This window comes from Anopheles gambiae, chromosome 3 (assembly GCF_943734735.2).
Source record: "Anopheles gambiae chromosome 3, idAnoGambNW_F1_1, whole genome shotgun sequence".
Taxonomy (NCBI): Eukaryota; Metazoa; Arthropoda; class Insecta; order Diptera; family Culicidae; genus Anopheles; species Anopheles gambiae.
In genome coordinates this window covers 53,966,630-54,038,718 of record NC_064602.1, presented here as the reverse complement: position 1 = coordinate 54,038,718, position 72,089 = coordinate 53,966,630, and the positions used below count along the sequence as shown (strand labels likewise).

At 41.5% G+C, this 72,089-nt stretch overlaps 4 long non-coding RNA genes across 4 annotated transcripts in view; 2 read left to right on the top strand and 2 right to left on the bottom strand.

The window, feature by feature from the left end:
- Positions 1-42,651: 42,651 nt before the first annotated feature.
- Positions 42,652-43,377, top strand: LOC133392961 (uncharacterized). Its single transcript, XR_009765927.1, has 3 exons — positions 42,652-42,749; positions 42,845-42,910; positions 42,980-43,377. It is a non-coding gene; the product is annotated as an uncharacterized LOC133392961 (long non-coding RNA).
- Positions 43,378-44,314: 937 nt separating this feature from the next.
- Positions 44,315-45,324, top strand: LOC133392968 (uncharacterized). Its single transcript, XR_009765935.1, has 3 exons — positions 44,315-44,999; positions 45,106-45,196; positions 45,262-45,324. It is a non-coding gene; the product is annotated as an uncharacterized LOC133392968 (long non-coding RNA).
- Positions 45,325-45,735: 411 nt separating this feature from the next.
- Positions 45,736-46,748, bottom strand: LOC133392962 (uncharacterized). The gene is made up of 3 exons (XR_009765928.1): positions 46,436-46,748; positions 46,274-46,339; positions 45,736-46,203 (listed from the first exon to the last, which is right to left on the bottom strand). It is a non-coding gene; the product is annotated as an uncharacterized LOC133392962 (long non-coding RNA).
- Positions 46,749-61,561: 14,813 nt separating this feature from the next.
- Positions 61,562-72,089, bottom strand: part of LOC4578409 (uncharacterized) — an 11,558-nt gene continuing 1,030 nt past the window's right edge. Inside the window, exons 3-6 of the long non-coding RNA XR_009765925.1 lie at positions 71,891-72,041; positions 62,510-71,821; positions 61,933-62,269; positions 61,562-61,580 (exon numbers count right to left, since the gene is read on the bottom strand). This is a non-coding gene — a long non-coding RNA (uncharacterized LOC4578409). The remainder of the gene's footprint in view (positions 61,581-61,932; positions 62,270-62,509; positions 71,822-71,890; positions 72,042-72,089) is intronic.

The window sequence follows — 72,089 nt, the reverse complement described above, 5'->3', positions numbered from 1 at the left end:
TGACGTCAACCTGTAAGCCCTTGTCAATATAGAAGTGGCAAAAGTTAAGTAAGTATATTAGATTGGTCTCAATCGATCGTTTCGGCATAAAGCCATGTTGAACATTAGAAATTAATGGTGAAAAGGCTTGGAGCATATGACGAGACATTATCTTTTCAAACAGTTTACTGCACGCACATAACATTGAAATTCCTCTATAATTGCACACATTACTTTTGTCAGATTTTTTATAAACAGGAAACATCCACGATGATTTCCAAAGACGCGGGAAGCATTTCGATTGCAAGGATTTGTTGAATAGTTTGGTCAGTATGGGAATGAGAGCAGCCTTGCAGTTAATGAGAATTGCGCTGGGAATATTGTCAGGCCCAGGTGCGTAGGAAAGCTTCAACAACGAAATAGCAGATTCCACCTCATCATCGTTGATTAGTGGTGTGCATAAATTAACTTCATCATTTATGAAGGATAAAGCCGATGTTGAGTTAGACGGAACCGAGGAATTGTTGGTGTACACAGAAGAGAAATATGAGGCAAATGCATTGCAAAACTCTTCATCTCCGGTAATGGTGTTTCCCTCAAACTGCATCGAGGAAGGAAGTCGTCCACAGGATTCCTTATCTTTAGCAAATTTCCAGAATGATGTGGGATGTCTTTTGATATTGATTTCAATTTTCCTGACGTAGTTGGCGTAGGCGGTTCGGTTCAGCTGCTTATATATTTTTGAGGCGTGAGCAAAATTTATTTGATTAGTGCTGTTTTTTAGTCGATGCAGTTTTTAAGGGCCCGTGATCTTCGACGTTTAGCCAAGCGTAGTGCAGAATTGGTCCATGGTGGATGAGCACGAACATTAAACCGTGGGATGAATTGTTCAAACAGTTCATTCATTTGAGAAGAAAATTCAGTCACACTGTCGTTGATGTCGTCATAATCAGCGATAGAGTCCCAGTTGATTTGGTTAAGTGCAGAAACAAGATCAGTGAAATTAGTTCGTCTGAAATTGAAATCTGCTAGACGTGGGGGTTGAGATGACGGTACACTGCATTGCGGGAGCGTGAAGTATGTAAGTAAAGCTGGATGATGTCCATCAGGTTCAACAATACTTTCGATGCATAATTCGATTGGCCTCATGTAATCAGTAACTTTGTCGTTCGCAAACACTAGATCTAACATATTGTTGTTGTGGTTTAGAACAGTGTTTAGTTGGCGAAGATCTTCAAAGCTTAGTTCATCGAGTAGAGCTTGACTGGTAGGGGATAGTCGGGTAAGCATAAGATTCAGTGTCGGAAATTTGCCGTTGATATCCCACTTAAGATTAGGTTGATTGAAATCCCCGAACAGAATAAAAAAGTCATTCTAATATTTCTCTCTCGTTAAGTGCAATGAATTACAGAATGCATTTATGGTGTCCATGTTGGCTGATTGATCAGGAGGCAAATAAAATGATCCGATGATTAACGAAACATTAAGAACTTTTACTCGAACCCAAAGGCATTCAATTGTAGATGTGTTTGTCGAGCACAGAGAGGAAGCATAATTTGCATTGATCGCAACGAGGACACCACCACCTCTACATTTGTTACTGTTTGCTGCAGAACGATCCGTACGGAATGTATTAAATCGGTTGTTATCAAACAAAAGCTCAGATGGAAAGCTGTCATCTAGCCACGTTTCCGTAAGAACGATAACATCCCAGTCGGCGATTGCAGTATTAGCAAAACATTCAGAGGTTTTAGTACGTAAGCCTCTCACGTTTTGATAAAAGATATTGAATGTGTTTAGTACTGGCTCCATAGGTAAAGTTGAATGACTTAATGTTGGCTTAAAAAAGTCGAACCGGAGGAATTATTTTGAATCAGGTGAGTTTCAGGTGAGTTTGCATTTTTAAGATGATGGCTCGGTGATGGACTATGTTGTGTTGTATATGTTGGTGGGATCACATTTATGCAGTTGACATCATTATGCATAAAATTAGTAGTTGAGAAACTTCTGGCAGTTGAATTGTTTGAAGCAGGAAAGCAAGATACCGGGAGTGTTGGTGTGAACTGTTTCTGTGTGCGTTGGTGAAATTCAAACTGGCGGTAAACAAATCAGCATGGCCAAGTTGAAGGAGAGAAAGCGAGCTCGCAAAACTCCGATGGAATGCCGATCTTAAAGGACACATACTTTAGTGAGCTTGTAACGCGACCTCTTGGTATGACACACTTCACCGAACAGTCAGTGCATTTTAGCCTTCCTAGTATGAACATCTTCATGTTCTCCTCAGTTATAGTGGGTGCAATCCTAGTTACAAACATCCAAACTTTTGGCTCAGGTGCAGGAATGAATTGTATGGTGTCTGTGTTGATGTGATCATTGGCAGTACCGGTGTGAAGAATTGCTTGTGTTGGATTAATGTGTTCATTCATGCTATCGATTTTATTATACCCACAATTGACGAAGCATTAATAGCGCGCACACTCAACGATATAAAACCATCTACATCATCTGGACCTGACAATATTCCCGCATACATTTTGAAGCACTGCCGTCAATCACTCGCACCCATTCTTGCCAAAATATTTAATGATTCCCTTATGCGTGGCACGTATCCTGAGTCCTGGAAACACGCGCGAATGATTCCTATCCATAAAAAAGGCAGTCGACTTCATGCTAGTAATTATCGTGGCATTGTTTCCCTATGCGCTTGTGCAAAGGTGTTTGAGCTCATTCTATACAATCCGCTACTCACAGCAGTTCAAAACTATATGAGCCCTAGTCAGCACGGATTTCTCCCAAGGAGATCTTCCACCACAAATCTTGCTGAATTTGTTAATTACTGCTTCGACAACATGGATCGTGGTACTCAAGTTGATGCAGTATATATCGACTTCAGGGCTGCGTTCGATAGTATCTCTCATGATATTCTACTCTCGAAGCTAAAAAAACTCGGTTTCCTCGACTGGCACATCACCTGGCTGCGTTCTTATTTAACTGGTCGTTCGTACTACATAAGCATAGGATCTCATCGTTCTCACTCCTTCACCAGCTCCTCCGGTGTGCCTCAAGGGAGTAATTTGGGACCGCTACTCTTCCTCATCTATATAAATGATCTATCTTTCGTTTTTACCGCCAGGCCAACACCTAATGTACGCCGACGATGTAAAAATATTCGCTCCAGTTAGAAACGACAGTGACTGTGTACGCCTTCAAACGATCCTTGAGAATCTGGATAGCTGGTACAGCAGAAACGCCCTCCAAGTGTGTGCTGATAAATACCAGTGTATATCATTCAGCAGAGCCCGTCACCCCATCACGTTTACATACACTATGCTCAACACGGCTTTGGCTCGCACGACATGTATCCGTGATCTGGGGGTGCTACTCGATCAGAAGATGTCATTTCGCCCTCACATTGATAGCGTTGTTGCGAAGGGAAATCAGCTACTTGGTTTAATTACGCGGACCTGTAGCGAGTTTACCGATCCCATGTGCGTCAAGTCTATCTTCTGTGCCATCGTAAGGTCGTGCCTGGAGTACTGCTGTCCGATCTGGTGCCCGCTTGGTGTTGGTGACATCAATCGCCTCGAAGCCATTCAACGGAGACTCACCAGGTACGCGGTTCGACTCCTTCCATGGCAATCCCACCACGCTCGGCCCACCTACCATCAGCGGTGCCTGCTTCTCGGACTTGAACCACTCTGCTCTCGACGTAAAAACGCCCAATGCCTTTTCATATTCCGGCTCCTTAACGGAGAGATCGATTCCCCGGCATTACTAGCCAGCATCAATTTGTTCGCTCCCTGTCGGATTCTTAGATCCAATTTCCATCTCCGTGTACCGCGTACCCGCAACAACCATAGCCAGGGACACCCCATTATACGTATGTCCCTCGAGTTCAATGAAGTGTTAGATTTGTTCGATTTTAGTATGTCTACTTCTACGTTCAAGGAGAAATTGCGTCTACGTCACATTTAATGTTAGCTAGAGGTCTATTTATATGTTATAAATGATCATTGTCATATATATCTTAATTTAATTATAAGGTTGCCGATTAGACACGATGGTCCGTCGGTTGTGTATGAAAAATAAATAAATAAAATAAATTATCAGAGAGCATACGCGATTGTAAGTGTGGTAATGAGTTCTGTTTGACGGGAGTTGGTGTTCGTGACATAGGAGTATCGGTGGATGTGTGGAATGTTTTATCGGTGAGAGAGATGGTACTCACAGTCGGAGCGATTTTCTCACGCTCTTGCGGCATCACTCTATTTGGATCCAGCTGAGATATCCTTTGATCAAGCTCACTCCGTATTGCATTTCTCAACTCATCTTTCGGTGTATTCATCAAGCACGAAATTGATGAGAAAAAATCTGATCTCGAGTCACGGCATTTCTCGCACATCCAGCAGAGACCACGATTACGTGCCACCTCCTTAACACAAGTGGCGGCAAGTTTAATGCATTCCGGATGAAAGGCAGAATTGCACTCCGAAAAAGGAAGATTGCCAATACAAACAACCGGATCTTTGTTGATAGTAGTAGAGCAGATTACACAGTCCATTATGGGAGAGAGTATCGATCACTTAGGTGAGCAGTGAGAGTGAACGGAGAGGACACTGATTGATGAGCTGGTGCGAATTACTCTCTGAGTGTATGAAGCAGGGTCAATAACACTGAACCGCTGTCGCCGATGAAACACAAATCACGTAGAAAATACAATTCAGGCACGCGTTCTCGTAGAAATTCTCGCACGATGCAGGAACAAAATGCTTCAACACAGCAACACAGCAAAACTTGTGACAGGAACAGCTTCACAAATTCAAAAACGAACGATTCCAAACAAAAATCACACCAAAAACAGACAGCACACAGGAGCAACGTAGAAACACGTCCAAACGCTTCAGTGGCACATATGCATGAATATATAGATATACATCTGGATTTGGAATAAACGAGGAGAATTTATTTGGCGGCAAAAGTAAAAAGTGTCTGTATTAAGCGTTCTTTTCGATTCATTACATTTGGTGTCAGAAGTGGGATAACGCAATTTTGCTATGGATATCCCGGCGAGCATCGAAGAGTTGATGGAGCAATTTACCCGCGTGGGCTTGGTAAAAAGGTGTGAGGCCTTAGGGCTAGACACAAGCGGTTCTAAGGAGGAATTAGCTGGCAGAATAGTGGAGCACAGTAAAAGTGGAAATCAGGACACCACGAGGGTGGGTGATTATTTAGATGCGGTAGAACAGTCAAGCACGTCGTCACGAGAGAGCGTAGATCGTGAGGCCCGGGGCGTGTCCATTCACGTCCGTCCAAAGATGTGCAGGATTATTTGTCAACATTCTCCGGAAAGGAAGACGTATGCGCATGGGTGATCGAGTTTAAGACAAGAATCAAACTGTTCAAATGGCACGATCTTCACAAGCTCATTTACGCAAAACGAGTTATGCAGGGGGCAGCCAACGCTTTTGTTAGAAGCATTCGTCGTGGATCCGAAGTATCGTCGTGGATCGATTTGAAGCACGCGCTTGTGGAAGAATTCGAGGAGTAAGTGTCCGATAAGTGTCCGAGGAGTAAGTGCAACGATACACGAATCATTTCGCCGTAGAAAAAAGAAGACGGATGAATCATGTTCAGAGTATATCTACGCTATGTGCGAAATCGGGAAAAAGAGACATGTCGATGAAGAATCACTTTGTGAGTACATAGTACAAGGAATAGACGATGATCCAATGATCAAAACCTGTTTGATCGCTGCAAAAACGATTAAACAACTGAAAAGCCAAATGCGAACTTATGAGAAATTGGCGGAGCAAAATCGCGAGCAACGATCTAAGCGTCAAATTCCTGCTAACCCTCTTGGCAGAAATCGCCTCTACACTCTGCCACTCGCTACTCCCGCTCTACACATGCGAGCAATCATGCGACACACTCGCACACTTCCATACGTCTCCACCCCTGAACGCTCCAATCGTTGAGATGTTAAGCAAAAATTCGCTCTGAGCTTGAGAGACACACTCGCACTCCACCAACCCCCCATGACCGATTGCTCCCTTCATTGCGATGATGGGTTATTGTTACAACTGTGTGTGAGATCCTCGCTCTCACTCCGCCATGCCTTACCAACCTACTTCATGTCGCAATGCTTCCACGTTTGCGGTGTCGGTAAAATTTTCAATCTGATGAGAGAGCGAAAGAAACTATGAGCGGATCGTAGTTCTAATTGGCAAAACAGAAATAAAACTGAAAAGCATATTTTAATGATATTTACTACAACACACAATAATTAACAATTCCCGCTGCGCAAATTCGAGCAGTTTCCTGCGCAGGAAATGTACCAAAGCCTGCGCTGGCCAGCGCAGATTGTGGCTGGTCTCCCGCGCGGGACTTCAGCGATTCCTGCGCAGGCCTGCGCAGGGTTAGCTCCATCTGTTGGCGAAATGGACGAACTATTTATGGCGGCGGAGCAAAAAAACGGTCAAATATATTTTTAAATTATTGGCGCCTATTTTCTCGACCGCTTCTTCTCCCTCCCTCACCCTGCCTTGCCTTACTTGCGCTTCTGCCCGTGCCTTCCGCCGCCAGCTGATTGGCTGTTGTGGTGTATGCGTTGATTCATGTATATGCATTGCGGTTGTGTATTGTTATTGGTGGGTGTTAGCATTTATTAATTTGTGTGTGACCTTGAGACGCTGTGGGAGAAGCTGGATTGGGATTTGAAGTGTTATCGGTGTATTGATGGTTTATTTTATTTCGTGCCGCTGCTGATGAGACCCCTGCCAGTTGAGGGTGAAGAAGCCTATTTAAAACAAGCGTAGGAGAACGTCTAACACTAATCTAATATTTTTTTATTTGAACATGTTTGATGCTTCAACGATCTTCTATGCATCATGTAGCACAGTGTATAGTGGTTATATTTTTTTTTTATTTGCCGAAATCTGTCTCGAGTTTTTGGGTGTCGACAAATACACACACAGCGCGGTGACCGTTTACTCTATCATCTCGCGATCCCCCTCCCCGTCCGGCGCTTTGGTTGAGGATGCGGTACAAGAAAGCTGAAGCAGCCGTTCTACCGATAAGGTAGCCGTACTCGCTCGTGCGGGAGGGGGGTGGGTTGGTGGAGAGTGCGTGCTCGCATGCGCGACTTCGGGGGTGCGTGCTCGCGAGCGCGCTTTCGTGCTCGCGTGTGCGCTTACGTGCATGTGTGCGTGCGTGCTCGCGTGCGCGACTTCGGGGGTGTGTGCTCGCGAGCGTGCATGCGTGCGTGTGTGTGTGTGCGTGCGTGAGTGCGTGCGTGCTGGCTGGCGCGCGTTCATGCCTGTGTGTGTGTGTGTGTGTGTGTGTGTGTGTGTGAGAGAGTGTGTGTGTGAGTTTGCGCGCGCGTGTTTGTGTGTTTGTGTGTGTGCGTGCGTTTGGAAACCCCAAAACTATTTGATTCTGATGCGTTCATTTTCATCCGCTGCGGCTACAAAGTCCATGCATTTTCGATCTCGCTACCTGAGAGACAACACAACCATTGGCATTGGCATCTTTGCGATTGGCTCTGCTGTTGGGGGTATTAAAAAGGATCGCGTGCGCGACTTCGGGGGCGCGTGCTCGCGTGCGCGCTTTCGTGGGTGCGTGCTGGCGTGTGCGCTTTCGTGCGTGCGTGCTCGCGTGCGCGCGTACGTGCATGCGTGCGTGCGTGTGTGTGTGAGTTTGCGCGCGCGTGTTTGTGTGTGTGCGTGCGTTTGGAAACTCCAAAACTATTTTATTCTGATGCGTACATTTTCATCCGCTGCGGCTACAAAGTCCATGCATTTTCGATCTCGCTACCTGAGAGACAACACAACCATTGGCATTGGCATCTTTGCGATCGGCTCTGCTGTTGGGGGTATTAAAAAGACAAACGATCTCAGCAAACGTGCTTGTGATATGTTGCACATTTATTTCTAATTCAGCTAGCGGGCGCAAGTGGAAACAACATTTTGATTATTACGGTGCGCGTATGGTGCTGTACCTGTCCGTCCAGAATCTGATGGCTTGTTGGTTTGGAGTAATTATCATAACGCCGATTGACCGGCAATGCCTTGGAATGGGTTTGGATCGGTAGGTTCATGTTTTGGTCGAGTGCATTCCGTGCATTTGTCGCGCCACAGCAGTAGACCCGGCAGCACCAAAGTCAAAACAAAAACCGGTCATCAGTTACCATTGACAGGGGCCTCAATTCGTCTTTCCGCCTTTTATGAACACCTTCCTTTCTTTGACCGATGGATCATAACATTCCGGAAAAAAACACATTTGGCGACAGTTGTGCACACACACGCACGCTCATACCCTTGCGCAGACGGCACAGCATATCTGTGTAATCTACAACAAACGAAAGCAAAAGCTGAGCGTAACAAAGTTATGTTTAATGCTTAACACGTTCAGATCGATGGCAGGCCCCAGGGACTACCAGTGAACTTTCTAGCCTGCGTTCTAGGTGCTGGTGGAAAAGAAAGTTGATGAAAATCATCGCCGGGATGAACGTGTTAACGCGAATTAGGATTCAGCGCGTTTCACAGCAAACCCTCCAGCGTTAGCTAGCGATTCCTTAGTCATTTTTACATTGCAGCAATTGAACTTATTGCGCTTTTTTGGTTTGATTTGTGAAAATTCAAATGCATCGCAGCAATGTGTGTAAACGGTTTTTTGAGCGCCACAGCAACTCATGAGCATTGTCCACACGCGAGAAAGAGATAGCCCTATGGAGGGAAAAAGCACGGACGACGACTGACAGCGATTGGCCGTCTGACGCACCAACACATTCAAACCTTCGACAGCGCGCTCAGGCGAGGGGTACGAGGCGGAGCCAGGGACGGGTTGCTCGACAAATTTGCCGTTGGAGAGAAAAGGAAGGCATGATAAAATTCTCAGAACTCCATGATTTCTTCCGTGGCTTTGCGCAGCGGGCCGTTGGAGAGAAAAGGAAGCCATGATAAAATTCTCAGAACTCCATGGTTTCTTCCGTCGCTTTGCGCAGCGGGTTAGTTTAAGAGTAATAATGATTCAATCAATGTAATGCTGCTGGCGGATGTGTTGCTCCGTCGCAGCGCCCAACGCCGGTGCTTTACACCGAGTCGGGTATATTTTTCCTTCGTCGACCGGAGAGTGCTATTAAGAAACGAGCGATTCTGAGGTTTGTGTTCGAATGCGCTTACTTTATTTAGGTTTTCATCTCTTATATGCTATTTAGTTGCTGACCGCATATAGGTGAGCTAACTGTAACTATGACTATTTTGATTACAAGTTTTATTTATATTTAATGCGACATGTAGCCGGTCTATATAGTACAGTCGTCAACTCGTACGACTTAACAACATGCCCATCATGGGTTCAATCCCCAAATAGACCGTGCCGCCATACGTAGGACTGACTATCCTGCTATGGGGGGGAACCAATTAGTCACTGAAAGCCAAGCCCACAAGTGGTACAGGCAGGCCTTGACCGACAACGGTTGTTGAGCCAAAGAAGAAGAAGAATGCGACATGTGGCATGTTTATGGTTTATGAATTGCGTAAGTTACTTCCTCGTTTGAACCGTGAGAACGGTTGACTACCTGTTTATGTTTGTTGCGTTTCTAAAGCGCGCGCTATTGCTTGAGGCGAGTTTTGCTTGAACTTTGTTTTAACTTGAGGTGTTTTAACTTGCAGTGTTTTACTTCGCTACATCCGCATATATGCTTTTACTTCATAATGAGGTCGTACGCAACAAAATGTGTGATGTGTTTTAAATCTATTTTTTCTGCCAATTTAAAGTTGTACACTAAACTATTCTAAAAATCTGGACAAGTATTGAAGCTGTCCCATAGTGATAATAATTGTTTTCTTCATCTGCGGTTCGCCTCCCTCGATTGACAGCTATCAGTGGGGTCCTTTCCGTTTTAATTTCGTAGGCTGAAATTTCAGTCTATCAGCTGTTTGCATTGTGTAGCAGTTTTCGAGCAGCTATCTAAGTAGGTATAATATACAGGTTGGCTTATCCCAAGGTGTATGCATTTAGAAGACTGATTTTGATCGCTTCTGTTTCTGAATGAAGATTGTAAGAGTGTTTTGAGTATTCGTGAAGCCTCCAGAAAGCTTATTTGAGAAAAAGTTTTCACCCGTTCTGCCAAAAAGTGATGTTCAAAATTGGTTATAAAAAAATTCTATGCGACCACCTGGACTACATACACCTTGATTCTAGATTCCACCACCAGATCTCTTTAAAGAACCTTGGGGTAAATGAAAACAACACCGTGTTTTCGAGCAGGTACTCGAACCTAATTCTAGCTTTGAGGCTAGAATAATCTAGACCAGGGGTCTCCAAACTACGGCGCGCGGGCCGCATGCAGCCCTCAAGAGCTTATAATGCGGCCCACGATGACTTTTCCAGAGTTTATATAAATATTACCTTATTATGACTTATTCAAATAAAAATGTATTTTTTACTTTTCTTTGACAAAAATCAAGCTTTAGCAACACGAAACTGTATTAGTATCGTTAGTATTTTGTTGTAAAAACAAGATTTAAACGTTCACTCATCATTTAAAGGTAGCGTCAAATGGCCCTCAATATACTTGTACATGTTACATGTTAATTATGTTACTTAAATACATACTTAAATACTTAAATACATGTTAATTATGTTACTTAAGACTAAGCGTGACAAATGAATGACCGAAATGTGACTATGTTATAATGAATGAATGTAAATGAATTCGCTTCAAGTGGGCCACTTGCGGTCCGTTGAATTTTAATAAATAAATAACAAATAACAAATATAGTTATATTTGAAGCAATGCGGCCCGCGAGCTGAAAAGTTTGGAGGCCCCTGATCTAGACTGAAAATTGCAGGCTAGTTTTTTGTGTAGTTTAGTATGGCCGCGGGGCCATGGGGATTCTCAATGGATATTTTCTCAAGCACTCATGAGTGCTTTTGAGAAATCCTCGTTCTCAGCGTTTGTCGAATTTGAACAAAATCGGTTTTGAGAATCTTTGTGAATCCTTGAGAAAGTTGACGATGCAGCGATCGGCTAACTGAAATGTGAGCTATTGTGCTATTTATTTTTCGGTAACCATTTTGGAAAATTTATTCTGTGTTTATAATTAAAAAAAAAATTAAAAAAATTGCGATCTAAAACATATTTCCTATTTAGAGCTCCAACTAAAGCTTGAGTGGCAATATCAGTTTCTCAGAGTGAGAAAAACTGACGACGACCACGGGCTCGCGTCTGAGAACAAGATTTGAGTGCTTGAGAAACTTAAATGAGTACTTGAGAACGTTTTCTCAGCTTGAGAAAGCCCCGTGGTCTCGCGGCCAATGGAGTGTTTACATGATTTAAGTCTCCAACTGTCAAACTGCATACAAAAAACTAACTAGAATCGTGAAGGGCCCCAGTGTTGACAAAAATTGGCTTGGTTTGGTTCGGTGAAATTCTGGAGTGATTTATGCTGTTAAACGAATATTATTTCAATAAAGTATAGTTAAATTTGCTTGTGCTTATCGCGTATATAAGTGCGGTTAACCAATATTTAACTTATTTGACTTATTGTTTCAGTGTGTTCGCAAGCGTAAAGGTGTTAAATTGGTTTAAATTAGCATGTAAGTTATGTAAAGTGTGATGATTGCTGGTGTTTTTTGTTTCCTTTTCTGGTAATAAACTGTATATTGTTATAGGATCCAAATATGGCCTCGAAAAAAATGCGTCGAGATGTCACTCTCTCGAAAAGATGCACGAAAATAATGGAAGAATTGGACCGCGAAGCTGAAGAGGAGTGACGGCAAGCTCAAATTGCTGGTCCAAGTGGAATATCTGCTATGCTGAATCTAAACGTTGAAGGAAAGTTACTTATTTATACATAAATTAGTGATAATTTCCCCAAATAGTACCGAGGACTGCGACGCGCTTCTAAACGTTTCCATTCCGGCCCTGATTCCCGCTGTATCAAACTGACAGTTCCGGTCTAAACCGGATGAAGCCGCTAGTGGGCAGCTAAGCCGGTAGACGGTAGCCGGCGCCGTCAGATCCGTGGGAGCCGTCTGATGCCGTTTGGAGCCATTTGGAACTAGAGATGGGTTCGCCGGATCGCACCCACGGTTCCGCTCCGATTCCGGCAAGTATGATTCCGATTCCGACTCCAGAGAAACGGAATCGCTAGTTCCACCGGAATCGTCTGGAATCGTTGGAATCGTCCGGAATCGCCAAGAATCGTCGGAATCGTCCGGAATCGTCCGGAATCGTCCGGAATCGCCCGGAATTGTCCGGAATCGTCCGGAATCGATCGGAATCGCCCGGAATCGACCGGAATCGTCGGAATAGTCGGAATTCCATTTCATTTCATGTCCAGTGGCGCGTTAAACGGTGGGCAGACTGGGCGGCCGCCAGGGGCCCCGGCGATCTAGGGGCCCGTCATTGTGGATGTTCGACTTCGTTCCTGGATGGGACTTTTACCATCTATTTCAAATTGACTTATTTTTAATTAATTAATTTTTCCCATCGCTTCAAGCACTGTATCACGAGGGCCCCGAACTGCAGAAAACCGGGGCCCCATACTACTCAAAGCAGCACATTAAATGTTCGAAGAAATCTGCCAATACTTGCATCAAAGTCGCAAGCGAAGAACGCTGCGACACGCGCACACAGCTCAAATCAATACCTCATCATCGTTGGCGCAAAGTATTGGACAGAGCGAGAAATCGTCAATTTGTACTGGTGTGGGTGGCCTGTGCACGAGACACCCAAACCCAAAACCACGCAGAGCAACTTGCTGCTAAAATGGAATGCACAGAACGCTGCGCTTAACTACCACCGAAAACCCGTTATACAACACAAGCATACAACACACCCAAACAAAAATTTAAAGGTCCCGAAACACAATATCAATACACCGGCTCGTAGCCGGTAAAATTAGCAGGAAAAATTGACTAACACCAAGCAAGCAACGGTGCTCCAGTGGGTAGAGGTTTCATTCGAGAAACGATTCCATCGATATCGATGTGTGCGCTTTTCAATTTGGCTTGGATGAAACGTGCCTGTGCTTGCTGGGGGCCCCTATACTTGTTTTGCAGATGTGTGCCGAAAACAGACAGCTTTCACGCGAAAAATGGTATTCACATCTCAAGCCTGAGATCGTGGAGCGTGCCTGCTTTTAACCCAAAACCTTAAATTTTCACGCGGGGCCCTACTCATCTTTTGTGGTCAACTGACAAATAGGGGAAATCGGGAAGGGGTGGTATTCATATGTCCAAAAAGGAACTGGGCCATGTCCTGGACCATTCCAAAAGTCCATTAATATTAAAATGATGTTTTATCACTATTGACATATAACTTTTTGCGTGAAGACAAGATAAAAACAAACCGATACAGCTATATTGAAGCCAAAACTCAAAGGTGGTTTACGGGGCCCCAACGATTATGTGGACTCTTCGATAAAGGGCCCCCGTCGGTAAGGGCCCCCGTCGGTAAGGGCCCCCATCGGTAAGGAGGCCCCGTCAATAAGGGGCCCCGTGCATTTGGTCTTACTGTGGATGGTCGGTGCACGAGCTCACCAAAAAAACGCGGAGACACTTGCTGCTAAAATCCAATGCACAGAACACAGAACAGAATGCTGCGTTTAACCACAAAGAAAACCCGTTACAACAGCCACAAGCACACATCATACACAGACACAAATTTAAAGGCCCCTACACAGAATTTCAATACAGCGGCTCGTAGCCGGAGAAATTAGCAGGAAAAATTGACACCAAGCTCGCGTCGCTTTAACACTTTGACCGCCAGCCTGACGTCACAGTTTTTGAGTGAGCACGTAGCGCATGGCAAGAGAGCGATGAGAGCGACAGTTTCTCGTGCGATTGTTATCACTCTTTTGTTTCATTGCGATAAGCGGCGTAGCACATGTCGTTCTCGTTCTCTCTTTTCTACCTCATTCGTTCTCAAGAGAATCACTGAACGTCAGATGCAAAGCTGAATGGGTTTTTGCGAATACAACAAGACCAAAAACCGTTACAGCTGCATCTACATACAGCCATACACAGCCATAATACGAAGAACAATCTCCATTGCCTCGGCCATTTGGGGGCCCCGTTGATGATCCCGTCGATTGAGGGGCCCCAGTGAACGTATGAATGACTTGAAACGTCTTATATATAATGTAAATATAGTTTTAAGTTAGAAACTTATAGTATGTTATGATGAGTTTACGAAAAGAAAAAAACGAAATTAAACAAAAGGTATTGTTCTTATTTCACTGCAAAGTTAAAATTCCGTCAAATTGACTGGTTCCGTAAACCTAGTGTTAATCAACAACTAATAAGATTCTTACATTTGTACTATTTTGATTTCTAAAGCTACGCACCTCTCTAATTATGAACACAGTTATCAAGTCGTACGAGGTTTCATGAACGCTCCAAACATTTTTGGGAAGCCATACTTGCCGGAGGTGCATGCAAAGCAATGACGAAAAAAGTAAAATATGTATTAAATGTGGTTTCTAACATTTACTACTATTGGTTGACTACGATTCCTCACGATTCCGGTTGATTCCGGTCGATTCCGAACGATTCCAACGATTCTAGATGATTCCGGTCGATTCCGGGCGATTTCAGTCGATTCCGGTCGATTGCGACTGTTCACGTTCCGGCCGCCGCGCATCTGTCAATGCTGGCTGTCGTACATTTGAGCCAGGAATGTCGCACACTGAATTCCTCAATATCGTTCGACATGCAATCTAGCTTCTTGTGTTACTGTTTGTATCTATTTGTATTAGGTTATGCACTGAATAAATGACATGAAATGAAATGGAATTCCGACTATTCCGACGATTCCGGACGATTCCGGGCGATTCCGGTCGATTCCGGTAGATTCCGGTCGATTCCGGGCGATTCCGGGCGATTTCTATCGATTCCGGACGATTCCGGGCGATTCCGAGCGATTCCGAACGATTCCGGGCGAATCCGGGCGATTCCGGACGATTCCGACAATTCCGGGCGATTCCGGACGATTCCAACGATTCCGGGCGATTCCGGACGATTCCGGGTGATTCAGGGCGATTCCGGACGATTCCGGACGGTTCCAACGACTCCGCACGATTCCGACGATTCCGACGATTCCAGACGATTCCAGACGATTCCGGGCGGTTCCGGCTTGTCGGATTGAACCTACCCTTCGGAACTGGGTCCGAAATTTGTTGGAATCGTCCGGACCCAGTTCCGCTTTTTTGTGCGTTTTGCCCAACTCTATTTGGAACCGTTCGGAGCCGTTTGTCGGCTGTTGCGGCCGGTTCTGAACAATTGCGACGGCTCCTAATAACCCATCCGGTTGATCTTGAATCTACCCGTCACTAATATTATACTGTTCAGCAAACATATTATGAAATTAATAATATTTCACAGACGAACCATCAAGCAAGAGCCCAGTGTCGTTATATCCGCAGCTTTCTTCGCCAATTACAACTACATTCGCCTTTTCCATTTCCTTTTTATTAACTCTTTTTTCTCTTCCCACTGCGGTCTCGTGTTTCGAATGCTCAGGATGCTTGGCGCTTTATCAGGCCTATTATTTTACTCGAATGACATTCGATTCCGTCGGAAGCACTCGAGTCGAACGGGAGAAAAATTGGTATCGTTTTCGCCATTCGAATCGATGAAGGTTTCGTCGACATTTTTGTTCTAGCATCTATGTGTTTGACAGTTGGTCGAAGCAACCGGCGGTCGGAGTGAGGGTAAACAAACGGATTCAGCACTTCTTTAAAATCATTTTTTCCATAATTTTGTTGGAAATGAGGTAAATATGAGTAATGAGAGTGTTGATAAACTTATGTTAAACTTAATTACACACGTAGACAGTAGCTTAAATTCTTTGTGAAGTTAAATTTGCGCGTTTCCAACAGCTTGAGCTGTCGGCAGAAAATCTCTCAAATGCACCTTCCTGTTCGAGTAATACGGTACCGATTTTTACTTTGTCGACTCGAATCTGCCGATGAGTTACTCGAAGCGGAACGTCGCTAGCAAAACGATACGAAAATGAACAAAATTAACGTGCGAGTGAATCTTCTCGAATGCCGAACGCAATATATCCAGGCGAGTCAACACACTCGAAAGTAGTAAGGAAAGTAAAATATGAAGTAGCCTTCTACTTCCCGTTCTACTTTTGTTGCTTAAAATCAGAAGAATGTAGAACATCTGGTTTCCAAGAAAGAGCAAAAAAATGAGTTCTCGCGTGTACACCACCACACACATGCACGCGACGACTCACTCTCACCCCGCTGCGCAAAGCGACGGAAGGCGTTATGGCGTTCTGAGAATTTTATCATGCCTTCCTTTTCTCTCCAACGGCAAATTTGTCGAGCAGCTCGTCGAGCTGCCCGTCCCTGGCTCCGCCTCATACCCCTCGCCTGAGCGCGCTGCCGAAGGTTTGGATGTGTTGGTGCGTCAGACGGCCAATCGCTGTCAGCCGTCGTCCGTGCTTTTTCCCTCCATAGGGCTATCTCTTTCTCGCCTGTGGTCAATGCTCGCGAGCTGTTGTGGCGCCTAAAAATGCCGTTAACAAACATTGCGGCGATGAAGTTGCATTTTCACAAATCAAACCAAAAAAGCGCAATGAGTTTAATCGATGCAATGTAAAAATGATTACGGAATCGCTAGCGCACGATGGAGGGTTTGCTGTGCAACGCGCAGAACCCTAATTCGCTCTAACACGTTTCTAACACTAAGCTTTTGCTTTCGTCTGTTGTGGATTACATAGATATGCTAAGCATCCTGCGCATGGTTGTGAGTGTGCGTGCGTATGCAAAACTGTCGCCAAATGTAATTTCTTCCGGAATGTTATGATCCATCGGTCAAAGAAAGGAAGGTGTTCATGAAAGGCGGAAAGACGAATTGAGGCCCCTGAGGAGGGGGTACTGACATACAGCTGTTGGAAGATTGAACAGTATACTTAAAATGCCAGCGGATGGGGGGGGGGGGTGGCCATGGGACCCCTACGATCATCGGTCACAGGCCCTAAAATTGCTGTCGCCATGGGGGGAGGGGAGGTGCAAATGGTTCTCCAGCCACGGAGTCCTAACGACCATCTTTCCCGGGGCCTTTGTCGCTAATAATCTGTCCACTTGTAGACATACGGCATACTACAGACTAGAAATCTTCGGCGATCGCCTAGTCCGGCTACCGTTAGATCCACCACTGGTTCATGACGGTGTTTTTTTTTATCGTGGAGGTGCATCCTTCCCCCTGCCTGCTGCGTATGCACCGGGCAGGAGACAGTGTGGCAGTATGCAAGTTGCACACTGGATAGGAGCGGGCCCGCGGCACCGCCATCATTCCAGACATCTGCATGCCCGTCGTGGGTTCTAATCGCGTATGAAACGTCCGCCGTAGGAAGGGCTGACTATCCGGCTACGTGGTACTCAAGTCCTGAAAAGGCCGGCATGATCGCGTAGGCCATTACGCCAATAATAAGAATAATAATAAGAAGAAGAACTTAGCATAGCAGTCCACACTCGGGGATGGTTTTTGTTTTGACTTTGGTGCTGCCGGGTCTACCGCTGTGGGGCGACAAATGCACGGAATGCACTCGACCAAAACATGAACCTACCCATCCGAGCCCATTCCAAGGCATTGCCGGTCAATCGGCGTTATGATAATTACTCCAAACCAACAAGCCATCAGATTCTGGACGGACAGGTGCAGCACCATACGCGCACCGTAATAAACAAATCCAGAATCCTCTTTTGTAGGGATTCAATTCAAAATGTTGTTTCCACTTGCGTCCGTTAGCTGAATTAGAAATACATGTACACGCACGTTTGCTTAGATCGTGTGTCTTTTTAATACCCCCAACAGCAGAGCCGATCGCAAAGATGTCAATACCAATGGTTGTGTTGTCTGTCAGGTAGCGAGATCGAAAATGCGTGGACGTTGTAGCCGCAGCGGATGAAAATGTACGCATCAGAATAAAATAGTTTTGGGGTTTCCAAACGCACGCACACACACAAACACACAAACACGCGCGCGCAAACTCACACACAAACACGCGCGCGCAAACTCGCACACACACACACACACACACGCGCGCGCGCGCGCGCGCACATGCATGAACGCGCGCACGCCAGCACGCACCCACGAAAGCGCGCTCGCGAGCATGCACCCCCGAAGTCGCGCAAAAACGCATGTTACTAGGAATATTTTGCGGTCATATGAAGCCGAATGATGTGGAAGGTTTTTTTGCGGCCCCTGGTAACAGAAGCTAACGACCTACAAAAAAGAGGATTGCAGTTCGGTGAAAAGAATGTGCGATTCAAATTACACATGTTGCCGATTCCCCTGCTCGTTGTTTTGCCAAAGGTATGAATTCAAATATCGTGAAGTATTAGGTTAATGATTGTTTTTAATATGTACATTCACTTTTCATTTTAGCTACAATAAATTACGTTGGCAGAAACAGCTACTTGAAATGTACTTGTGAAGGGACACAAGTAGGAAGAAAGATTGTTTTTGAAGTTGCAGATGCTCAGTTGCGTACTGATTTAGGTTTTCGTGGAAGAGAGGACCAGAAACATCATAAAGCTTGGAAATCGTCTCTACAGGATATAGATGAGCTTGATATAATAAAGGATATAATCATTGCCGATGGTTTACATTTAAGAGATTTAGGAGTGTCTAAGAAAATTACTACAGGGATTTTCAATCATAGCTCGATTCGGTAAATGGACGGTTACGCAAAAGGAAACTGTTTCTTCATTTCTAATAAAGATCCAGCTTCCAGGGTATATTCAAAGACGTTTTAGACATATAAAATTCAGTGACTTTTGGAAAGGAACTGAATATAGATCATTTTTGTTTTAAGCTAGTTTTATTATATACAAGGATTTTATGTGGGAAGAAGCGTTTCAGCTATATCGTTCATTTGCTATATTTTTGTGCACATACAATTTTTGCCACGAAAGCACATAAACACCTTTGGCCTCAAGCTAAAATGATGTTTCAAGAATTCCTCAAAGGTTTCGCAAATATTTACGGTCGTGAACACATAGCAAGCAACGTTCATAATCTCATTCATATTTATAACGATTGTGATAGGTTTGGCTCCATGGAGGAGATTTCCACGTATGATTTTGAAAATAATTTACAATTACTGAAGCGTTTAATGCGTTCGGGTAATAGATGTACCGAACAGGTAATTACAAGATCAAGAGAAATCGAAACTTTAAAGAAAGCAACAAAAATTGTTCCACCAAAATTTCCTAAGGTTATAGGAATTGGGTCTGGCTTACGATTGAGATGCGATTTTTATCTGATGATGGGATTCAGAAACGCATGGTTTCTCACTACAGATAACCATGTTGTAGAATTTTTATCAGCTAAAGAAGTTTCTAATTCTTATTTCACGATAGAAGGATCACAGGTCGAATAGAACGAGGAGTTGTTCAATCTGCGTAAAACGGTTGATAATTTCCCAATACAGTTATCGTCTAGCGATATTTTCATATACAAAATTTTAAAAAAAAACACTCCTCGCAGTAGAGTTCAGCTTTCACACCATATCATAAAATGTAAATTAGTAGCCGTGAATCTACCTTCCGAATCTCTTGCCAGGTACCACGTAGGATCCCCGATTCTTTCGGATAGACTTGTTTTTTTTCCTCTCCTCCATACGTTCCCTAGGATCCCTGAGCTTAGTACATAAAAATACCTGATCATAGAAATACCTTTGTTTATACCTTATCGTTATATATCGATAGACAGATGAAGTTGAATAAAAAAGTATTACTATATTAATTAATATACCTTTTTTTCTTTTCAGATGAATGCAGTATGCATTTTTTTGCATGTAATCTATTAGTTTTTGATAACCTCATAATCATAATGTTTAAGGAAGCATTTAAATTCATATTAGTAGTATTACGGTCTAAAATGTGTTTTAATCACTGGCTCACAACGATAACTTTATGTAATTAGTATACTACTCAAATCCATGCAACTGAAATTTGTGGAACATTTTCGTCATTTGGTTTAATTTACTTGTTGTTAACGGTAACGTAACACTGGTCCCCTCCCTAATATCATATTAGCTTAAATATTTTAGGAATTCTCTCTATTCTTGTTTACATATATTAAAAACATGTGTTCAATAGAAATTTTATAGTTCAATCACATTTTTAATTTAACAATTCTCATAATCAATTCATGCCTCTAATGACTTATATTAAGGAACTTCATGGGAAATTTCACAACATTGCAATCACAAGTAGTACTTCCAAAAAAAACTATCTACTCAAAGGTTTTATAACTATCTACAATATTTACATTGGTTGATTGGTCTTCAAAATTCTTTTTCTTTTTAGAAAAGCTTTTATGCACTACATTTTTCTTGGATTTTCGTTTTCCCTTAGCATGGCTTCCATCAATTTTTAATTTCATCCTAATAAACTCATTAGCCGTTTTTTCTGATACTTCATTTAAGCCATTGCTTACCATGCATTTAAATAGGCGTAGCATATAAATCTTATCATGCCACGGTATTTTTGGTCCAGGCCTACCTTCTCCGCTCCAGCTGCACTTAGTAAGCAAAATATGGCAAAAAGAGTGTACAGCGTATCGTGCATGCGCTGCTTGTAGTGTGTGGCCTTCATACCACGATTCAATCGCTTGACCAAATCTTGAAAATAATCAGCCGAAGACAGCATTTTATTAAATTCCACCAGCTTTTCTTGTGTGTCTATTTGAGTTATCGACTCGTTCTCTATTGGGATTTCTTCATTTTGGTTTTCATCCAAACAAACTGAACCAGAAGCTTGAGGAGTGGCAGACGGCGGGGCCAAAAGATTGTCAGTCAAGATTTATATCTGGGCTTTCAATGAACTTGTGAGCTTTTTGAGTTTGAATAGCTCTAACTATTTTCATCCAGCCGCGCCATCATAGTCTATTGGAAGGACAAAATTCTATCCATTTTTTCTTCCAATGAAGCAAGACATGAACATGCGTTATTTTCCATGACTGAAACAGAAATACATTGTTTAAAAGAGCTAAGCAATATTTTTTATACGGTATTACCTTTTATTCTTTCCCAGGTTTTACGCAATAGCTCGAGCAGAAAGTTTTACTGACGCTTCGTGTAGTTGCCACACACCGAATAAAAAATTCAATACAAAGCATCAATACTTCCCACACTTCCATGAATTGTTGATGTTCGTAACGGCTCGAAGCAACGGGCAATTGCGGTGCAGAAAGGAGGAAAGAAAGGGTGAGAGGGGAGAATAGTGAGCGAAAACACTCACAGCCAGTGAGTGCGTAGCATAAATGGATAGCGGTACCATGCAAACAATGAGACCCCAAATTTTGAGTGATTCAGGCCGAGGGGTATGAGGAAGCTTGAGGAAGCACGGAGAAACGCGCTGCGATGAGAGTTCGCATTCTGTTTTACACGCGCGCTTCACTAACACCAATACAAATACCGTGCTTTGACGAGCCGTCTGTGAATGTGTGTGTGTGTGTGTGTCTTCTTTCAGCGAGCTCAACTTGAAGCTGCTCGTCACATCGTGTTGTCTCGCTTACACTACAGCATCGAACCATCGCTCCGTATGTCTCCCCTCCTACGCGTACAAAACCACCAGTACAGCGCGACGCTTTGTCGAAGATGGTTGTGCGCGTTTCGTTCTAAGTCCCGCGCGCAGTGTTTGTGCGTTGATGCGCATTTCGTTATAAGTCTCGTGCGCCGGTGTGTTTTGATAAAGTGTGAAGTGAACAGTGTGTACAGACGCACATGCAGTGCGTGGATCGACAGGTAAGAATTTGCTGAACAGAGGCAACGCAGATTGTCGACAAGTTTCCCGCAGCCTGGCTCGACCCGGTACTTTACAGTATGACGCCATTCGTGAGTATGAAGGATTCTAAATGTGTTGTGAAAGTGTAATTTATGTTTCAATAAAGTATTTAATGTAACCAAAAATGACCGTGTTTGTGTTTGTTGTTAGAATAAGTGCATATTTGCGATCGTGGCAATGAATGAAAGAAAACGAGAAACGAAAGAAACAAATATCTTTGGATGTGTTGGTAGCATGATTGGAAAGAACACAACACATTGAGAACTGCAGAGCGCACCGTGCGTTCCGGGTGGGGTGAGGGGGAGGGCTCGCGCTAGGGTGTAACTAATTCCTCTAAGAGTAACTGCTAACGGGGGACGGTACTCAAATCACTCAAAAAATACACTCATTTTGCCGGACGGGTACCACGCAAACAATGAGACCCCAAATTTTGAGTGATTCAGGCCGAGGGGTATGAGGAAGCTTGAGGAAGCACGGAGAAACGCACTGCGATGAGAGTTCGCATTCTGTGTTAAACGCGCGCTTCACTAACACCAATACAAATACCGTGCTTTGACGAGCCGTCTGTGAATCTGTGTGTGTGTGTCTTCTTTCAGCGAGCTCAACTTGGAGCTGCTCGTCACATCGTGTTGTCTCGCTTACACTACAGCATCGAACCATCCAAGGTTATTAGACTCTATACAGGTTACGACAGAGCGTTTAGAGGGTCACCATTATGGATACCTTGTTTACAATTTGTCTGTCAAAATAGATGCCGGCCAGCTATTGTTGGGCATGAACAACATAAATAAGTTTACAGAAGACGAAATTACTGCTACATTTTTTCTTAATGCTAACTCGTTATATCATTTATAGAATATGACTTCTATGTTGGATTGGTTAATGCTGAGTCAGTTTTGCTTACATGCCCTGGATATCGTCGGATTGTCTCATCAGTTTCAATTGTTCTGCAGGTTTGGTATTGCAGTCCCAGCTTCAGTGGACGAGGGTTCATGCCGCCCAGCAGCAGCAGTGTCCAAACTGGGTTATTTCAGATGCTGCCCCTCGTGTGGGAAGTGGCTAGATCCCATGTTGCTTCGCGCATAACAGCTCGTCCTTTATTCGGAGTGGAACGGACACGGAATAATTCAGTGAAAGAGTATCGATGTGATGACACCCTTTTGACGATGTTGGTCAGGGAACCTGTGATGATGTGGTGCAAAAAATGCTACCGGCATCACTTTCGTTCCACTATTGCACATGACCCGAGCTAGGACCGCGACGGCGCTGACGAACTTGCGGCAGCGGGGATGATGCGAATCCCTCCTTCGAAATTGCGGTGCTGAGATGATGATAAAGTAGAAGCTTGTGTGGCATGGTCTCGTCCTTACTAAAACACTGCTTAAGCTACACCCAAGGTGACATGAATCATCGACCCCCACAGGAATAAGGCTGCAGCCAGAACGGAATGAACATTTGTTTTCTTTGAACTGGAACGGCAACAGTGGCAGCATAGACGATCGTCTCGAACACGACGACTGCAACGAACCGACATGGAACCACGGACAATAACTTAAATAACCACTATGCATAAGCACAAATATACTTATGGTTTATTTCCTAATTAAAATTGTTACAACAGGACCGTTCAACATTTACTTCCCGGCTCAACCAAAACTCTCCCTTCACAAGTGCTTTACTCGGTGACCCTCATATTCATCTCTTTCTTCTACTCTTTATCATATAATTTGTAGGAAAAATGAAATAATGTGGATAGGGTTTATCTGCCTCTATCAAAAATGAAAAATATTATCATACGACACACCTCGGATCGTAATGCGAGATTTTCCTCGTGAAGAAGGGTACTTGTAGAGCATTTGAATATGCTCGTTATACGAAAAACTCGTTGTAACAGTTTATACTGTAGTGGGCTGAGATGAAATATGAAGTGGTCACTTGCATCCAGTCTGCGTGTCAGACCTGTTGGACCCGGGAGTCGCTGTTGCTGGTTATTTATATTCTGGGTACATCATGCTTTACTGTTAGGAGGGAAGAGATACTAGTATATGCGGTATATGACGCTTTTCCGCGTGGTATGCTTTTCCGCGTGGTGGCGTAACAGCCACAGAGTAACAGAGCAGTATACAGAGTAACAGCCAGAAAAAACGGCTCCTCAACCATCACGAATAGCAGTTGCTTTTAAGAAGGAACGGTAATTTGCTCCGAAGTCGGATAATTTTGGAGCCGGCTCCGCACCCACGGCTCCAAAGCCGGTTCCGGAGCCGGCTCTGCACCAACGGCTCCGGAGCCGGCTCAGCTCCAACGGCTCCAGAGCTGGATTTAACACAAGGGACCAAACAAACTTTTTCAATAAAGTTTCAATCGAGGAAATCCGTAAATAGCGGAGAAGGTCATGCTTAAAATAATTTATCAAAAAAAAATCGAAGAGTTTTGAATATAGTTACGAAAGGCGAGACCAACGAATGCTACACAACGTCATACATGTCAATACTGCAATCACATCGTGTGTTAGCTTCCACGAGAAGATATATTCGTTTTTTTATAACGCTATCGTACAATGCTGTGTCTATTGAACCGTTAGTCCGGAGGCGTTGGTCCAGAGCCGTTGATTCGTCGCCGGCTCCAGAACAGTGGGCCCGAAGTCGGCTCTGCAGCCGTTGGAACGGAACCGTGAATGCAGAGCTGTTAGTCCGGAGCCGGCTGTAGAGCCATTGGAGCGGAGCCGGCTCCGGAGCCGTCGGAGCGAAGCTGGCTCCGGAGCCGTTGGTGCGAAGCCGGCTCCGGGAAAAAGTCGGAGCCGGCTCCAGACTAACAGGTTGGTGCGCTCCGAAACGCCCATCACTAGATCACAGGACTGTTCTTGGACGGAAAGGAAACTCGTGTGATGAAACTCTATGAGAAATAAAAAAATAAAATTATTTCTTTTTCATTTCACTATACTATGAATCAAATTTCCACTTTCGACACAATTCCAGTAGAAAGTACATAATTAAAATTAGATTTACAATAATTTAACAATTCAACCTAAAACATCGTACTATTGCACGATTGCAATCCAGTTGCAACCAGTCCAATTGTAAACAAACCATTCCAATTTGTCTGTCAAAATTTTTTCATTCACTTTTTTATTGGAAATCGGCCAAAACAGGCTTTTGTCACAACCTGTATAGAGTCTAATAACCTTGGAACCATCGCTCCGTATGTCCCCCCTCCTACGCGTACAAAACCACCAGTACAGCGCGACGCTTTGTCGGAGATGGTTGTGCGCGTTTCGTTCTAAGTCCCGCGCGCAGTGTTTGTGCGTTGATGCGCATTTCGTTATAAGTCTCGTGCGCCGGTGTGTTTTGATAAAGTGTGAAGTGAACAGTGTGTACAGACGCACATGCAGTGCGTGCATCGACAGGTAAGAATTTGCTGAACAGAGGCAACGCAGATTGTCGACAAGTTTCCCGCAGCCTGACTCGACCCGGTACTTTACAGTATGACGCCATTCGTGAGTATGAAGGATTCTAAATGTGTTGTGAAAGTGTAATTTATGTTTCAATAAAGTTTTTAATGAAATAAAAAATGACCGTGTTTGTGTTTCTTGTTAGAATAAGTGCGTATTTGCGATCGTGGCAATGCATGAAAGAAAACGAGAAACGAAAGAAACAAATATCTTTGGATGTGTTGGTAGCATGATTGGAAAGAATACAACACACTGAGAACTGCAGAGCGCACCATGCGATACGGGTGGGGAGGGGGAGGGCTCGCACGAGGGTGTAACTCATTCCTCTAAGAGTAACTGCTAACGGGGGACGGTACTCAAATCACTCAAAAAATACACTCATTTTGCCGGACGGGTAGCCTAAACCATCAAGCCTCTCGTGAGCGGGCACTCAGCGTGGCTTAAACTTTTGAATGCCAATAACCTTTGTTTAAGCGACAAGTTTAAGCCTACATGTCGCGCGATTTCTGTCAGAAGGGAAGAACCCTGAGGCCGCGGGGCCATGGGGATTCTCAACGCTCATTTTCTCAAGCACTCATGAGTGCTTTTGAGAAATCCTTGTTCCCAGCGTTTGTCAAATCGAAACAAAATCGGTTTTGAGAATCTTTGAGAATCTTTGAGAAAGTTGACGATGCAGCGATCGGCTAACTGAAATATGAGCTATTGTGATATTTGTTTTTCGATAAACACTTTGAAAAATGTATTCAATATTTATAATTGAAAAAGTTTTAAAAAACATGTGATCAAAAACATATTTTCTATTTAAAGCTCCAAATAAAGCTTGAGTGGCTTTATCAGTTTCTCAGAGTGAGAAAATTGACGACGGCCACGAGCTCGCGTCTGAAAACAAGTTTTGAGTGCTTGAGAAACTTAAATGAGCGCTTGAGAACGCTTTCTCACCTTGAGAAAGCCCCATGGCCCTGCGGCCTTACCTTCCTGCCGCTTCTCCTCTACCAGGCGCAAGCACGTTGGATGATCGTTCCTGCCTTCCTGCCGCTTCTCCGGCGCTAACGCGTTGAATGGTCGTTCCTGCTTTCATTCCTCTCCTTTTGTGTTGTTTTCGGCACTCCTAGGGATAGACGGAAATATTCGGGGCGACTATGGGCTTCGAACGACGAGATCCGTTCGCCGCGGTTGTCAGAAGGCGCTCACTTGGCGCTCAGTTTTAAAATAACGTACCATTGAGAGCCCGTAAGAAGCGCGTGAAAGAATGAGTTCTACCTGGGGTCGAACGTTCCCGTTTTAATGGGGAAAAATCCGCGAGGTTTTGCGCTGCGGATTTGGAACGAATGTTGTTTTCAATGTAACATTTTGTTTAAAATTTTGCTTTAAATGATTGAAGTAAATTGAACTAAGAGGTATGAAACATTTTGAAAATGTTTTGTGATCTATTTTCAATAAAAAAACATTTTCATCAGTTTTAAAAAGATATTTGAAGATTTATGTAAAGGTCAAATTTAATGTTTTTCACATAAATTTGTTACACTGCTGAAAACAGAAAAATATCGCCAAACATTTTCACCATGTAAATCAGCTGTGTCAAACTCAATTCATAAGAGGGCCGCAAGTACAGATTTTCAGTGATTCGTGGGCCGCAAAGTTGAGAATAAAAAATATACCTCCATAATCATATAAAATACTGTTTAAAATCATTATTGTTAAACAAATTGACTTTTTGTACTCCTTGCTTCAAATCTGGAATAGTTTCTTATTTACAAATTTGCTATGTTTTTTTATTGTGCACTTTTTTATTTAAAAAAACAATGTTTAATGCACTTTTAAAGCCACATGCGTTGTTTTCATCCTTATTATTAAAATAGGAAATTTCTCATTAGTCGCTGTCTAACACGGCACTTCTGTTAGAAAATATCACTCAACCACACTTTTTTACTGAGGTAGGGGAAGTCTACCAGCCTGTTGCGGAACTTTTTCAAGCCATCTGAGCTATCCACCGCTGGATGAATAACAAAAATATTTGCATGCAATTTTTTGATAGATCAAGAGGAAAATTGTAAAAAAACGTGTTTAAACATTATTTTTCGCTAATTTCTAAGTTTGAAGGGGTATATGGTGGTATATAGCATTTCTTATTACAAGAACCCATATTTTACGAATAATTTTGTAAAATTACGATAATTTTATCTTACGAAGATTCGTGGTGTGTGATCCCATAAAGATTGGCAAATCTTGTTTTGCACTTGAAGGGAGATGATTCGCGAATTGAGGTATGGACTGTGTGAGCTAATCTATGAATAAGCTATGTATTGCAGGGCTTTGGCATTTCGATTATTTTAATCCTTAATCTAAATCTCTTAGTCTTAAGCGTAATCATATCATTTTGGTTTAGATTTTTGGGGAGGTTCAAAAGTACATTAATTCTTCTTGCAAAATGTGGGGTAGACAAAATTCCAACTTGGCTACAATCATCTTTATTAGAATTGATGGTGGCATGATTAAGACAAAAAAACAGAAGTGGCTCCAATCCAACATCAATGATGTAACATTATAAGGTTGGAGCCGTGCAAATCGGAGAAATTCGGAGCCGAATGAATCCTTTACTCGGCACTTGGGGGCATTGAGATGGTCAAATTCGGTGGGACCGACCGGATCCATTTCTCACTGTAGATTAGCCGCTCCGTGCAACAACCGATGACTCCAACGGTTCCGAATGGCTTTAGACGGCTCTATAGGCTTCGGACGGCACCGAACGGAACTGTTGGTTTGATTTGGCCGGATTCGAAGTTGCTATAGCTAAGATCGAAAATGGTTTTGAGCCGTGGATGCGATTCTGACAATTCATCATTAGTTGTTGCGAAGTTTCTAAGTGTGTGTATCAAGTTATTTTCATTACTTTTTCGTTGGTAAAAGGTCGCAAATCTATTTTTCCATATAGAATGTGCAATCAAGTGTGCACAATACTATGCTAATATTCAGAATTTAATCGAAACATAATACCGACTGAGTTTGCGTTCAATTCAATGTTTCTTAAGGGTCTCGATTGTTCTGTACGATTGTGTAGAATAAGTTTATGAGATGTTATGGGTACATTCATGTTAGATTCGAAAAATATACCATCTAAATGATTGTTCTTCTCTGGAAAATTAAATACACTTCGACAAATAGTTTTTTGGTTTGGAGTGATTTTAGCAATTCTCAAAATATTCTCGCGGGCCGCATTCAGCATTGACGAGGGCCGCATGCGGCCCGCGGGCCGCCAGTTTGACATACCTGATTTACAGCATAAATGTCAATAATAAATGTTGTTGCGGCAAAATACAGTATAAAAACTGTATCAAACAACATAACACATGTATGAATATGAACTGAGGGACTGGCAATCTCTGCCCATCAATATAAAATACAATTTAAAAGAAGTATTTCGTCATTTTCTAATCGTTACCAACTACTGAAAAATCGTTATAAGAATAGCTTTACTGCGATTTCAGTAAACGAGTCATTTTGGTGAGCACCGGGCATTACTGAATGATTCAGTAAAAATTCTTTTTACTGAAAGGATTACTGAAACTGGATTACATACTGCAGGTAGCTTAATGCCCTGCCGTTGCCTGCATGCTGTTAACAGCCTCCTCTTCTGCCGTTAGAGTAGATCTCCTTTCTTGTATTTCGTCCGATAGTAATGGCGAAAAAGGAATCGTCACGGCCTGACTGTCCCTCGCCATCCGTTGCGCAGTCGTCGGGTTTTCTCCAATTCTCGTTGTCGCTGACGACGACGGTCCAGCTCCTCTGCAGAAGGCACTGCGCGACCATTCTGTTGTCTGCCGTGGGGCATATGGCCTCTGGTCTGCCGCTGCGCTTGTCTCCGACGTCTGGGCTTTCCCAGAATTGGTGATACGGCGGCGCCATTCCGGTGGTTGCTGGAGAGGGTGCAACCTCAACTGCTACTCGTGGTGCTGCTGGGTATGTTACTATAGTGTGGATTGATTTGCTGAGTGTGTTAAAATGAATGTGTTGCAATAGTGTGGTTTGGCTTTCTGAAGTGTGTTACAATGAGTCTATAGCTAATAGTGTGGATTGTAATAAGTTGTGTATAGCAGATATGCTACACCTCAACCCTTTTTGAATAATGTGCGGTTGAGTTTATACGAAAGAGTGCTTAATGCTCTAAAAATGTTTCAATCTGCTTTTACAGGGTGTTCGAGATAAATTTGACAGTTTCTGAGGGAATAGGAAAAGATTTTTTATTAAATTTATGTTGAATATAAAAAAAAAATCTACAAAGTTTAGTTTATCATGTTTGCCGCATTTTTTATTCGACGTACACCCCCCCCCCCCCCCCTCTGCGTCGATGGCCGCCTGCACCCGCTTCCGGAACCGCGCGCAAACCCGAACAACCATGTCTCTGGGGATGGCCGCAAACACGGCCTTTATTCTGGCCACCAGGTCCGCTTTGGTATTGCAGGACGCCCTGTTGGTGTCCCGCTCAACTGTGCCCCACACAAAGTAATCCATAGGATTATGGTCAAGGGAGCTGGGTGGCCAAACGTCGGTGCTGGTGTATCGGTCGAAATTGGCAGTGAGCCATTGGCGTGTTTTTACGACCGTATGGCATGGTGCAGAACCCTGCTGCCAAACGTAGGGCCGCCCATTGGCCACCGTATTGTTTTACGTTGTTCAGCGAACACATCGCCGCCTTCCGAATTTCGGCATTCGTATGGCCGGCACGAACCATCATAACACACGTTACGCGCTTGTACAATTCGGACGGGTTCCACATATTTACGGAGCTAGACATTTTTTACACTTGTTCGCACAACTTTTAGCAATCGAATGACATATCAATCATTTAGATACGTCAATTCAACCCTGAGATATAAACCCAAAGGCCAGGTGTCAAATTTAGCCCGCACACCCTGTATGTACTGTTATAGTTTTTTCTGTCTAATTGTGTTTTATTGTTGAGCGGAGTTATAACACAGTGGAATAAAAGAGGAGCAGAAACTAAACATTGAACTTGTATGTAATGTATTTTAAACAAGACTAACGATAGTAAACATTTTCTAAAGACCACTACTATGATGTGTTCATTGCACACATGTTGCTTTCTCAACACTCCTCTTCAACGTGTGCCATGAACCTCTAACATCTCCATACATTTTCTTTGTTTTGTTGCTCCCAGTGGCTTCGTTAGAATGTCCGAAACCAGAATTCCTGGATTCTTCTTCCTTTTGTTCATAAGATCCCGCCATGTAACTTTCCTCCCTGAATCGAACAGGTGCGATGCCTTTCGTAGTTCGCATGGATCTACGTACACTTTGATGCATTTCAATAGCCCCTGGTTCATCTGATAGTTCGCCATCAGATTCACTGTTGTATGGTATAACATCAAGATCCTCTACGGTATCGTTCATGTTCGATTCCCTAATGCAGGAGGATTCTGCAGAAGCCTCCATTTGAACGATGTTTTCGCTCGTGATCTTCTTCTGCGCGACATAATGAAGGAGTTGGTCCAAGTGGCAGTACCACTCCTCCTGATGTCATTGTCTTCGGTTTTGTTCCAATTTCTTTCTTAACCTTGAATTGTTGCCATTTTTCTTTAGGAATGTTGCCAGGACGAAAGCTTCTGATCCAAACACTCGAAGATGTTCATATGAAGGATTCCTTCCGTGCCGCATTTCGTAAGGTGTCGATTCCAGTAAGGAGAATGGCAAGCGATTTTGTAAATAATTGGCAGTAGTGATGGCTTCACCCCCGAACACCTTGGCCATGTTCGATTCTGCCAACATACATCTCATCATCTCAACGAGATAAACAGGCTTGTTCAGTCTGTTTTAGATAATACAGACCACCTTTACGTTCACCAATCAGCAATATTTGTTTTCCTTTCAGGACACGACATCCAAACTTATCGAAAAGCACTTCGAATCCATTATCGGTAATTTTACTTACAGATAATAGGTTTGTCGTCAAAGATGGTCCAAGGAAACTTTCTTGCGTTTTCCGTTTCCACCCATGGAAAACAATTTGCAGCTTCCGATACCAGCTGACTGGATGGAATCTCCGCTCGCTAATGGAGTCGAGGATTGCTTCGATTTATCTATTAACTTAAAAATAGACGTATCGTTCGTCATATGAGAAGTTGCACCAGAATCGAAACACCATGGTGCAGTTTCGTTCCCTTCTCCAATGAACAAACATACTTCCTCTCGATTGTCTTCATTAGCAACGTTGACGCTTTCACCATCTAGTTTACTTCTTTTGTCTGCAGCCCATTTTCTACAGTCTTTTCTTATGTGCCCATTCTTCTTGGAATAATGGCACTGTTTTTCCTTGTTGGTTGTTAGTTTCCTGTCCTTCCAAAAATTAATGTTGTTCTTTCCTCCAGATAGTAACGCTTTATCTTCATCTGCACCATCAGCTCGACGTCTTCCTTCATCTAACAATTTGCCTTTTATATAATCCACCGTGAGATCTTCATCAGGCCTACTTTCCAAAGCCACGATCAAACCATCAAATAATTTTGGCAAACTGGACAAGATTAACGCGACAAAGTATGGATCTTTTTTTTATGGATCGTTCTTCTCCCAGCGCAATTAAACGAAGTCGCAGAGAACATAGCTCTTTGAGATGGTTAGAAATGTCTCCACCTTCAGTCATTTTTGTGGCAAACATTTTTCGCATGACGTGTACTTTGCTGGACAAAGATGAACGCTCATGATAGCCTTTTAGGGCATCCCACATATCTTTCGATGAACTCGTTTGCATGACATGGATGAGTTGGCTGTCGTCCAACGACAGACCGATCATTGCCCTAGCACGTTCATCATTCGCATGCAGCGTCGGGACTTGCTGGTTTCGAATCTTTCACGACAGTCAGCGCTTTTTCCCTTACTAACAAAAGATTCATCTTGAATTGCGTAATTTTTATCGTTTAATTTTTCAATGGTGACGTGTGATTCAGACATGTTTCTAGATTTAAGTTTTCAGTGATTCTTCAAGATTAAAATTTTCGATAAGTTTTCAGTATTTCTTCAAGATTAAAATTTTCGATAGATTATTACTAAAATATTACACAAACTTAACACTTGTTTGACAGTACTTCTGGGCCCATAACCTGTTGAGCGGAGTTATAACACAGTGGAATAAAAGAGGAGCAGAAACTAAACAATGAACTTGTATGTAATGTATTTTAAACAAGAGTAACGATAGTAAAAATTTTCTAAAGACTACTATGATGTGTTCATTGCACACATGTTACTTTCTCAACATTTATAACGCAGTTCTGTAATCTCTACGACTGTAAATCGTCCTTTATAAGCTGGATGTAAATACATTCTAATTTCGTATGTTAAATAGACATAATCTCCTATTCGTATTTTTAATTTATTTACATTTTCATTCAATTTTCCTTGACGTTGTAATTTTACTGCAATAAGATTTAGTTTTGCAATTTCATGTGATTTTGGTAATTTAAACTTCACTTCATTGCAATATTGTTGGATATTGAATAGTGGCTCTACTTTTGTGTTATAAAATTCTTGGGGTAAATTAGATTGACTGTCAAATATTTATTCGGAAGCAGTGAGATTAGTTGTACTATGTACTGATGTGTTGTAAACGAATTCGTAAAATTTAGTTAATTGATCCCAGTCCTCATGATGCTCATTGGTGTAACTTCGTAAATATTCATTTTTTTGTGGTTTCGCTCGAAAGATCTTTTTGTTTGTGGATGATATGAGACTGCAATTGTTTTTTTAGATTTCTAATATGTTTTATGGTGCCGGTCTCATGGTACAGTCGTCAACTCGTACGACTTAACAACATGCCCGTCATGGGTTCAAGCCCCAAATAGACCGTGCCGCCATACGTAGGACTGACTATCCTGCTATGGGGGGTAATCCAAAAGTCATTGAAAGCCAACCCCATAAGTGGTACAGAGGCAGAGGCCTTGACCGACAACAGTTGTTGAGATGAAAAGAAGAAGAAGAATATGTTTTATATTTGTGCCAAAATTTCGTTGTTATATTCAAGTTCTTGATCTGAGCTCATTTATAAAAAGTTTGCAAATCTAGGAATAATTTTTACTAATGCTTTTGCTATTATATTTTGCCGTTTGTTTTGAATCGATGTATTTTGACAGTTCGCATTGGGTAGTAACTGCGCATCGATTATTATTTGCTGTTTTTGGTAAAGGTCCTACGATATCAATCTTAATGATGATAAAACGTTTTGAGGGCGTTGTCGTCACAGCAGTTTCCTCTTTAGTATGTTTTAAGATCTTATTAGTTGCGCATGCTTTACAACTTTTTCATACTTGATCATTTCCGCTTTTATATTTTTCCATTTGAATTTATCTTTTATCTTACTTTACAACTTGAATTGACCTATATGACCTCCTGTTGGTGTTGTGTAGAAATTGGACATTATTTGGAACTGTTCTTCTGTATCTTCTACCAGTCTAGGTGCTGTAAATACGACGATGTGAACGTCTTTTATCATTTTGTTAATTATTTCCTTTGTGGTCGACATTGAAAAAATAGAATAATTTGATGCAATTGCTAAATCTTTATGGTACTTTCTTGCGATTTGGCTTGATTCATGCAGTACAAACTCTAGTGTTTGACTTTGCTTCGCGGAAGTTATGGGTATTTCAATTTTTTGCAGCGCTTTGTAATAATTGTGATTGTATATCACGAGCTCAATAAATTCATCATTTTCATTAATGGGGTCCTTTCCGTTTTAAGTTGGAAGGCTGAAATTTCAGCCTGTTAGCTGTTTGCATTGTATAGCAGTTTTCGACCAGCTATCTTAGTGCGTATAATATACAGGTGTGCTTATCCCAAGGTGTATGAAATTAAAAGCCTGATTTTTATCGCTTCTGTTTCTGAATTAATATTGTAAGAGTGTTTTGAGTATTCGTGAAGCCTCCAAAAAGCTCGTTTGAGAAAAAGTTTTCACCCGTGCTGCCAAAAAGTAATGTTCAAAATTGGTTATGAAAAAATGCTATGAGACCACCTGGACTACATACACTTTGATTCCAGATTCCACCACCTGATCTCTTTAATGCACATTGGGATAAATGTAAACAACACCGTGTTTTCGAGCAGGTATTCGAATCTAATTCTAGCTTAGTGGCTAGAATAATCTAGACTGAAAATCGCAGGCTAGTTTTAAGTGTGGTTTTGTATGGAGTGTTTACATGATTTCAGCCTCCAACTGTCAAACTCTATACAAAAAAGTGACTAGAATCGTGAAGGACCTCTGAATGTGTAGAATGTGTGGTTGTCTCAGATGGCCTAAATGTTTCATACATATTAGTTTGATTATACTTCTCTGTTGGTTCTTCCTTTTCATTTTCTTTTTCTTTTCTATCTTTAGTTATGTTTTTCCTTGTCATTGCTCTAGTATTTACCATTAAAATTTAATTAGCTAATTTTGTTTTACTTTTAGAGATGGATGTAGTTCGTCAGAATCACTTACAATTCTGGATAAAACATCTGCTACTACATCAGTTTTACCTGCTAAATATTCTATTTTAAAATCAAATTCTTCTCAATCTAGTCTCATTCTTGTTAGGTTAGGTGTCTGGTTTATCATACCAAACAGATATACCAATGGTCTATGATCTGTTTTCACGGTAAATTTTCTGCCGTATAGGTATGGTTTGAAATAATTGTTTTCCCAGTGAATTGCTGTATATTCCTTTTCTATGATATCAAGAACTGTTCCACATGCTACGTCTGAAACATCAGTTGTAAATATAAATTCTTTTGTAAAACCCGAATACTTCAAGACTACTAGAGACAAAAAGCTTTCTTTTAAACTAATTGTTTTTTTTTGTATTTATCTGCCTTCATTTATGCTATTAGATTTTTTGTTTCTTAGGTTATTTAATGTTTTGTCAAAATTATGATTATGATTATCTTTTCTTCTCTATATATAAATTTTCCTTAGCGCGTAACGCTACCATGGCAACGGGGTGACGCCGTTACAGTAACAGTGTTACGGCGACGCCGTTACGGTGACGTCGTTACGGTGACGATGTTACGGAGACGCTGTTACGGTGACGGTGTGTTTCTCATTGGTTGCTCTTCTTCGTACACGTGCACCGTACTCGGGCACTTTTGCAGACTGTTCGTTTTGATCTAGCAGTTACTTTCAATCATGCGGATTCGATCTGGTTGATGGATTTGTATTTGTTTTTTTTTGCGGAATATTTTTTTAAAGCCGTTGAACCTGTTTTAACTGGTGCTGGGCCAAGTTTTGTGTATCAATTGAATTGCTTGGGTGTTGATCAAACGTGTGAATCGAGCTTGCGGAAAGGTTGATATTTGCGAAAATGGTGCTTTCGTCTAATCAATTTGAAACGCGACCAGTTTGGTAAGTTGAATGAATTTTTGTACAGATGTTTATAGTACTAACCATAAACAATTTTTCATGTGTGTATGAATCCTTGACCAGCGTGATCCATTCTAAAGCTTCAAGGACATCAAAAGGCAACACATATGGAGATCCATACAGTATGAAGATGAACATAAATGAAGATCCATACAGTATGGTGGGTATTTTATCGCACATCGATATTATTTGCAGCTGTTAGCAAATAAATTAATCGACCGTTTTTCTTTTACCTATAGCTTTTGATACAACGAAACAACTAAATAAGACACAAGGAAAAAGGTGGCTCATCTCGCACCTAAAAACAAAACGATGGGCATATACAGTATCCCGTTTCAAGGAGGTTTAGGGTTAGGATATGTACGTTATGAATGAACCAAGCAAGTACAGGTAACTAAACGTCCAGTTGTAGAAGCCGAACGCAATAGGGTTGGTGAGATTGACAGGCGCAACAAGCACTACAAAAAACATAATAATGTACAAAGAAAAAAGAAGAACATGCTTCGCAGTCGCGTAGCTGTGAATGCGAGTTCAAATAAAGAACGTAAGGAAGTGCTCCGGCAAGAAATTCAAACTTAACAACCATCGAATTATCTACTTTACTTTCCGAAATCAGCCAAGGACGTGTGTGAGAGCGTTTCTACATACACCGAGACTGCAGCTGAGAGATGGCTGTGAATTGACAGTCGGTTTCTCATGCCGGTGTGTGTAGAAGCTCTGAAAAGCGCCGAGATGAGACTTTTAAAATGATGTTGAAAAAATCCATTTTAATCGCTAAAATGAAATCAAAAAGTTTTATTTACTTTTAAATGATATTTCTACGATTATTAGACGGCAAAAATGCAAACTATAATTGATCGATCGCTATAAACTGCCAATTCAATTTTTTCTCAGCTCCATCGTTCTTTGCATGCCGAGGAGAATTCTCTCGCCGAAAATGCTGTCAGTCGCTGTCAAAGCATGCTGTCAGTTATTTTCTCAGCTGCATTCTCGGTATGTGTAGAAACGCTCTGATACCTGAGCAAAGCGAAACAAAATCGCAAGTCGATTAACACCTATATTCAGATGCTTGAGCATAATCATACATCGGCCTATAACTGGAAATGAAGTTAATTATGGCAAACAATTGATAATGATGATGATTTTTACAAATGCATGTTCGACATCGCCCTTGCAAAATTCATGCAAAATATCATAGAAAAAAGTGATTAATTCACATTGGCTTTTATAAGGTGTTAATTTTAGCAACATTGTAATAAACACAATTACAAAGCTGTCGTTTAAAAACGGTTTTACACTCATTTATTATCGGACTTATTAAATGTGTTATAAAAAAAGACCTGCATCCTTCCATACACATTTATTTCTTTCAATTGTTGAACAGAAATCCACATACTTAAACACAAAACAGTAGATTTTGATAATATGGCACTTCTATCACACAATTTAAGACAAATAATTCCTGTAATTTTACGATCCACCTACGTTGATGAGATCAACGATAGCTTCAAATTGTTGCCACTGTGGCGCCGTTTCCTGAGTATAAACATTAGCGTCCAAGTACTGCAGGACTCATCGTCTATAATTTATGAAACTCAAAAACCAGTGATTATCAACTTACATTTAAACACTCAAAGCAAAACCGTGAATGTTAAGCAGAATGCAAGTTGTTAATGATAGAGCTACGGCGTTTGATTCAGTCAAATCATTTTTTCTACAATAAAATTCTGCAGAAAGTAGAACACAGATTAACACGTTAATCCCTATGGCGATCTACAGGGACCTCCAGTGAACTTTCCCGTACGCCAGTGGCGGTCCCTGTGTCTTTTGATGGGTCATTACGATCAATTGTACTCTGCCCACATGAATGGAAGCAGTGCACAGGTTGAAGAATTTAGTGTTCTAAGAATTAATGCGGTTGACAAAAATCTCATTGGACACACAACAGTATTGATGAACAGTTGAGTTGAAAACTTAGCAAAAATAAAATCAATTTGGCATCGTGTTCTTCTTCTTCTAATTGGCGTACACGAAGCAAATGGGGCGGTCTCGTGGTACATTTGTCAAATCGAACAACTCAATAATGGGTTCAAGCCCGGAATGGACCGACTCCCGTAGTAAGGACTGACTATACGGCAATGCGGTATTGGATAAAGTATTGAAAGCCTGTATAGGCCGTCATGTCCGCATACGACGGTACGCCAAATAGTACATGATAGAAACACATTTATGAAACCGAATTTATATTTAAAATACAGACGACAAGCTGGAATGCTCGTATTTTCGTGCCATCACAGTTTTTAATGCCGCCTTCAAGATCCTGTCCCAGACCCTGTTCTGCACGTATGCGTCCCTAGCTACAAATTTCGTCGGCAGCTACCAAGCAGGGTTTGTTGAAGGCAAATCGACCACTGACCTATTCATCGACTTCAGGCAACCTACAAAACCTTAGTCCAGTATGAGCTATAGAACATCTTGCAGCGGTATCACTTTCTTGGGAAGTTGATCCGGATGGTAGAAGCCACTATGAACGAGGTGCAGTGCAAGGAAAGAGTATCAAACTTGATGTCGGAATCGTTCGTAACGCACAGGGTACTGTTGACAAACACAGGTTCTGAGACAAGGTGACGGAATCTTCTGTCTGCTCTTCAACATCGCCCTGGAAGGTGTCATTTTTTATGCAGCCGAAGAAATTGTTTCATGACTTGGTTAATGATTCATTATTGAGAAACAGCGAAGGTGAGTAAGGCGTATAAACGTAGGTTACTCAAATGTAAATCAACAATCATAGATCAGAATCAGACCAACTAAGGAGCATCTTATTAGTTGACGGCGACAGTCTCGAGGTCGTAAAAGAGTTCTTCTATCTTGGTATGGTCGCTACTTCGGACAACAACATCAGCAGCAAATTCCGTGCAGGGGAATCGTATGGGCTTCATCAACTGCTGAGATCCAGAAGACTCAGTCCGCATGAAATGTGAAATATAACGCACATTGATTCGCCTGGTGGTCCTCTATGGACACGAGTCCTGGATCATTCGAGCGGAAGACGCAAACGCTTTGAGCGTGTTTGAGTGACGCATTTTCCAACCACCTTTGGTGGTGTGTTCGAGCATGAAGTTTGGAGGAGAAGGATGAACAACGAGTGTGCAGAGCTGTACGGCGAATAGAGCACCTTGGAGATGGTGAAAGCAGACAGGATACGATCGCTGGGGCATGTTATGAGGATACCGAACTCATGTCTCGCCAAGAAGCGGTTGGTAATCTGGATCAGATAAAGTAAGTTTTGTCGGAGAATTGGTATCTACATGGTTGAGATGCTGCAACTAGAGACCAAACATCATGGAGAATTGTTGTTCAGGCCATGTAAGGACGATGTGCTCGATCGTAATAGAAAACATCGATTAAGATAGGGGAAACAGGACTGCATTCAAAGGTGTTTGAGTACAGTGGCGATTTTAACGGTAAGCAAAGTAAGCAATTGCGGGGGGCCCCGTCAATGAGGGGCCCCGCGAATCTTTAGTCCACTATCTATAACAGTTGATAGAACATGGCACAGTATTAGCAAGAAGGGCCCCGTGTGTGATGGACGTTGGAGCCCCGTGCTAGACGAATCCTTAGCACCTCCCCAGCAAAAAATTAAAGTTGAAATGTTACATAATCCAAGATGTATGCCGGGTACAGTATCGGACATTAAGATAGGACCCTGGTTTTTTCAACGCACCGAGCACTTGTTTTACCACGTTACTTGTGTTTGTGTGTGTGTATGTGTGTGTATGTGTTTGTGTGTGTGTGTGTGTGTGTGTGTGTGTGTGAGTGTCTGTGTATGTGTGTGTGTGTGTGTGTGTGTGTGTGTGTGTGTGTGTGTGTGTGTGTGTGTGTGTGTGTGTGTGTGTGTGTGTGTGTGTGTGTGTGTGTGTGTGTGTGAGTGTGTGTGTATGTGTGTGTGTGTGTGTGAGTGTGTGTAGTAGAAAGAGAGTGTGCTTTTTAATGTGTATTTGCAAGTGCGCGGGTTTTTGTCTGAAAAACGTAGCTTGCCATTATGTCATATTGCGTTGAAAGTATTCTGATAATGTGTGTTATCATGTGAAACAGCGTGCGTTTGCACTTGGATAAAAGCTAAAGTTTGCATCGACAGCAGCGCTTGTTCCTCGGACGAAAACGCCGGTGTGCTGATTGATAAATGTGCATGTGCAGCGATGCAAAATGGACACGCGCACAATAGCAATGAACTCGGCATTCCCTCACAGGTGTTTCTCCAGTGTAGACAAGGGCAAAATGAATCAGAACTGAATGATTTATTCCAATCTTTACACTGAGTGAACGAGTACCGCACCGCCAGATAAATGGAAATGATTCTTCCGCACGCTAGCGGTGCGGTATTGATTCTCCGAGCGGACGCTCTCCCTGTCGATTATGAAAGTGTGCGATACATCTCCGCACGCTAGCGGTGCGGTATTGATTCTTTGTGCGGACGTTCTCCGCGCCGACTATGAATGTGTGCGATACATCTCCGCACGCTAGCGGTGCGGTATTGATTCTTTGTGCGGACGTTCTCCGCGCCGACTATGAATGTGTGCGATACATCTCCGCACGCTAGCGGTGCCGTATTGATTCTCCGTGCGGAAACTCTCCCGGAAATATACCGATCATGAAAGTGTGCAACAAACCACCGCACGCGGTGCGGAGTTCATTCTCCTACTCAGAAAATCAGCATGCTTTATCGATCTGATAGTGTGTTGACTAGAACGAGAAAGCTTCTGTTATCCATGTCTTCTTTGCCGTTCAGCAAAATAGCGATACACTCTCGCTCTAGTAGTTTTTTTTCCACTGCACTGCAACTGCAAACTGCAGGTAATTTTCCATATGTTAGAAGCACCTCATGTCGGCTTTGAATATATGAAAAAGATTCTCCTCATGGACTATAGTTAACCACAGTTTTTTTAACTGTACGATTAATTGAATGAATGTTATCAATCCGTTGTTTTAAACGGCGATAAATTTACATTTTTATAAAAAATACTTTAAACGAGTAGAAAACAAAATAAATTTTGATATAAGAAAATTAAACAAATCGTGATAAATTTAAAGTTTAGTTGAGCATTAAAACAACTTTGATTTCCTTTTTCTCTGCTTGTAAATGTAACTGTATAAAAATAAAAAAATAAAATAGGGTGTACATTCTTGCAGCATAAAAAATATTCTTAAAAAAATGCTGCACCTCGGGCGTGCGAAAGAATCACCGCACGCGTTCAGTTCATTTCACTGAGCGAACTGGACCGCACCTGATCTTTAAAAAGAATCATTTTTCCCCTGACTACTCCAGTGCACGCCATTGAAAGGCCTGCGTGCATATCTGCGTTGAACGTTGTGTGCGCATGGAAAACTTGGTGCGTGCATTGAGCTGGTGCGCAGTTGTTCTTTTCAATGGGCGTTTTGTTTCATGAGCGCGACAGTATTCTGTTCTCGATTTTGAAGGGAAGACGCTTACTCGCGTACTCGTTGATAGTTTTTATCCATGCGATGTTTTCGCTGCTTGACAACGATGTAATTCATCGCGTATAGAAGTAGAACGCAGGCAGAGCACGGGATCAGCCGTGTCCAAGTTTTTAACCAGCGCGTTCTTGACGGTCCAAGCAAGCAATGTTAGTAACAATGGGTCGAGGTAAACATTGTACCGATTATCAGCGCCATATGATAAAGCGAATGGCGGCTGCTGGCATTAAGCGCAAAACGATCGAGTTCGTAATGGAACGATCGCGCACTTTTGTGGCATACGCGTTTCGGACAACCGAAACGTGCTTAGACAACCGAAACGCACTTGGACAACCGAAACGCGACAACCGAAAAGTCAACCGGACGTTCTCAGAAGACCACGGCGAAAGAAGACCGTAAAATTGTTAATATATCAAAAACACACTGATCGCGAGGGCGGAGATCCTGCTTATAACATCAAAAACCTAACCCAAAAAACAAAAAACTACTAACAAATCTATCCAAAACGACCTACTTGTGAAACAAACACACACACCAATACAAATTCAAACATACATACACACACACACATGCACACACACACACATGCACACACACACAAACACAAACACACAAACCACACATAAACCTGTCCCAACGGGTGCATGCTGCGTTGAAAACACTAGGGTCCTATCATTCTGTCCGATACTGTACCCCCCGGTAATCATATACAGAGGGCCTCAAAAATTCTTACTGCTTAGGGCCCCCGATACTGTAAACTCGCCACTGTTTGAGTACAGTCTCGAGTGATACAAAAACACTCGGGATTCTGTTGCAAAATCCTGTAACCGGGCCATCTTAACCCAACCAGCATTATCGCGCGATTTTTATGTGTATCTATCATTTTTCTCATTCTAACATTCGCTAAATTTTTCATTCTGCCTCGCTCTTCTGGGTGTTGGTCTGTATTTGCTTGCGACTTGGCTGTGTCGCATCAACGATTCGCATGTTTCATTTAGCTCATCCCTTTCCATCGTTGGAGAGAAACTCTTGCGTCTCGCTTTTCTGGGACTTGTCCAAATTCGCTTGCTACACCAATCGTTCACGCAAGCGTTCTCCTCTCGCCCGCTCTTTGTATCATTGTACAGGTACTCCCCGATATACGCTATCAATGCGTACCGGAGGCAATAGCGTATCTCGAATATTCAATAGCGAAAGTCGAATTTCGAGGTTTTCAGTCAAATTATAACTAATATCCGTATAACTTTGCATGAAGTGGTAGGTTTTAGCCACTAAATTAGTTATTTGATCTAATTTCAACTGAATTTTTCAATTTTATACCATTTGAAATGGTTTTTAATATTCAACCAAAAGGGAATTTATTTTGCATTTGACATTCGATTTCTAAAATTAGTACTACTTGTTCAAAGAACCGTCAAATTTAGAAAAAAAAGCGTATAGCGAAATCGTGTATATCGAGTATGGCGTATATCGGGGAATACCTGTATAGCCACACGAGGAAGGAGCTGCTTCACATGAAAATGTGATAGTGTGAAATCAAGTTTGCAAGCGGTAGGACGCGTCGGTGTGTGTCCGTTTTTTCTCTCGTGAAACCAGTACGGAAAAACTATTTGGTAAGTACAGTTTTTAATAAAGGGTTATATCAATCTTTATCAAACTGAATTGTATTGATAATTGTGATATAAAATCAATTTCGTTTTTTTTAAAGAAATCGTAACACACGCACGAACGGAAGTGAGCACGGACCACAACAGAAGCAATATTCAATTGGTTGGTAAGTATTGTGCTTGACGTTAAATTGAACAGCTGTTGGCAAAATAGTTAAATTTCCTTCTATCCCTAGGAGTGCCGAAAACAGAACAGGAGAGGAAAGAAGGCAGGAACGATCCGATCCTCCAACGTGCTAGCGCCTGGTAGAGGAGAAGCGGCAGGAAGGTAGAGACGAACATCCACCTCGCTAGTGCAGCACGTGGGAGCAGCAAGAGGGAAGCAAGCAGGACGCGTACACACCATTCGACGAAGGCAAAGCTGGAGGAAAGGAAGAACGAGGAGAGAAGGCAGGCAAGACGGGTACGTGTGTATCCCGCACCGGTTTTTGGCAGTGTGAAATGTGAGTATTGAAAAGTGTATGTGTGAGTAGAAGTAAAGAGGTAAAATAAAGAGCGAATGTGTGGAATGGGAAAATGAAAGAGAGTCTGTGTTTGTTTTGGGAGAGAGGAGAGAATGAAAGAAATTGAACAATAATGTAGCATACAGAAACCACATGTATGATACACGCTGTCGCACCGTTGCAGAAACGTGCTCTTTAGTGCTGCTAATGAGCACGATTTGAGAATGTTTTGAGCCCGTTTTTTCTCATACAAAACTGTAAAATGTCGCGCGATAATGTCGGTTGGGTCTATACCCAACCGGCATTATCGCGCGATTTTTATGTGTATCTATCATTTTTCTCTTTCTAACATTCAGAAAAATTTTCATTCTGTCTTGCTCTTCTGGGTGTTGGTCACTTTTTGCTCGCAACTTGGCTGTGTCACATCAACCATCCTCATGTTTCATATGGCTCTTCTCTTTCCATCGTTCGAGAGAAACTCTTGTGTCTCGCTTTTCTGGGACTTGTCCAATTTCGCTTGCTACACCAAGCGTTCACGCAAGCGATCTTCTCTCGTCCGCTCTTTGTATCATTGTACAGGTACTCCCCGATATACGCTATTAATGTGGACCGGAGGCATTAGCGTATCTCGAATATTAGCAAATGTCGAGTTTTCAGTCAAATTATAGCTAATTTTCATATAATTTTGCATGAAGTGGTAGGTTTTAGCCGCTAAATTAGTTATTTGATATGATTTCAACTGAATATTACAATTGTACACATTTTGAAATGGTTTTTAATATTCGACCAAAAGGGAATTTATTTTGAATTTGATATTCGATGTGTCAAATTAGTACAATTTGCTCAAAAAACTTTAAAATTTAGAAAAAAAGCTTATAGCGAAATCGCGTATATCGTGTATGGCGTATATCGGGGAATACCTGTATAGCCACCAGAGGAAGGCGCTGCTTCGCGTTCATATGAAAAAGTGGTAGTGTAAAATCAAGTTTGTAAGAAGAAGGACGCGTCGATGCGTGCTCGTTTTTTCTCTCGTGAAACCAGTACGGAAAAAAAACTATTTGGTAACCCGCTTGGCAAAGAGTAACTCATTTTGATTCCTCTCGCTACCCCTGGCCCTAGTTTTGAAGGAATCATTCGACACACTCGCACTCCACCACCCCATCCCATGGAAAAACGCTCCCACCATCGAGGTGTTGACCAAAATTTCGCTGTGTGCATGAGACACACACTCGCACTCCTCCAGCCCTCCACAACTGAACGCTCCCACCGTTGCTAAGTTGCGAGAATTTTTGCTCTGAGCGTGAGACACTGAAGCGCAAGAGATGACACTATGTGTAAAGACGATCATAATTCGATATGGTCAAAATGCGTCGATTATCGTTTCATTTATCTGGTAATGATGATTTCACTTCATCAAAATTTTAAACATTAACAACTATGCTGATAACAATAGTTGAAATGTAAATCAGAATAAAATCAATTCATTTGAAGTAAAATAAATTCCATTATACTTTATTTTGACCATATGATCAACACTTGTACATAGTGCCATTTACTTTGTGTTCTTCACTCTCGCGCTGTGTTGTGATCGTTCGAAACTCATTGCCAGAACGAATGCAAATTTCATTTGGGGAGGATCGGTGCCGGAAGATGCAGTGAAAATTATGAAATGTTAATAGAAAAGTGGTTAAGTAAATCGTGAAAGATGTCAACGCAGGCGTAAATGCAGTTTGTTTTGTTACTTGATCTACGGGTAAGTGTATGCATAAAAGAAGAGTCTTCCAAATGATGTTTGTGTTCTAACAATCGTACTGCTTTTAATGTTTGTTTATTCTTCTATTATTTTCTATCACACCTAGCAATTTTATTACCAAAGCACCTGATAACCGATCAAAGAAGGTGAATCGGGCTTACAGAGTCGCCGTTTAACTTCAAATATCTTCGTGATCGGTAAGTTTTAAATAGTCCTAGTTATGTTCACCATTCTAATGGTAGATATATCTTTCATTCCTCAGGCAAACGCATCAAACAGCAAGTGTTTCTCTTCCAACAGCACACGCTATCGGTGGAGCAAGCAGCCAACGTTTCGTTCGTCCAGCACGCACCATCAAGAATTGATATTTTGCCAAACAGTACTGTGAATAAAAAACTGCACACTTACTGTCGGAATTTCCTGGAATTTTTTGATCGGTCTACGCTCGCGGGAATGGTGGGTTCGTTGAGGAGAAGGAAAGAAAGGGTGGGAGCGAGGATTAACCAAAAACGCGGCATTGGGAATGAGGAGAGGTGTGCTCAGCGCTCACGCTGGGACACTCACGATGCTTGAAATAAAATGTTAACAAGCATCGATTTCAAGCATGCATGTCGCGCGACATTTTGCCAAGCGGGGACCCAACCGGCATTATCGCGCGACAATTTCCAATTTTGTATGAGAAAAAACGGGCTCAAAACGTTCTCAAATCGTGCTCATTAGCAGCACTAAAGAGCACGTTTCTGCAACGGTGCGACAGCGTGTATCATACATGTAGTTTCTGTATGCTACATTATTGTTCAATTTCTTTCATTCTCTCCTCTCTCCCAAAACAAACACAGACTCTCTCTAATTTTTCCATTCCACACATTCGCTCTTTATTTCACCTCTTTACCTCTACTCACACATACACTTTTCAATACTCACACAATTCACACTGCCGAAAACCGGTGCGGGATACACACGTACCCGTCTTGCCTGCCTTCTCTCCTCGTTCTTCCTATAATCCAGCGTTGTCTTCGTCGAATTGTGTCCACACGTTAAAAATTCTTCCTGCTTGCCTCCCTCTCGCTGCTCCCACATGCTGCGCTAGCGCGCTGGATGTTCGTCTCTACCTTCCTGCCGCTTCTCCTCTACCAGGCGCTAGCACGTTGGAGGATCGGATCGTTCCTGCCTTCTTTCCTCTCCTGTTCTGTTTTCGGCACTCCTAGGGATAGAAGGAAATATTAACTATTTTGCCAACAGCTGTTCAATTTAACGTCAAGCACAATACTTACCAACCAATTGAATATTGCTTCTGTTGTGGTCCGTGCTCACTTCCGTTCGTGCGTGTGTTACGATTTCTTTAAAAAAAAACGAAATTGATTTTATATCACAATTATCAATACAATTCAGTTTGATAAAGATTGATATAACCCTTTATTAAAAACTGTACTTACCAAATAGTTTTTCCGTACTGGTTTCACGAGAGAAAAAACGGACACACACCGACGCGTCCTACCGCTTGCAAACTTGATTTCACACTACCACATTTTCATGTGAACGCGAAGCAGCGCCTTCCTCGTGTGGCTATACAGGTATTCCCCGATATACGCCATACTCGATATACACGATTTCGCTATACGCTTTTTTTCTAAATTTGACGGTTCTTTGAACAAGTAGTACTAATTTTAGAAATCGAATGTCAAATGCAAAATAAATTCCCTTTTGGTTGAATATTAAAAACCATTTCAAATGGTATAAAATTGAAAAATTCAGTTAAAATTAGATCAAATAACTTATTTAGTGGCTAAAACCTACCACTTCATGCAAAGTTATACGGATATTAGTTATAATTTGACTGAAAACCTCGAAATTCGACTTTCGCTATTGAATATTCGAGATACGCTATTGCCTCCGGTACGCATTGATAGCGTATATCGGGGAGTACCTGTACAATGATACAAAGAGCGGGCGAGAGGAGAACGCTTGCGTGAACGATTGGTGTAGCAAGCGAATTTGGACAAGTCCCAGAAAAGCGAGACGCAAGAGTTTCTCTCCAACGATGGAAAGAGATGAGCTAAATGAAACATGCGAATCGTTGATGCGACACAGCCAAGTCGCAAGCAAATACAGACCAACACCCAGAAGAGCGAGGCAGAATGAAAAATTTTGTGAATGTTAGAATGAGAAAAATGATAGATACACATAAAAATCGCGCGATAATGCTGGTTGGGGAAGAGCCATATGAAACATGAGGATGGTTGATGTGACACAGCCAAGTTGCGAGCAAAAAGTGACCAACACCCAGAAGAGCAAGACAGAATGAAAATTTTTCTGAATGTTAGAAAGACAAAAATGATAGATAGGGGAAAGCGGGGCAAAATAGGCATGCGGGGCAAAATGGGCACCCTCTATTTAAGCATTTTTTGACTACAAAGATACTTTCCAATGCTCAAAATGTATTCATTAGAGTGTTCTATGAACACCATGTAGTTTTCATAACCCTTACATAACAAATAACTAATAAAAATGCAAAATAAGGTCTAGTAGCATATTTATGTAATTTTTGCCACTTCGAAAATAAGCTTAAACTAGTGTCACAGGGATGCGTTGACGTTTTTCTTGATATATTTTTAAAGATATGATATTTCTTTACAATTTGTCTGAAGAAAGCAAGGCGATTGAATGCGTATTTTTATTAATACAACAAAAAATACAAAAATGCTTCACGTGGGGCAAAATGGGCAGTTACGCTTGGGGCAAAATGGCCAGATGCTTTTGACATACGGCGCTTGGTGAGGCTATGGTGTTGTATTTGTCGCCTCAAAATGATAACAGACACAGCTTCATAAGATTCGATTTTGTAGATTTAAACGTTTAAAAACTGTTTTAATCTTGATAACATATTTTTGGAAGAATTTTAAGGGCTTTTCTGACCAGCAAATCAAAAGATAGAACGATAATACATTTCACGAAACGTGCGCAAAAGCATAGACCATTACCTAAGCGCAGTTGTTGTGGCCCAAATTGCCCCAGTGTTTTGACGTTCCACAGTTTGTTTACATATGCCTATTTTGCCCCAGCGCTATGCCCATTTTACCCCGCGTGTCAAAATAGCTTCTCGTAAAACATCAACTTTTATTTTACATTATTTTCATGTTTTTAAGTTGTTTTTATTCTATGTGGCAATTTTAATCCATAGATAAATGGTTGAGGCATACATTAATGAAAGAAAATTTGTGTTTTGTGGAATATTCAAAGGAATATTCAGTAAACTGCTTAACATGCCCATTTTGCCCCGCTTTCCCCTACACATAAAAATCGTGCGATAATGCCGGTTGGGTAGTTCTGCTATCGAGAATGATTTGACCGCGCTATAGAGAACACTTTTTCAATACAAAAAAAACCGCTTGGAACGTGACAATGTCGGTTGGGTACAAACCGAAGTAAGAGGTGACGCTCAAGTTACGCTCGCGTTACGCTCATAGGTGACGTTTACTCACAGGTGACGTTTGCTCACAAAAGGATCATCCTGTACGAAAAAGTACAATGGTAGAGTGATTGTATCATTGAGACATTCAAAACAAAAGACACCATTGTTTTCTTCAATACAAAACTTCTCGGTGTAAAAAGTATATTTTGGTGGTGGAGATTCTACCACGTTCGTTTTGGCAGTGAGCATTGAAAGCGGTTTGCATTTGAGCATTCATAGCAGTGTTTTACTTTGTGTTTCAAAACGTTTAAAAAAGTCGACAAATATGTGCTTTACTTTGAACTTTAATCCAAGGGAAGTCAAATGCTTGAGTGCTGCAAAATGAGTTGCAAAATGAGTGGTGCTATGCAATATAGTAAACCAGTCGGAGCTGCATAACCATGGACAAGTGAACAACTTCCAACAATATGCTGGCAAGGTTTATATTTCCAAATGATCGGGCATCCATACGCTAATGGATAGTGTTGCCTCGAGCAACAGAATTTTCTCAACTCGAAAAAATCCACGAATAGTAAACGCAAAAGTTCGTTTAACACTTTATTCAATCGCAAAGGTTAAAAAAAAACTCTTTCTTCCGGGACTTAAACACGCGAGAAAAGGGCTCTTCTTCATCCGTCGTTCCTTAAGTACCCTTTCGCTGGTTCTCGCTCCGCGCTACGGTCGATGCCCTTTCCCTTCGGTTGTTCTTCGGTTAATCTTCGTGTTAACTGTTGCAAATATGGCTAACAGGTTGGCTGATAAGTCCCCGGTCTGACACATAGATGGCGCCGCTAGTATTAAATGCATTTTTTTTATATAGTACCAACCTTCAAATGATTCGTGTCAAAATTTGACGTCTGTATGTCAATTAGTTTGTGAGACAGAGCGTCTTTTGTCAAGCAACTTTTGTGTTGTGTTGTTCCACCAAGACAACGCACCGTGCCACAAGTCATTGAGAACGATGGCAAAAAATCATGAATTGGGCTTCGAATTGCTTCCCCACCCACCGTATTCTCCAGATCTGGCCCCCAGCGACTTTTCTTGCTCTCAGACCTCAAAAGGATGCCCAATTCATGAATTGTTGTATTCATTGTACAACATGCAACGAGTCTTCTTACTTTCAGGCCTATTATTTTACTCGAATGACATTCGATTCCGTCGGAAGCACTCGAGTCGAACGGGAGAAAAATTGGTATCGTTTTCGCCTTTCGAATCGATGAAGGTTTCGTCGACATTTTTGTTCTAGCATCTGTGTGTTTGACAGTTGGTCGAAGCAACCGGCGGTCGGAGTGAGTGTAAACAAACGGATTCAGCACTTCTTTAAAATCTTTTTTTTTTCATAATTTTGTTGGAAATGGGGTGAATATGAGTGATGAGAGTGCTGATAAACTTATGTTAAACTTAATTATACACGTAGACAGTAGCATGACAGACAGACAGTAGTTGAACCTGCTCAGTCAAATCTGCTAATATCTCAATGAATAACCCATGTTTCGGCTAGAATGCTACAACGGAGCAAAGATAAACTTCTATTCTTTGTTAAACAACATACTTGTATCGCAAATCAGCACTAAAAGCCCAAAAATTTGTTTTAAAAAAAATGTAAACATCGCGGACGGCTCCAGCAACATCCCCTATGAAAAGACTTCATATAATGGATGAAAATGAATACGGCGGAATATAAAATTATTTCGGGCCAAATGAAGTAGCACGTCAGAATAGAAATACGTCTCAAGTGAGATGAATTGTGCAGCTCACATCGCAAAGTGACTTGGTAAACCCTGTAATCAGAGATGATACTCAGAACGATTGGTGTGACTAATACATGCTTATGACATGTTTGCGACCATCGCTTGGTCAGTCACTATATCACGACTTTTTTGCGGTGATCAATTTTGCAGAATGTCCCTCATGTCATGACAAATTCTGGATGAAACAAAATCATCTCAGCGTCACGAGCAAAGTGGGTATAGGGACTAGGTGGGCTTATAGGTTTGGCGGGAAGGCCATATTGGACGAACGAATGACAGGAGGGGATTCGATTGTGATACGTAGTTTTTCACCCACACTACGACACAAACCAAAACAGCCATTGGAATTCACACGCATACATCAACAAATGATCGTATCCCCTCCTGTCATATCGTTTTCATTTTTCTACAGCACGGCTGTCAAATTGTTCAGGATAAGGCCACCTGTATAATAAACCCACTTTGGTCACGAGCTCTACTGCAAAGATCAGAGGCGAGCCTCAGACAGTTGGTGCGACCATCACATGCTTGGTGACATAATGTGCAACCAACTCTTGGTCAGTCACTTCGTCGCGACATTTTCAGTCGGTGATCATCGCGATGGTCACGGGAGATATGCTTTGCGTGCGAGTGGTTCCAAGAAACAAAATGAGCATGCTTTCTCGCTCTGTTTGACCCGACAGATAATCAAAACAGATAGAGGGAGAAAGCATGCTCATTTTGTTGCTAGAGCCCACGCGCCAAGTATATTCCAAGAATGTCGCGATTATCGCCGAAAAAAATGTCGTGACCAAGTGAGTGACCAGAAGTTGGGTGCTAAACTAAATGTCACCAAGCATGTGATTGATTCTCGAACTGTTTGAGTATCGTCACTGATCATCTCAGTTGTGTGCGTGATCTGATTTGAGCTTCGTTTCAGTCATGTGTGTTGATGACTGAAACAGTGGCATTTGGCAGCACTGTTAACAGCCAGAAAAAATCATGATTATGCTTGCGCCGGCATTAAGCTAAGCTTGTCAGTCAGAGTATCGCGTTGGACTCAAAAATTTACATGTCGTGTTCAGCTCGTGTTTGCTCTGTAATGGGATGGGATCCGAAGCCCCAGTGAGGGATAATACAGGCTCTCCCATCCAACTCCTATTCCGACACGTCCTCGTCGTGCAGAGTGGTAACATGTGTCACCACATATCCAAGCTTGGGTACACGGGCTTGACCCAACCCCTTGGGCGGATAGTGGCATATGGCGAACCAGGAGGGGGATGGGTATCCCGGGAAACCGGGTGCCTGAACGTCAGGGGGGGCAACCCTACGCTAAACAAAGCGGTCACGTGGGCGCGGGGCCAGTCACCCAGTCCCATGCATTTACAGACTACAGAAAGCACCAGGAATCATCGAAACGGAACCAACGATACCGACCCTACGCAATGCCCCAGGACTACTCTTAAAATGGGCTCATGGAACGTACGCACTCTAAGCGAAGCCGGAGCCTTGAAAAAACTTGATGATGCCCTAGCCACACTGAGCATGGACCTCGTAGCTCTACAAGAGATTCGGTGGCTAGGGAACGGTGTGCAAAACAGGCGTGGTAAGCATTGCTACGATATATACTACAGCTGCCACGACCGCCACCGCGTGCTCGGTACGGGTTTCGCCGTAGGTCCCCGATTGAAACCCGCAATCATGGATTTCAAGGCTATAAACGATAGGCATGATCTCACAATCATCCGGGGGGACTTCAACGCAAAAGTCGGTAGGGAGCCAATGTACTGACAATACACTGGCTGTCACAGTCTGCATGAGCACAGTAACGATAATGGTAGTAGATTGGTCCAGTTCGCCGCAGCGAACAATCTGGTTGTAGGAAGTACCAAATTTGCGCGCAAAAAAAATCCACAAGATTACATGGGCGCACCCGCGTGGAGAATCCTTCAACCAGATCGACCACGTGTTAATAAGCCGCCGACGACAGTCGAGTCTGTTAAATGTCAGAACATATCGAGGAGCCAATATCGATTCCGATCACTACTTGGTTGGCTTAGTGATACGTTGTAGAATCTCCCGCCCCCGCGCCAATGGGGGCGGAGAAAACACGCAGCCTCGGCTCAACACGGACTCTCTAGGGACATTACTGTCCAACAGGAATTCCAAGCCGCTTTAGGAATTCCAAGCCGCGGCATAGAACGCGGACATGCGCAGAGGAATATTCACGGCTCAGACGCGAAGAGAAACGAGTTCACCGCTCCAAGAAGCATGCTTTGGAGGAGCAAAACTTGCGGGAACTCGAGCCAACCAGAGAGGTGTACGGACGAAAGTTTTACCAAGCGATAGCAGGTCACCGAAACAACGTCGTACCTAAGGTAACCTGCTGTCGCAACAAGGATGGAGATCTGGTCAGTAACTAGCCAGAGGTTCTCTCGCGGTGGGCTCAGTACGTTGATGAAATTCAACGACCTGTTAAACGAACAGCTAGAAGCGCCACTAGCAGATTGTGTCATGCTACTGCCACCTAGCATAGAAGAAACACAAAAGGCTATCCTAGATAGAACAAGGCACCCGGAACCGACGGAATTGCAGCTGAACTGGTCAAGAATGGAGGTGCCCGACTAGAAAACGAGATTCATCAAATTGTCACTGAGGTGTGGGCAAGCGAATCGATGCCTTGTGATTGGAATCTCGGCATCATCTACCCCATATACAAGAAGGGGGATAGGTTGGACTGCAACAACTACAGGGGTATTACGGTGTTGAATACCGCCTATAAAATATTCTCCCTGATCCTTTAGGATCGCCTTGTCCCGCACGTCGAAGAGATAGTAGGAAACTATTAAAGAGGATTCCGAAACGGAAAATCAACCACTGATCAGATCTTCACCATGCGGCAGATCTTGGAGAAGATGGCTAAATACAGAAATGACACATACCATCTCTTCATTGACTTCAAAGGCGCATACGATAGCATAGCCAGGGTAAAACTGTACGACGCTATGAGCTCTTTTGGAATCCCGGCCAAACTGATAAGGCTAGTTATAATGACTATGACCAACGTCACTTGCCAGGTGAGGGTGGATGAAAAACTCTCAGGACCTTTTGCTACGACCAAAGGTCTGCGCCAGGGGGACGGGCTTGCTTGTCTCCTATTCAACCTGGCGCTAGAGAGGGCCATCCGTGACTCGAGGGTGGAGACTACGGGAACCATCTTCTATAAGTCAATCCAGATCCTGGCATACGCTGATGATATAGACATCATTGGTCTGCGGCTCTCCTATGAAGCAGAAGCCTACCAAGGGATCGAGAAGGCGGCAGAGAACCTCGGATTGCAGATAAATGAGGCAAAGACCCAACTGATGGTGGCAACATCAGCGGGCCTACCAATAAATAATCAGAATCTATGTAGGCGTGACGTGCAGGTAGGTGAACGCACTTTTGAAGTCGTCCCACAATTCATCTATCTTGGGTCAAAGGTCAGCAACGACAATAGCATGGAAGCTGAGTTGCGCGCAAGGATGCTGGCTGCCAACCGGTCATTCTACAGCCTGAAAAAGCAGTTCACCTCAAAGAACCTGTCGCGACGGACGAAGCTGGGACTATATAGTACCTATATAGTACCAGTACTCACATACGCCTCTGAGACATGGACACTGTCCAAATCTGACGAAACCCTCTTAGCCGCGTTCGAGAGGAAGATGCTCAGAAGGATACTTGGCCCCGTATGTGTGGAAGGACAATGGAGGAGCCGCTAAAATGACACACAACCGTCCACAAGGACAGAGGAGGCGTGGTAGGCCCAAATTGAGGTGGCAAGATGGCATGGAGGCGTCCGCCATTAAGGCCGGGATAATGGATTGGCAGACGAAGGTGCGAGACCATGAGCAGTTTCGGACACTCCTGAGCATCAAGCTACCACGGATATGTTCATTGTTTTCGTTGGTGAAAATTTCGTGATACGCATGACATTTTGCAGCACTGGATACAAGTTACAGTCAGAATTCTATACTTGCACACTTTTGCGTAATTTTTGGGATTTTTTCGTATATTGGCCTAATGTTTAGCTAAAACAGAGCTAAACAATGTCATCAACGATGTGTTAGGATAGTTTTCCAATAAGTGTACAGAGAAACTGTCGAGGATGCCTCAAAATCAGAATATTTAGGTAGCCGCTACTATAGGTCCAGATACTGTATACGCTCAGTAATCCGCTCTTTTGACAATCAAATTCATGAGATGAAACAATGTTTGGGCAAAAGTAGTGAAATATGATTAAAGAGATAAATATCCTTCTATTTTTAAAATTATAAACATTCTTCGTACAACATGAAAAAGTAGGTAATGTAACAATCAACTGAAGAATTGTGACTAAAATATTAAAAAAAAAAAACACATCAAAACTTCACTCGATAATCCGCACTCGATTCAAATACGGATTACCGAGCGTGAACTGTATATGAAAATATCACGAACACATTTTTACAAAAAAGTAACATTCTTTTAGGGGTAACAGCTCATACCCGCAATAATAAGCTTTCGATACTTATTAAGTACCACGCAGCCAAATAATCAATCATGGCTTAGGGCAACAGTCCATACGAGGCATGAACAGATGAACAGATTCAGATACTATTTAAGTCCCGAATTATAAAAGCGAGCAGTATGGGTTTGAGATCAGTTCCAGTACCCGTAGGTATATGTAATAGGATCTGCATGAGGTCAGGATCGGTTCCAGCATCGTTATAGGTTTAGAGTAAGTTCCGGTATGAGTTCGGGATCCGGTATGGTTTTTGTAGCAGTTATTCAAGCTGTGGTCCGTGGCGTGAAAAGAAATGGTCCACGAAAGATTTTTTGAAAAGAAAAGCTTAATACACATCGTGCATTTTTTCGCCATAATCGAGCCATAAAAATTTCAACAGGAATGTCTAGAAAAAATTTTTAACATATTTTTGATCTAAAAGCTTTGAACTAAGTTCAAAAAATGTAATCCCTGTAAATCCGCAGCTAATGTGTTTTCAAAGTCATTTGATGCGTGATCCTAAGAAGGTTGGAGACCACTGCGGTATGGGATCGGGACCAATTCCACGACCTGTATGGTGTCAGGATCAGTTGAAAGATCGATTATAGGTTATGATTAGTTTCATGGCCAGGTTTAAGACTAATTTTAACACATACAGTCAGAATTTAATAATTGAATGCTTTTTTGTTGGCATACTTTTTAATTGAAACCTCGATAGTGTTGACAATCAATTCCAGCACCAGAACGATTTCTGTAAAATTTCAGGATGGCCATGGGTTTTGGATTAGTCCCAGGATCGGTATGAATTTTGAATCAGTATTTTTTAATGCATCCCTTGGAACTAAATATCACCTGGAATTTGCGTTGCCCTTTCAAAAATCCTTAGCACGCACCCTAAAGTTATTAAATACCTTCGAAACTATCTTACAAAACCCTGTTACTGGGCCAAATTAACTAGTCTCTATTATAAAATTCTAGTAAAAGCTGATCAGCATTACTTTCCAGCGGTAGCTTAGATGGTTCTTGCTTAGTCTACATTCATACAATGGCAACCACATCGACTATAGAAAACGCAACGCCGACTTAGTTTTTAGTGTTTAGAAAAGTATGGAATCAGGATCTGTTTCATGACTGATATGGTCAGTTCCATGAAATATCTTAATCAGTTCAAGGATCAGTGTGGAATTCACTTCCAAAACTGGAAGGTATATGTTGCAGGATCTGCATGGGGTCAGGATCAGTTTCAGGACCGTTATGGGTTCAGTGTAAGTTCTGGTGTGGGTTAGCGATCAATTCCAAGGCCGGTACGGTTCTTCGAGCCATTATAACGGTACGTATACGATTTCAGTACCGGTAGGGTAAATGTATCGATAGTGGTGCAATGTCTTGGGGTACAGATGTGCTTTAGTAGATTAAAAGTATCAGGAAATGAAAATTTTAACACATATCAATTGGAACATGTTTTATTTTCGTAATCACAAAATTGTCACGGATTCAACAAATTTACACAAAAAGCATATTTTTGTGACGACTTCGTTGTACATAATTTGTATAATGGTGGTAATACAAAACAATAATGGTGGTCTTCTTCCTGTATTTGGCGTAAAGTCCTGCGCGGACATGCCGGCCTGTACAGGGTTTCGAGACTTAATTCATTACCACGTAGCCAGATAGTCAATCCTTGCATCGGGGGGATGGTCCATTCTGGGCTTGAACCCATGACGCGCATGTTTTTGAGTCGTTCGACTACAGTTGACGACTGTACCACGGGACCGCCCCCCGCACTCTTCTAATGGTGGTATGGTTCCCATAGTCGTCGTATGGTGTTACTATAGTGTTGGTAATCAAAGATACCTCAAGAACTGTGTATATTATACATGCAACTTAGTTTGAAGCTGTTTTCATATTAATAGTAAGAATGATATCCGTAATATTGATTTCTTACATAATTTGATCATAAAAAACTGTAGTCTTCAAAAGCCGGGAAGAGTATGCTTGATTCTAAGTCGATTTTTCACTCAGTTGGATGTGCGAATTTTGGACTTTTTTTTGGTAAATTACATACAAGAAACTCATTTCTGTTGCTTATTTTTGTAAAAAAAAAAAAACAATACGAAGTGTTAACAATAATATATCATCAGAAAATATCTAAAATGTCCTGTTTTCACTAATTTCATAACTATGCCCACTATAAGAACATCCCTATTTTGTGAATTTACCAATGAAGTTTGGTAAATCAATAGCATTTCATCAAGGCATTGTTAAAACAATAAATATTGCGTTGTTATGAGGTCATTTAAAGCGTTCACAAAAATATGAGTTTTGTTATGAAATCCTAAGGATTTAGGAAGATGTTAGAAAATAAACAAATTTCATAAAATATGGGGTGTTTCTATCACTGTAATGGAATGGCCCAATGTAGTATTGGTAGTACACCACTATAGATATGTTTACCCTATAGGTTCAAGATATATTTCAGATCCGGTATGGGATCAACTTCACGACCGGTATGGATCAGGAACTTGGTATAGCTTTTTAGCGCTGGTACATGGGTAAAGATATTCCCCGATATACGTCATATTCGAGATACGCGATTTTCGTATACGGTATGTTATAAAATTGTCGAATGTCAAAAGCAAAATAACTTCCCTTTTGGTCGAATTTTAAAAACCATTTCAAAAGGTACAGGTATTCCTCGATATACGCCATTCACGATATACGCAATTTCGCTATACGCGATTTTCTTAATTTGACAGTTCTACGTCGAATTTTAAAACCATATTAAATGGTACAAAATTTTACTTTTTTAGTTGAAATTAGATCAAATATTTAATTTAATGGCTAAAACCTACCTCCTCAAGTAGAATGATACAAAAATTAGGTATAATTTGACCGAAAACATCGAAATTCGACTTACGCTAATAATCGAGATACGCGATTGCCTCCATTCCGCATCAATAGCATATATCGGGGTGTGCCTGTATATGGTATATAGGTCTGTAGCGACCAGAGCGCCATCTGGTGCGCACACCTAGAACTACCAACAGAAAATGTTTAACGGGCTAGTTAGGCAGGGACTGCACACAAAGCTAGAGCAGGACAAACAGTGGTAGCATGCTGCACCGCAGCTATAAAAACGGTGGTTTGCTCCATACACGCTCTCTCTCGTCCTAAACGTTTCAACACCGACACGCGCATATCCGTCCGGCTTACCCAACACTTCTTCTCCGGCAACTCTCGAACGAACAACACTAATTTTCGCGTCTCTCCCGAACTCACCGTTCCGCGGCTTAAAAGAAAAAGGAATAAATCGAATTCTACCAAAACGTAGTTCGCAAAGCGTGTTGCGTATCTTTTTAAAAAATTAGGGACCATTTGTGGCGCCCCTAAAGGTCCAATAAACTCCGTGATAAACCAAAAACTAAGTGGTACAGTATCGGACATTAAGATAGGACCCTGGTTTTTTGAACGCACCGAGCACTTGTTTTACCACGTTACTTGTGTTTGTGTGTATGTGTTTGTGTGTGTGTGTGTGTGTGTGTGTGTGTGTGTGTGTGTGTGTGTGTGTGTGTGTGTGTGTGTGTGTGTGTGTGTGTGTGTGTGTGTGTGTGTACAGTATCGGACATTAAGATAGGACCCTTTTTTTTCAATGCACCGTACACTTGTTTTGCCACGTTACTTGTGTTTGTGTGTGTGTATGTGTGTATGTGTGTGTGTATGTGTGTATTAGTGTGTGTGTGTATGTATGTGTGTCTGTGTGTGTGCATGTGTGTGTGTGTGTGTAGTAGTAGTAGAAAGAGAGTGTGCTTTTTAATGTGTATTTGCAAGTGCGCGTGTTTGTGTCTGAAATACATAGCTTGCCATGATGTCATATTGCGTTGAAATTATTCTTATTATGTGTGTTATCATGTGAAACATTGTGCGTTTACACTTGGATAAAAACTAAAGTTTGCATCGACAGCAGCGCTTGTTCCTCGGACGAAAATGCAGGTGTGCTGTTTCATGAATGTGAATGCGACACCGGTGCGAAATGGACACACGCACAATAGCAATGAACTCGGCATTCCCTCACAGGTGTTTCTCCAGTGCACGCCATTGAAAGGCCTTCGTGCATCTCTGCGTTGCACGTTGTGTGCGAATGGTAAACTTTGTGCGTTCATTGAGCTGGCGCGCAGTTGTTCTTTTCAATGGGCGTTTTGTTTCATGAGCGCGGCAGTATTCTTTTCTCGATTTTGAAGGGAAGACGCTTACTCGCGTACTCGTTGATAGTTTTTATCCATGCGATGTTTTCGCTGCTCCATAACGATGTAGTTCATCGCGTATAGAAGTAGAACGCAGGCAGAGCACGGGATCAGCCGTGTCCAAGTTTTTAACCAGCGCGTTCTTGACGGTCCAAGCAAGCAATGTTAGTAACAATGGGTCGAGGTAAACGTTGTACCGATCATCAGCGCCATATGTAAAAGCGAATGGCTGCTGCTGGCATTAAGCGCAAAAGGATCGAGTTCGTAATGGAACGATCGCGCACTTTTGTGGCAAACGCGCTTCGGACAACCGAAACGTGCTTAGACAACTGAAACGCGCTTGGACAACCGAAACGCGCAAGTCAACCGGACGTCCTCAGAAGACCACGGCGAAAGAAGACCGTAACATTGTTAATATATCGAAAACACACTAATCGCGAGGGCGGTGGTCCTGCTTATCGCACCGAAAACCTAACCCAAAACACAAAAAAACTACTTACAAATCTATCCGAAACGACCTACTTGTGAAACAAACACACACATCAATACACATTCAAACATACATCCACACACACACACACACATGCACACACACATACACACACACACACACACACACACACACACACACACACAAACACAAACACATACAAACCACACATAAACTTGGCCCAACGGGTGCACGGTGCGTTAAAAACCCAATGCCCTATCTTTCTGTCCGATACTGTATGTGTGTGTGTGTGTGTGTGTGTGTATGTGTGTGTGTGTGTGTGTTGTGTGAGTGTGTGTAGTAGAAAGATAGTGTGCTTTTTAATGTGTATTTGCAAGTGCGCGGGTTTTTGTCTGAAAAACGTAGCTTGCCATTATGTCATATTGCGTTGAAAGTATTCTGATAATGTGTGTTATCATGTGAAACAGCGTGCGTTTGCACTTGGATAAAAGCTAAAGTTTGCATCGACAGCAGCGCTTGTTCCTCGGACGAAAACGCCGGTGTGCTGATTGATGAATGTGCATGTGCAGCGATGCAAAATGGACACGCGCACAATAGCAATGAACTCGGCATTCCCTCACAGGTGTTTCTCCACTGCACGCCATTGAAAGGCCTGCGTGCATCTCTGCGTTGAACGTTGTGTGCGCATGGAAAACTTGGTGCGTGCATTGAGCTGGTGCACAGTTGTTCTTTTCAATGGGCGTTTTGTTTCATGAGCGCGACAGTATTCTGTTCTCGATTTTGAAGGGAAGACGCTTACTCGCGTACTCGTTGATAGTTTTTATCCATGCGATGTTTTCGCTGCTTGACAACGATGTAATTCATCGCGTATAGAAGTAGAACGCAGGCAGAGCACGGGATCAGCCGTGTCCAAGTTTTTAACCAGCGCGTTCTTGACGGTCCAAGCAAGCAATGTTAGTAACAATGGGTCGAGGTAAACATTGTACCGATTATCAGCGCCATATGATAAAGTGAATGGCGGCTGCTGGCATTAAGCGCAAAACGATCGAGTTCGTAATGGAACGATCGCGCACTTTTGTGGCATACGCGTTTCGGACAACCGAAACGTGCTTAGACAACCGAAACGCGCTTGGACAACCGAAACGCGCAAGTCCGGAAGACCGGACGTTCTCAGAAGACCACGGCGAAAGAAGACCGTAAAATTATTAATTTATCAAAAACACACTGATCGCGAGGGCGGAGGTCCTGCTTATTACATCAAAAACCTAACCCAAAACACAAAAAAAACTACTAACAAATCTATCCAAAACGACATACTTGTGAAACAAACACACACACCAATACAAATTCAAACATACATACACACACACACACATGTACACACACACATATACACACACACACAAACACACAAACCACACATAAACCTGTCCCAACGGGTGCATGCTGCGTTGAAAACACTAGGGTCCTATCATTCTGTTCGATACTGTATCCCAAACGGATGATTGTGATAGCAGATCTTAACTACCTACTGTTATTACTACAGATAAGAAGAATCGATGCTTAGGTATAAAATCGTAATAATCATTGTAATCTTTTGTTTTGTACTCCTCGGATTGCAAATTCTTCTATTTTGAATTAAAACAAGACATTGATTTTATCCCGTGTGAAACCAGGTAAAACAGCTATATATAATGTTAACATACTACACATAAGCATTGAACTACTAACAAGTGTGGTGCCGATTTTACCTCCATTGGCCACATTAGTTTTGGTGACATTTCATACGATATAGTTTTATTTAAAAAATGCTCTCTTTGATACTGAACTAATCAATGGTGTTTATAAAACAATACTAATAACACGGAAATTATAATTTTGTTGAATAAACGCCACAATTCTTAAGTCCTTGAAATAAAAATGTTGTTTTTTTTTGTTTTTATTGTTTTTGTTTCATTGTTGATTTTGATAATTGGCAGGATTATGATCAGTGAAGAGTGACTCGAATGTTCGAAACAGTTAACATAAGTAGGATGTACAATTTTTTCCAAAAATTCTATAAATACTAAAACGGCGAAGTGTTGATCTTACCTACTGTGTCGGGGGCCCTAAGCAATAATAATTGTACTTAAATTTTGTACCTGGGGGAGGGGGGGGCTTAGAGTTCGACTAGCACGGGGCCCCTACATCCATTTAAAGAAATAAATAAATAAAATCTTGTTATTTTAAATTTACGGAATACATAAAAACATGAATAAAAATTTAATATAACCTGTACCAAGGTAGCAACACGGTCATATGGGTTGATTGAAAATTACATTTATAGAAAATTACATTTATATTACATTACAATGTATGGATAACCTTTCAATAAATGGATAAAATACCTAGCAGTCAATATAGCATCTGAAATTCTATTACGTAGCCCTGTTACTGGGCCAAATTAACTAATACTAGCAAGGAAGAGTACAACTGTAAAATTCAAGTCAACTGTAGTACCAGCAGTTATATTAGATTCTATTGTTATCTGCTTACCTTGTTTTGATTTCCCTGGCTAACAACTGACTGATTTGTTGACAAAATACAGCATGTCCTTCCCACGATAATAAGCGGGGCGATCCAAAAGTTGGAGTTTTTTCGTTCACCAGATTTTCATTTTTCGCCACATTGCAATATAACGGTAGCATCTGATACAGTCTTACATCTCGTTCATTTTCGGACAATATTTTTTTCAAATTGATGTATTCTTCAAACAATTTGCAAAGGTGTAGCATGGTTAAATTCACATTTTCGATTTCGTCGCCTCCCGAAGACTTAACACTTTCATTGGGATTTATCGCTGCTTGACTCATATTGGAAATGTTGTTGATTCCTGCCATTACATTGAATCCAAATTAATTTGTTTTATTTACAATACTATGAAATCATACATTTCATTTCTGTTAAATAATTAATCACTTCTCGAGCATAATATTTTCACAATATATATTCACAAGATCAATATTGTCAAATTTACTTATTGATTTTTCGGCGACATGGAAAAATGCTACGATGCTATGACTTAAATTTCATTTGTTTACACGATATTTGTTGTAACAAATGTTTTACCGACCTACACACGATGTATCCGAAAATTCAACCTATTATGTAGTAGAAAACAACTGTCGTAAGTTAAATAGTTACAATAGCCAACATAGAATCATTTGCACTAGATTAGTCACACTGTATGGTCCTGTGTACCTTTATTTTATTTATAAAATCCCAAATATGCATGTATTTAAAAAGGTTATATCAATCCTTCGCACAGGTAAAGCCATAGCAATTGCTCAGTAGCCATTTTATAGCACCACACCAGGAGCACCAAAGCTTTCTAAAATCGAATTTGTGACCCATTAGAGCTGATTCGAGTTAAACTTTCGCAGAATCTTTCTGTTTTCTCAATATTACAACAAGAGCCAATAGATGGCGCAATAGAATAGCTGTGTATGTTACGAAAGGTGTAAACACGAAAATAAAAACATTAGCCGGACTCGCGAAACAAATGGTTCAAAAATGACAGTCGTTAAAAATTAACCAGAGTCCAAGGAGGAATGTATAATGAGGTGTAGTTATAGCGCTTTTGGCGATCCCCCCCCCCCCCCCCCTGGACACCGATTTTGACAGATGGTTTTCCGCATGAGCCTGTATTGGTGGATTGTTTATGTTTCGCTAGCTCTAAATGTATAGGTATCATTTTTGGCGGTTAAATTCCATATTTACCTACTCACTTTTCATGCTCAGCATAAACAACTCCCAATCCGCGCTATCATCACAGATTTAGTGTTTCATTTTTTAGAAAAAAATTATATTTCTGAACATTTATTACTCGTCATGCCTACCGCGTGTTCAGTAATTTCATGTAGCAACAGCCGTTGCAAAGTAAAAAAGCTGGGATTGGATGTTGTGTTCCATAAATTTCCGAAAAATGCTGTGTTACGCAGTCTCTGGAAGAAATTTTGTATCCGTGGCGAAGACTGGGAATCTACTAATTTTTCCATTATTTGTTCTTCTCATTTTCAGCCCCAGGACTATCAGCTGCACAACGCTCCTATGATGAAAACTACAGCATTGCGGAAATTAAAATGTGAGGGTAAGTACTTTTCTAGTTTTCATTGATTATGATATAATTAGAAGTAATTATTTATAATGTAGATTATGTGAATTCTGCTTTTAAATGCGTACATTAATAATCGAAAATGTATCTTCGCACAGTGCGTAGCATTTGTAGTTCTAGAATAAGGGACCGGTGGTAATTCTAACCCGTGGCTGCGGCGTGTGCGCAAGTTCAGTCGTTACGAAATCCTTTCTGTTGGTAGAACGAGTTCGGGTGTCCCAGATTTAATACTAGATGCATGAGTAAAAAAAACATGCGATTCCGATCCGTTGGTTCATCCAGTTTGCGTGGCATTTTGAACCTACTTTGGAGCGACCCGTATTCGCTGCTCCAACCACTTAGAGTTGCTAATGGGGGGGGGGGGACTACCCGCGTATCACTAGTTCAAAACCTAAGCGTTAAATAGTTACAATGGCCAACATAGAATCATTTGCACTAGATTAGTCACACTGTATGGTCCTGTGTACCTTTATTTTATTTATAAAATCCCAAATATGCATGTATTTAAAAAGGTTATATCAATCCTTCGCACAGGTAAAGCCGTAGCAATTGCTCAGTAGCCATTTTATAGCACCACACCAGGAGCACCAAAGCTTTCTAAAATCGAATTTGTGACCCATTAGAGCTGATTCGAGTTAAACTTTCGCAGAATCTTTCTGTTTTCTCAAGATTACAACAAGAGCCAATAGATGGCGCAATAGAATAGCTGTGTATGTTACGAAAGGTGTAAACACGAAAATAAAAACATTAGCCGGACTCGCGAAACAAATGGTTCAAAAATTACAGTCGTTAAAAATTAACCAGAGTCCAAGGTGGAATGTATAATGTGGTGTAGTTATAGCGCTTTTGGCGATCCCCCCCCTTGGACACCGATTTTGACAGATGGTTTTCCGCATGAGCCTGTATTGGTGGATTGTTTATGTTTCGCTAGCTCTAAATGTATAGGTATCATTTTTGGCGGTTAAATTCCATATTTACCTACTCACTTTTCATGCTCAGCATAAACAACTCCCAATCCGCGCTATCATCACAGATTTAGTGTTTCATTTTTTAGAAAAAAAAATTATATATCTGAACATTTATTACTCGTCATGCCTACCGCGTGTTCAGTAATTTCATGTAGCAACAGCCGTTGCAAAGTAAAAAAGCTGGGATTGGATGTTGTGTTCCATAAATTTCCGAAAGATGCTGTGTTACGCAGTCTCTGGAAGAAATTTTGTAACCGTGGCGAAGGCTGGGAATCTACCAATTTTTCCATTATTTGTTCTTCTCATTTTCAGCCCCAGGACTATCAGCTGCACAACGCTCCTATGATGAAAACTACAGCATTGCGGAAATTAAAATGTGAGGGTAAGTACTTTTCTAGTTTTCATTGAATATGATATAATTAGAAGTAATTATTTATAATGTAGATTATGTGAATTCTGCTTTTAAATGCGTACATTAATAATCGAAAATGTATCTTCGCACAGTGCGTAGCATTTGTAGTTCTAGAATAAGGGACCGGTGGTAATTCTAACCCGTGGCTGCGGCGTGTGCGCAAGTTCAGTCGTTACGAAATCCTTTCTGTTGGTAGAACGAGTTCGGGTGTCCCAGATTTAATACTAGATGCATGAGTAAAAAAAACATGCGATTCCGATCCGTTGGTTCATCCAGTTTGCGTGGCATCTTGAACCTACTTTGGAGCGACCCGTATTCGCTGCTCCAACCACTTAGAGTTGCTAATGGGGGGGGGACTACCCGCGTATCACTAGTTCAAAACCTAAGCGGTCACAAAAATCTAGATGAGGGGAGAGAGAATTAGTAATTAATAGCTTTCCTCGCGAATGAATGTTCGGTGACAAGTGTGTAACTAAAGACACGAGCGAGTAAATAAGTTAAAAAATGTTTTTCTTTACTAGTGGAGTGCTAAAACAGAACTAAGCTGTCGGTATGGAGCTTGACTGATCGTTAACTGGCTCGCTGGCCGGCTGGCTGGTTGGCTGGTTGGCTGGTTGGCTGGCTGACTGTTTCGATTAGTGCTGATGTTCTTATCGGATGCGCCTGGTCACTCGCCGGAATCAGGTTGCTGTTGCCGGCTGCGCCACACATTAGCGTTACGTTAGTGCTGCTGGGGTGCACGTGTAGTCATGGCGGTAGCTAGCCACGTAGCTATATATTAAACAAGAAAATTGTAATGGCGTAGAACGAGGAAGGCTGCTGCATGCTTCCTTTAACTGGTGCCATTTGCTTTTCAGTTCTTCGACCACTGCTAGGCCACCTATTTAGGCCGTAGTAGTTGGTTGTTTATGCCGTAGTGTCTTTAGAGTCACAGTTTCTTTCAGTTTGCTTTATCATAGTTTTAAAATATCTTTCAACGTTATCGGGTAATAATATTAAAAACTTGTTTACATGGTTTGCTTCTCATACAATTTTAAAGTATGTTTAATCAGTTTTTTTATGCAAATGTCGCTTAGAATATTAATAATCAAAGTTAAATAATGTTTCTTGCATTTATTTTTGTCTGTCTGTCAGTCTGCCTGTGTGTCTGTACGTGTATATTAGATATAATGATAGTATTTGCTTTAGTTTTTAGTTGCTTTTTTTAATTATTACAATTTATTAATTTTAAAATATGGAATTTTACTAGAAAACTGAACCAAACTGGTCGACGGTTAAAGCTGAACTCCCGGTCTCTGGTCGTCGTGGGGCCATCTGTCTATCCGGTGGTTATGTTCCAACACGTTGCGTCACTTAGGGCAACATAATGCCGAACATGGAGCTGTCCGAATGTCCAGACGTCGCTGACTAACATTGTATAACTTTAGTCTAAAAAAAGTTTATGTTAATGTTTAAGAATGTGCAGAATGCTTTCAAGTGTTTTAATATTATATTAAGCATTTTTTGCTATTTGTAAATAAATTTGAAAAAAACGGCTACCCTAATGGCTAATACAAAATTCCATAGCCACCTTTCTGTAACTTTGACAATCCTCGAAATGAAATGACGATCATTAAACGAGAAGCGGATGATAAAGATCCATGCAAATCCAATGGCAAGCGTACTACTTACTTTTTTTGTTTCCAAACCTTTGCCATTGAATGGATTTATATCATTGTTTCTAAACCATAACATTTTACATAACATAAAAGGATTAGTATCGATTGAGGTGTATGATTCTCGTATGTAATGCGTGTAACTTATTTATTAATAATTATTTATTTTTTCATTAATATAAATATATTAATATTAATATATTAACACTGTTAAACTTCTGTATATAATTTATTGTTACTGTTTTTATTATTTTAATAATACGTTTGTGTTGTGTTTCGGTTTAAAGCAATTCCATCTGTAATTTCATGCTCGAACATAACTAATGATGAGCAAGAACAATTGAACGAGGTTTTTCTAGAGCAACGCCGACATGAGCTATATCAGTCGTGTGAGAAAGAATGTGCCATGTGCGAATAAAAAGATGAACAAATTGAATTCCTTAAATTAAAAATTTCTGCCTTAACTGCTCAACTAGAGGAGGCTAAAAACCTAAAAGCAGCAAACCATAATTTGAAAAAGCATTTGGATTCGGTTGTTCAAGAAAATACAGCATTAAAGAAACAAAATGTGAATTTGGAAAAAAAAATTGGAAACCATTCAGAAAGAAAGCATCCAAAGTTCAGATGTAGTTCCAATAATGAAGAAAATGTTAGGAGACACTCTGACTAGCAATCAAATTGATTTGATTAATAAGCACAAGAAGCGAGTACGATGGACCAAAGAGGAAATTAGCAAGGCGTTTACCTTGAAATATTTTAGTTCGCGGGCATATTGTTACGTAGGAAAAGATTTGAATGTACCTATGGCTGCTCCATCCACCTTACAAAGGTATGGACGAAAAATTAACTTAAAGCAAGGCATCTTAGAAGACGTTTTGAATTTAGTTGGAACCGCGGCCACAACATTTAGCAACAAAGATCGAGAATGTGTTCTAAGTTTTGATGAAATGAAAGTAGAAAGCGTATTAGAATATGACCCGGCAGCAGGTGAAGTAATGGGACCGTTCAATTATGTTCAAGTAGTAATGGCTAGAGGACTATTTAAGAACTGGAAGCAGCCAATCTACATAGGATTTGACCAAAGCATGACCAAAGAAATCATAATGGAAATTATTGAAAAATTAAATGAAAAAAATATAAATGTAGTCGCCATAGTTAGCGATAACTGTCCTGCAAATACTAGCTGTTGGAAAGAATTGGGAGCAGTCGATTATAATAATCCATTTTTTCCACATCCCATCACAAAAAAAAATGTATATGTTGTTCCTGATGTGCCTCATTTGTTAAAGTTGACGAGGAACTGGCTAGTAGATCACGGATTCAAGTATCATGATAAGACAATAACAATTGAGCCCCTTAAACATATAGTTGAGGGTCGTATGGCTGCAGAAATGACTCCTGTGTTCAAAATAAACCAAGGACACATCAAGATGACTAGCCAGGAGAAACAAAATGTGAAAAAAGCAGCACAACTTTTATCGCGCACAGTATCTGTTTCTTTGCGAAGATATGTACATAGTGAAGAAGCAAAAGATCTAGCTGACTTTATAGAAAAAGCTGATTTATGGTTCAGCGTATCAAATTCTTACTCGCTAAAGAGGACTATAAAAATCATACAATGGAAACGATAATCAAATAAAGGCCCTGAACGACATGCGCGAGTTGATGCTTAATTCAATTGCTATCGGAAAATGTTCGCTTCAGACATTTCAAAAATCAATTCTGATGCAAACAACTGCTCTTCAAATGCTGTATCAGGACATGAAAGAAAAACATGATATTAAATTTATATCTACATATAAGGTAAATATCAATTAAATCACCCATCAAACTGTTTTACAATTTGTTTAATCGTTGCGTATTATTTTCCTTTGACAGTTGAATCAAGATGTGCTAGAAAACTTTTTCTCACAGATTAGACAAAAAGGAGGGGTTTATGATCACCCTTCGCCGCTGAGTTGTCCATACAGAATAAGAATTATGATACTCGGCAAATCTCCAAGTATTTTACATAATCAGACAGATACCGAAGAAAAAAAAAAATCAGGAACAGGATGAATACCTCACAACGACGGAAACGAATGGCGACGACACATATGAATCTGTACAAAGCGAAGAATTTCTAGCAGCAACGATGTTTTCCGAAGCTGGAATCAATCCTAGTCTCCCAGATATCAACGCTATGGAAAGGGTCAATGGATTAGTGACCAATGACGACAGTGATTTAGTGAGCAGTGTGAGTAGTAATCTCTCTTCTATGAACGAGCAAGAGGCAGATGGATTAGAGTACATAATGGGTTACCTCGCAAAAAAATTTAACGCAAAATATCCGGCATTGAACATGGGAATGCAAACCTTTAAAATAATATCCGAACACAATTATTGTCAACCACCGACATTTGTGGAGCATCTATCTCTGGGAGGACTTTACAAACCAAGCGACGAATTTTTAAACACTGGCAAAAAGATGGTTGCACAAATTATTTGTGAAAATTCACAAGAAATTGCACAAAAATGGTACTTTCCATAAAAAAACTGCAATCGTTCGAAGATTAAAGGTGAATATTCAGAAACAAGTCGATTTACCAGCAGAGGTCATAAAACATTCGCAAAACAGAGAGTGATAGTTCGTATGCGATTTCTAAATATGAAAACTAACAATGAAGCCAAAGAGGGCACTAGTCGCAAACGCAAAACACAACAGCAAGATCCAAAAGCGCGGAAAAAGATGAGAAAGATGATCAACTAATAGGCAATAGGCATGGGGTGGTAAAAGTATCATGGGGTTTGATAAAGGGACCATCAATACACACGTTTTGCTAAAAAATAAGAATTTAAATAGTACTATATCAACCAAAATACATAAAAAACTAAAAAAAGTCGTTTGATGGGCGCGCAAAAAGTATTCGTCCATCAGACTTTTGGCGTAATATGCGTAAGAAAACAAAGGTTATGGAGTAAAAAAATGTCCTGATCTTGTTTCTTATTGCATTTATGACTATTGATGACTACTTGCACAACGCAAGAACTCATTTGAACCTTTAAAAAGGCGTAGTTTTGACCCACACATCCTCCAAGACTTGTTCCAATTATTCGCTGGTAGAGAGATTGCATTTCCGGGCCACGTGGCCATTAAAAAAATGGCAACGGATATCATATTGAGAGTCTATTAAATCATTTTCATCAGTTTGGTTTCAGTTGGTTTGGTGTTTCGGGCAAATGACAATGCTCTGTATGTTCTCCAGCTTGACTGTTCTTGAAACATGTGGTATTTTTTTAGTACAATTTCTCAGAACTTGCACCCAAAGTACTTAAAAACTGCAAGAATATATTTCTCCATCTCGTCTCCTATCAATTTGAATCATTTTTCTAGCTCACCTTTCCTCCATGAGCCCTGGTATAATGACACCATGGTGCTACCGTTACACGAGATTTTGTTGCTGCATCTTAGTAGACTGTTTTCGCTACAGTTGACGTCGGCCGTATGACCTTGGCGATTTAAACATGTTTTAATATGTTAGTAGAGCCTAATTTGAAACAAATTCCTGAATTATTTGATGCACCTTAACAGATTTGGCCACTTTCTGGATATGGTATTATTCAAACAAAACATGTTTGTAACAACTCACTCATTGCAGCTATTACATGACCAGCTACGATGAAATGCAGCATGACCCATCAACCAAATGTGACCCATCTATTCTCCTGACCTTATTGGCCATCACAAATTGCACTGATTCTTTCGTAAAATTTGATTTTTCGGGCATTAAACCGCTTCTTTCGTTAGATTAACCGTCAAGGATGGCTGCTTACATGGCAATTTGTCACACAATTAGTGTCAGAAAAATGGCCAAACTCTGATCAAATGAAGAAACGAGGCCTTCCACACATTTTGTAACCTTCAAAAATGGGTAGGATAGGTTATGCATAAGTTAAAGATACGATTTGCGCTTTCATGCTCCAATCATTTAACTCCCCCGCCTTTAGTGCCTCTCTGACCGGTTGAAGTGCAATTGAAACAACAGAAATGCATTATTTTAGAAAGAAGTCACCAGTAAATTGATAATAATACATTTAATTCACGTCTACGTAGTGTTTGTCCAGCGTAAATAATTAAAAAGCTAGATGGACGAATACTTTTAGCGCGCCCATCAAACGACTTTTTTTAGTTTTTTAAATAATTTAGTTGTTATTGCACTATTTTAATGCTCATTTTTAACAGTACATGTGTATTGATGGTCTCTTTATCAAACCTTTATCATTACTTTTATCGCCCCATACGCATTGCGGCCATAATTCGCCTTTTTCTTTAAAATATTCAGCTAGACGAATACTTTTTGGACTGACTGTATAAGGTACGAGCTGGCTATTTGGGATGTGTTATCAAATATCCAAGCTTGGGTACACGGGCCCAGTCCCAACCCCTTGGGCGGATGATGATGCATGGCAAAGCAGGAAGGGGGAGGGCATTCTAGATAACTAGGATGCCTTGACGTCGAAAGAATAATTAGACGCTAATGATACATAAAACGTGCACATCAAGGATAAAACATTGAACGCAAACATCTTTCTCATCTGGCCGCACACTGATGAAAGCCCAATGAGAAGCATAAACCGACGAAGGAAGGAACGTAGTAGTACAAACATAGACATCGGAAAAGGCACGTCGAGGAGACGAAACCTCGACGAAGCAACAGTGAACCCTTTTCTTTTTTTTCTTTTTCCTTTTCCTTTTCTTTTTCTTTTCTTTTCTTTTCTTTTTTCAAACTGTTTTCACAGGTACGAGATCAGCGCGAAGGACGTCCTAACGATCAAATAAGACCCTCACACAAATCTTCAAGAGGAAGCTAACAGGTACGCGGAGTGTTTTAGTGAGGTCGCATAGATCGTAAGCTAACTGTTTACATCTGTAATACAGATAGATTACGATCAATGAATCCCACACTACCCACGATATGGACGGTTGGTTGGATATCGTGGGTGCCTTTGGAAGGTTTCACTCCGCGCAAAAAAAAAAAAAATAGAGGAACGACGAACATGTAGTTCGTACAGTTTATGTAATCTGAATACCTACAACGTCGATTAACGATATCGATGTGTGTATGTTGGTACAAACTAGGAGGCGATGTGAGATTTCACGGCAAAATAGTCAATCTGTCCAAAACGATCCTTCGTTGGCAGAATTTAAATGTAGTCCTCTTTCTTCGAATGGAAACCGGTATAGTTTATAAGATTTCTGCAAAAAGACATGCATGAAAAATTTAAATATCAATTTGAGGTAAGCGTGCACCACATCGATACACACCGTAAGGGAATATGTAAAAACTATGAACACATCTTACAGCACGAGTAACAAATCCAAAAGCAAAACTGAGGGTCAGCTGCGGCGTTGCGTCCGTGTACGATTCCGCATTTAGCAACGATATATTGTTAATGGTGTCTATGACTTGACTCCTCTGCAATTATATTAAAAAGATATATTATATAACTATTTTGTATCAAGT